The sequence below is a fragment of the Lactuca saligna genome, chromosome 6 (assembly GCF_052625555.1).
Source record: "Lactuca saligna cultivar CGN05327 chromosome 6, ASM5262555v1, whole genome shotgun sequence".
In the NCBI taxonomy this organism is placed as follows: domain Eukaryota; kingdom Viridiplantae; phylum Streptophyta; class Magnoliopsida; order Asterales; family Asteraceae; genus Lactuca; species Lactuca saligna.
In genome coordinates this window covers 72905815-72977903 of record NC_136422.1, presented here as the reverse complement: position 1 = coordinate 72977903, position 72089 = coordinate 72905815, and the positions used below count along the sequence as shown (strand labels likewise).

The 72089-nt window shown below is 36.0% G+C and overlaps 1 protein-coding gene across 1 annotated transcript; it reads left to right on the top strand.

Annotated features, from left to right (window-relative positions):
- Positions 1-27801: 27801 nt before the first annotated feature.
- On the top strand, positions 27802-37824 carry LOC145002220 (protein NO VEIN-like). The gene is made up of 15 exons (XM_078961516.1): positions 27802-28219; positions 28790-29118; positions 29233-29689; positions 29805-29915; positions 30052-30175; positions 30290-30369; positions 30543-30656; positions 30810-30966; positions 31195-32675; positions 32771-32983; positions 33194-35293; positions 35384-35496; positions 35563-35917; positions 35982-36299; positions 36400-37824. Exons 1-15 carry the CDS (start codon positions 27965-27967, stop codon positions 37585-37587), a joined length of 7395 nt encoding a protein of 2464 aa, XP_078817642.1. The 5' UTR covers positions 27802-27964; the 3' UTR covers positions 37588-37824.
- The last annotated feature ends 34265 nt before the right edge of the window (positions 37825-72089 follow it).

Below are 72089 nucleotides of genomic sequence, written 5' to 3'. Positions count from 1 at the left end.
ATAGGAACATATACACCATTAAAATCTAAGTGTCATAAGATTTCCTCCTTCATGAAAATGATTGTGAGGAAATGCTTTCACTAAGAAAGATTTTAAGAAGATAGTGATTGTAAAGTTGCATTCTCGAATTCAATTATGGTTACGGTATCCCTTTCCATGATTTGAATTGTGAGGTTTGGCAATTAGTCTTAATTGTTTAGACACACATATGAACTATCTAAGGCAAAGGTGTATAAGCTTAAGAGGCCTTGATAAAAGATTATCAAAGCATTAAGTATTAGAAACATGGACTTAAGAAATTCAATAAGTATTGTTTTTCTGAAAGTTAAGATGTTTATGAATACATGTCAAAGCTTGTGGGAGCATAAGTGTTATGTTTTATAATAATCATCATGATAGTGGGAGCACAAAAGTTATGATTGTATTATTATTAAGGCAAGTATTGCAAGTTGGCAATATTAATTATAGAAAACAAGAGTCATTCTTTGCAAAGTTGTAAGGATGGAATAGTTGTTTTACTATAATTAAGGGAGAGAATGTTATGCTTCATTTCAAATCTAAAGGATTAGGTTGAGAAATGTTAATAAATTTAGTCAAAGGTACATAGTGTGTTCTTAAAATTTCGATTATGATTACGGCATTCCTCTTCACAATTCGAATTTTGAGAACATAGCAAATAAAACATTATGCATCGTGTCCCATACGCTTAGGGTATAGGATCGATTGCAAATGCTTTAATATTTGACCATTCTAAAATTTTTCCAAATGTCTAGCGCATTGATGTGTGTGAAACAAACTAGTTTTAATCCTACTAACTTAAACACAAAGAAAAACACACGAAAGGCAGTGTACCTATCGATTAGCAATTTAGTTCAGGTAAGTAGGGTATCGAACACAGGGAACGGTAAACAATTATAATAGATGCTAATATTATCTAAATGAAACAAGTAATAGAAAGGGGGTTTTCTCTAGTTTTGCAAGACTAGAAACTTAAACAATTAACTAAAACTTAAACTAAGAAACTAAGAGCTAAGCAAATAAAAATCAACTAAATTCAATAATAAAGAGGACTTCTGTTTAGGTTCAAATCATTTGTTCACATGGATGATTTCGATGTATCGGATTAATTCTTCATTAGCTACCGACTAAGATGATTAGTTCCACGTTCGCTATTACTAATCCTTAGGAAACAAATTAACTCAAGCAGTGGCCAGTTGTCTAAATCAACGGATTTCCTAGTTATTGATTCGGGTTAAATAAGACTTGTAATAGTTAATCAAATTGGTGATTCAATTAACCTCTTGTTGATGGTGTATCACACAAGCTCACACATTAACTTACCTATCTTCAAGTTAATTCTAGTTTCACATTCGTTATTCCTAGACATACAACTATGTGGTCACGTAAATCATATGAAATTAGCAACTAAGAGATGTTCATACAACTTAATTACTAATTTATTAACAGAAGAATAGTTATTGTTAACACATAAGGTTCTTTAACAAGCTTAATAAAACATAATCACCAATTAAAATTAATCCTAATCAAATAATCAATCCATGTTCACAAATTCATCTACCTAAACAAAAGTTATGAGTTTTTAGCTCATGATTACAGCAGAAACAAGCACAAAAACGAAATCAATTGGTAAAAACATAGTTCAAACAAGAGATTAGGTAAGAGTAAACTTTATTTTGACTTGATTCTCCTTAAAATTGAATGTAGGGTTGATTCCCTTGCTTCCCACGCTCCAACAACACCTTTAGTCGACAATTGGCCTCCAAGGGTTCATCTCCATCCTATGATATCGATCTGAAAGTCCCTTTATATAGATTTTCACAAAACAGAGGCTACTCGGCGAGTACAATGACCTACTCGGTGAGTACGTCACTTAAAACCCGTGTACGGCAAGTCAGCGCGTCCAGAATCGTGAAAGTTCGATACAACTCGCCGAGTAATCGGCCCTACTCGCCGAGTACGTTTCGAATCAGCATTTTCTCAAAACACGAAAGTCGTCCCAAATTGTGTCTAATTTTCAGAACATTTTGAATCTCATCAATCGGAGTTACGGTTCATGAGATATGTCCAAAACACTGACGAGGGGTCAAGCTGTCCAGCAACATCCTTCTCTCTTCAAAATCCAAGATCCATGCGTCCAATCGCTAGTTCCGCTTCATTTTCCTTTCGAGCATGTATTTGTTGCTAAAAATGAAATATTTAATCTAATTAAGCACCTTTTGTTCATTAAATGAGACAAAATCAACATAAAGTATTAAGATAATGCATGAATTTTATAACTAAATATGCCCATATCACGCATTTAGAGGGAAAAGGGACTAGAATCGGTTTTGACTAAAATAATTAAACAACTATCAAAGGACAATCCAAAGTTCGAAGAGGATTGGTTGCTTGTGAGTAGTTGGAAGCATGGTATTGAATGGACCATATCGACATTATTATGAATAGACAAGATTCTATTTTGAATAAGTTGTCAAATGGAAAATATGGAAGCGTGTCCATATTAGGAACTGAATATTGAAAATCTATGTCTAGATTAGAAACTTTTATGCAAAAGGATGTTCAAAGGAATGTACTTTGAGTGAGAGACATCATATCTAAGGAATTGTCTTGTAACAATCTCCCATAGAAGATTTTGTAATATCATTGGCAATAGTCTTTGTGACTTTGGTGTAGTGACATTACGAAAGAATCATTGCATAGAATGTTAGAATCTAGCATATTCTATAAGTAGCAAGAATTTGATATCCTTTCACTTATGAAAAAGGATTCGGAGTTGTGAAAAGAGAATGATTGGAAATGTGTTCAATTTGATCTATTTCACAAAGTAAGAACCATAGGTAAACATTGTGTGCATGCTAGGAGCATGGGACAAGTGTAATAATTCAAGTAAGAAGTTGATTACCTGAAACGACAAATAATGAGTAATCGATATGGTGATAAATAAAAGGAGTTTTATTTATACTCAAAGGTCTGAGGCCATATGGGATTAGTATTATTCTTGTGTTTCACTTTACATGTTTTGAATGCCAGAATAATTGAGTTTATTAAGAATAATTGAATTATTCGAACGGGCCACAGTCGTTCATATGTTGGAAGTAGATATGAATGAAGACTGTTGTGAATTGGTGTGTGGATTGTCTAAAAGAGTATTAGACATAAGCAAATGTTTGCTGCAACATTCATGAGTGCTTATGAATATGAATTTGAGCATTGGATTAAACCCACGCTCACTTGGATCACTCCATGAATTGTATCACGAGTGATTGGTGAGACGATAACATCTTGTATTCTTGAAACCGAGATGTGTGAGTTGTATCTTGCTAATTAGTTGCACATTGATAATATGAAAAACGCACTAGTAACTTGGTGTTATAAAACATATTGTTGTGTGTGATTCGGTGAGTGAGTGCAAGCAAGCATTGTATCAAAGTTTATCCGTTCCTTTTATCCAAAGTAGGATAAAAGCGATATCTTTGGGCCCCTCGATGGTTTAGTGATGACAAACGTAAATGCTCGGTCGAGCTAGGGCTAATTTGATTTGTTCAATTAGTCAGTCATCATAAATCGGAGATCGAGAAATGGTACAAAGAGAATGATTAGAAATCATATCTCATACGATATCTAGAATGGAGGAATATATGATCCCTTATCTAAGGACACGCGTATCTGATAGGATCAGAGTTGACAGCGGCTTTGGAAAGCTACGATTGCAGATCAGGATCTGAATTCATACGCATAATAGTTATTAGACTTATCCAAGTGGGAGACTATTGGATTAGTGTCTATGTCCATAACTATTTTGGTATGTACTTAACCCGATGGTGCATGGTCCTTTTGGGTTGCCTTCACCAAAGCAACTTGATAGGATGAATTATGGAGAGAAAGGATTAAATATGATTTATTAATGTATTATGAGAATAATATATTAAAGGAGAAATCATATTGTTTAATTAATATTAGTCAATAATTAATTGGTAATTAGTTTTGTGACTAAAAGAGATTATTTAAACTTAAGGGACTGGAATTGTAATTATAAGATAATTATAATTTGGTCCATGGATTGCCTTATATTAAGGGGTGGACGATTTCATATGGGCTTCCCCATAGAATTAGTCCAAGGCCTTAAAGAAAAGGCTCCATGGGTTGCTTAGGGCTTAAGCATCCAAATTAGGGTTTCCTTGTTAGATAACCCTAATAGCCTTACTATATATAAGACCCTTATGAACCAAAAATATGGCTAATGATCTTTCTAGGGTTTCACACGTTTTTGGGCAGCTTCCAACCTCTCTCCTCTTCATCCTCTTGCTTATGGTGTTTGTGATCCATTAGAGGAGTGACACTTGTGACTCTAAGCCTTCCAAAGTCAATTCAAGGAGATTTGGGATTGTTATTGCTACATAACAATCAAGGTAACATTATAAACTTATTCTAATGGCTAATATGATTATTTGAATGCTACAATTAGGGTTTATAGTCTTGGATAACTTGCATGTACAATAGAGAAACCTAGATCCAAGCTTTAGGGATTGTATGAGCACATAGGATGTTCTTAGGACCAAAACCCATCACTTTTGTCATAAGTCAATAGTAGACGACAAAAGATTTTAAGGCATTAAATGAAAAAGGGACAAAATGCTAAAAAAGTGCATAGGTTGTTCCATCCCCATGTCCCTCACATGTAGAAGTCAACAAATAAGAAAAAAGATGTTTCCCATCACCATACAAGCATTTAATGTTCCATTAACCCACAATTTGAATATGCATGCATATATAAATTGTACCACTTGCTTGATCAGCTTGTACACTACAAAATCAATATCCAAACACACTAAAAATTCATATATTCCGAAGTCATGTCCTATGTTGAAATCTTTTATCCCATAACTTTTTTTGTCCTTTTTCTAAACACCTTTTTGCTTGGGATAACAAGATCAAACACCACCTTTTTAAAAGGAACTTCATCTTTTTCAACAAATGTAACATCCCGGGATTTGCAGGTATTTCTGAATCCTCCCTTTTAATATTATTTTTTCATTTTTAGTCCTTGGGGATGGAAGGGTGTAGCCATGATATGCCTTAATGGCTAATGTTGTAATTTTGGATCATGATGAGTTTGTTAAGCGTACATAAGGGTACGTTGAGCGTACTAGGCGTTCCCTAGTACGCTAGGCATACTCATGTCAGGTGAAAACCCTAATATTTAGGGTCTAGGTGGTATATAAGTATCCTTATATCTCATTTCTCCTAACACTTTCAGCCTCCATACTTCTGAGACATTTTCCAAACCCTAGCCTTGTGTGTGTAAGTTTGAGTGTGTGAGAGTTCTTTAGGTTGAGAAGAAGAAGAAGAGGAGACTCCTTGAATAGGTGTGCATTCAAGCTTTGGATCTGTGATCTGCATCCCTTGGGGAAGCTCCAGAAGGTAAACAACCATTACCTTTACTTGTATTTCCCCATAGATCTTGCATGGAGGTTTTATGAGTAAATGAGTCCCTTTTCTTGGTCTTGATAAGTTAAGCTACTCTAAGACCAAAGTATCTGTCCTTTCAGAAGATTTAGAGTGTTTTGGACCATAAAAATGCTATCTTATCCCATTTAGTGGTTTCATGCAAGCAATAAAGGTCTTAAATGGTTAAGACAAACAAGGGTTTTGAGTTTATGGACTTATAGGGCATGCATAACCATAAAGTTGGAAACTTTATGGTTTAGGATATCTTTTTAAGTATAGATCTAACTTGGGACGTCTGGACGAGGTGTATTAAGAACTTGATGAAGTTTTGCATGGCCACAACGTACGTTGGGCGTACCAAGGCATACACCGAGCGTAGGTGGTCAGCGTCTTATTTTCTGGTCAAGGATTTTACACCGAGCATACAGTCTGAGTAGTACACCCCGCGTACTCAGCCTGTTGGGCTTAGTTATTTTGGGCTTCGGGTATTGCATCATCTGTTGGGCCTTGATGCTTGGGCCCTCTTGGATCATCTAGATAAGTATAATTGTGGGATAGTTAGAGGACTAAATCTTTGGGTAAGGCCCAATAAGGTATTTGGGCTCAATTTGGAAATTGGGCCAACTATGGGCCTTGTATAGTGGGCTTTTGGATTTAAGGATTTGGAGTTGGGCCTTGGCCCAACTTAAGGAAAAGATATAATGGACTATTATCATATGTTTGGATACTTCGTCAAGATTGATATTCCAACTGTTGACTTAGTATTATTTATTTTGATAGTTCTAGATTTTCGATGAGACCGATGTCGGAGACTTTCAGTCCAGTTTAACACTACCTGTGAGGTGAGTTTTCCTCACTATACTCAAGGTTCGAAGGCACCAAGGTTGGCCCTTTGGATTTTTATCCAACTTTATTTATATAGTGATCTGTTAGATCGGTATCCTGGTAGATAGGATGTTTCTATGTGGTTATGATCGGTTAGATCGGTATCCTAGTAGATAGGATGTTGCTACGCTTAGTGATTTGTAGATCAGTTTGACTCTCTATAGACTGTTATGTGATTATATGATATATGTGCATATGTTTGATTGGTGGTTGAGGCTTTTCTACTTTGTGCGTGAGCCAACAGACCTGGGCATTCCAACCCGATAGTTGTGGGTCGAGAGTATTCCATCCCAAAGATGAGTGGACTCATTGTATATAGCATTCCAGCCCAATGGTTGTGGGTTGAGGGTATACCATCCCAAGGATGATTGGACCCATAGTATGTTGGCATTCCAACCCGATGGTTAAGGGGCTGAGGCAATCCAACCTGATAGTTGATTGGGCCCATATTATGCTGTTATTATATGTGTATTATTGTTGTGCGGATATTTTGTGAGAACTCACTAAGCTTTGTGCTTACAATTTTGGATTCTATTTCAGGTACTTCGGATGATCGCGAGAAAGCAAAGGCTTGATCATACACCTCCTCACATTTTATGATTTTGATTTATGGGATTCTTTGATAAGAAAGTATTTTGAAAAACAAAATTGTAATACATAATGGATTTTGGATGTTTGAAAAAGTTTTAAATTTTTATGAATTTTATGGATTTTACAAGAAAAAATATTTTTCTCCATAACATAAGATTTAACAGCAGCCAAATGCATGAATAGTAGTAGCAAAATAGTTATTTTCTAGCAACATCACCAACAAAACAGTACATAACTCACATAATATTTTCCAGTTGCAAAGGCAGAGAAATGCTTCATAAATGACAAAAATCTTCAAGATAATAAACCAATCAGGATCGTTCCCTTGAACAAATCGTGTGATCCTCAAGGTCTCACTCTGATACCAATTGTAGAAACACATTTTGTCGATTGGATTGGTGCGGAATAATATTATCAACAATATAACCCTTTGAACAATGAAGAACATAATATATGAGTAAACTGATAATGAATAGATAGAGAGATACCAAATGTTACAAGAACAACACTCATGGCTAGGGAGAATCCCAATCCAAACACTCTCTAATATAAATGTCTATATGGTGCACACATCAAATAAAATACCACTCACCTCCATTTTATATACTAGTGGACAGAATAAGCTTTCCATACAAGGGAATATTCTAACCTAATAAATCACTCATCATTGTAGATCATTTTCATGCTCCAACAGGTAGATCAACGATGTTTGCTTTTTCGGTGAAGATGTTTTACACCACGTATAGCCAATCTTTGCTTGTAGTTTCTGTACCATCATGTTTTCCAGACAAACCTATAAGAATGAGGTGCATCAAGATAGTCCAAATGCCAGGAACGGTTGATTTCTTGAACTCCATCGCCTTGAAGTTTCCATTGTAGCTGATTTAAGATAAAAATGATTGAAATTCTTTAGATGATGGTTCTTGCACATGAAAGCCTTTGGGTTTTTCTAGAATTCCAATGGCTTTGAGAAAAGTGGCCTTGTGAACTGATACAATCCTATCGTCAGTTATCTTCACTTCAAGAACATCTTTTTCGATCTTCACTCTTTCAAAGGCTTTGTGAAGAAGTATGAGAAAGAAATTAGGGTTATGGATTTTGGTGAGAGGAACAACTATGGGATGGTGGGAAATAAACTAGATCATGATTCTCACAAACTAAACATAATCCATAGGGTCAAGAGAAAACAATTGGTTTGTTTCTCTGAGAATGATCTCAATGGAGGAAGGTGAAGCGGACCCCTTCGATGATTTCTTCTTTGTTTCCAGTTTTGAAGATTTAGATGCCATTTCAGAAGGTTTGGATTCCATTGCAGGTGATTTGGAAAAAGCTTTAAGGAACATAGTATGGAAGAAATTGCTCTAAGAAGAACATAGACAAAGTGAAAAGTGGGAACAGTTACATACCTATGTTAGAAGTTTCGGGTAGGATCGGAGAATGAAATGATGACACCTAAAAACTGAAATGGGTTGCATTTAATGCATAACCCATAAAGGCTTCCTATGTGATAGCTGAAAAAAATAATTGGACTTTTGTTTGTTCAAAAAAGGAAATCGTCGATTCAGTTCAGAAAACACTGAGTATTTTTATTGAAACGTGTGCCAAAGTGTGTTTATTGAGAATTAAGAGGATAATCTTAAAGAAAATTACCGATAAGATATCCATGGAAAAACATGTCGAAATAAAAACTTTAATGATAGCCTTAAAATTCATTTATTGATGAGAATCTTGGAATAATCTGATTCTGAGATGGAATACCATAAGATACTTCAGAAAGAATTCAAACACATCATTAGTACATGATATAAAAATGGAGATGACACAATATCTAACTGAATATTAGAAGTAAAAATGCATGAAGATCTTAGAGGACAAGTTTCAAAAAAGAATTGAAATTTTGAGAGCTAAAGGAACGGAGCTCGAAAGGAGATAAGTGATCAAATCACATTACCCTTTCAGATTTGAATTCATAGGTGTACTTCAGAGATATCGTTATGAGTTAAATACTTTGAAATGAAAATATCTCAAGATATCTGATGTAACTATAATGGACTAAACTTCAAATGGTGAGGAAAGGCTAAAAAACCTAAGACTATAAGGAAAGTTTAGACAAAAAGACATAATGATACTTTATTTTCCAAGAAGAAACAATTCCGAGGAGAAAAAGTTTTAAATTCAGATTTATTTAACTTTCTAATGTTTCCATTAGAGAGTTTAAACTTCTTGGAAGAATTGAGGACCAGGCATCATCATTCCCATTTTGTACAGAAACCCATTAAATTTGGTTTCGTCTAATGCCTTAGTAAAGACATGAACAATTTCATCATTAGATGGAAAAAAATGAGCTTAATGTTACCTTTTAGAACATGAACTTTAATAAAATGATACTGAATATCAATGTGCTTGGTCATGAAGTGTTGAATTGGATTGTGAGAGATCAAAATTGCAATTTGAGAATCATAATAGATAGGAATTTACTAAAATCGGTAGCCATAGTCCAAAATCTAAGATTTAGAACCTGCGAGGTATAGCTTGCAGCAACAATATATTTTGATTCAGCCGTTGAAAGAACAATATAGTTATGTTTCTTGGATGACCAGCTAACCAATCCTCCACCCAAAAATTGGCAACCTCAAGATGTGCTTTTCCTATCAAGTTGAAGTCCTCCATAAATTGATTCGGAATAAGCTTGAAGAAGGAAACACTCATTTGCAGGGTATCAAATTCTGAGGTGCTTAGTTCCTTTGAGATATCGGAAGATTCACTTGACTGCCAAAATATGAGACATCTTCAGATTAACCTAGAATCTAACACACAAACATGTAGAGAACATGATGTTCGGACGATTTGCAGTAAGGTAGAGTGGCAATCTAAACATACCCCTATACTTCTTCTAATCAACGACAACACCTGATGGGTCTGAGAAGATCTTGTGTCCGAAACCCATTGGAATCTTTGTAGAGGCACATGTGTCTATAGAATATTTCTTTAGAAGTTCGGAAATGTATTTCTCTTGATAAATGAAGATTCCTCTGTTTGTTTTGTTTAACTTGTAGTCTGAGGAAGAAGCTCAATTTATGATTCATGCTTATTTGGAATTGACTAACCATTAGCTTTGCAAAATAAACATCGTTGGATCAGTTGATCCAAAGATGATGTCGTCGACATATATTTGAACTAACATGATATAGCTTCTATTCAATCTTCAAAATAATGTAGGATTAATAATTCCTCTTTCAAAACCAGAACACTTCAAAAAATCAGTGAGTGTCTCTTACCAGGCGCGTGGAACTTGCTTGAGGTCATAAGCAACTTTTTGGAGTTCGTAACAATAGTTTGGATATGAAAGATTTACAAACCCAGTGGTTATTGAACATATACTTCAATATCAAGTTCACCATTGAGAACAACGCTTTTGACGTCCATTTGGTAACTTTAAAGCCTGTGTGAGCAGTATAAGCGAGAAAGATTCGGAAAGCTTCAAGATGGGAAACAGGGGCAAAAGTCTCGTCATAGTCGATTCCTTTGATATGATTAAATCCTTTGGCTACCATTCTCGCTTTGTTTCTGATTACAACTACTGCATCGTCGAGTTTGTTTCGGAAGACCCACAATTGATTTTTGTTAATTCTGCTAGCTCTTCTTGCATGGCTGTAATCCAATCAAAATGTTTTAAGGCTTCTTTGATGGATTTAGGTTTAACCATTGATATGAATGTTGAGAAGTGACACTCATTTTGAATATTGGAAGCAGAGCAAGTTTGAACTCTAGCGTTAAGATTTCCAATAACTTGAATCAGAGGTTGATCCTTTGTCTAGATATGTAATATCGGAAGTTATTGTGCAATGGATGATCTAACATCAACAATTGGGTTATGTAGCTCCCCCTAAACAATTTGAAAAGTCAGTGAAGTTGGATGACTATGCTCCCCCTAAACTTCTGAACCGGATATGTCAACGTCGTCATCATTTGGAAAGTCAGTGAAGTTGACATCATCTTCATTGTTGTTTTGAATGAGAAAAAATTCAAAAAATTCATTTGTTGTATCTTGAAATCCGTCGACATTTGATTCGAGGGTTGGATGACTATTATCCCCCTCAACCTAATAAGGTTGAAATCGATCAAAATCAAATGAAGGAAAGGTTGGGGTCGGACTAAAAACATTTTGAGAAACCAAAATGGCCGATAATGACGGCCTTATCGAGTTTCTAAATCAAGAGAGGTTTATATTGGTCCAAAAAGACTTTCGAAATCAAATTCATATATAATATAAGGATTCCGAGACCCTGGAGGTGGAGCGTCAGACTCTATGATATGTGTTGTAACATGAGTAGAATTTGAGTTTCAAACAAAATTATCATCAAAAGTGATATCAAAACTTTCTTCAATTACATGAGTTCTACGATTCAGAACCTTGTAGGCTTTAGACTTGGCCGAATATCCCAAAAATATGGCTTCATCGGATTTTGGTTCAAACTTGGTGAGTTAATCCCGATTGTTTTTTATAAAACATCCGCTAGAGCTGGAAATGGGTCGACTTGGGTTGGGTTCAGATTCAACCCATTTATTAATTGGATTAAAAATATCAACCCGACAAACTTGTTTATTTAAATGGGTTGATATTTCTAACCCAACCCAACCTTATAGATAAATAAGTTGTCACCGGGTTGACCCATTTATATAGCTCTTGATCCAACCTATTAAATAAATGAAAAAAACTAGGGTTACTTATTTAAAATCAAAAAATTAAATAGATTAACTAAAGATTATACTTTATAAATCAGTTTCAAACATAAATAAAATTTCAAAGTATAAGAAAAACACAATCACAATTTACAAATTCAAATAAATTGATCAATAAACATAAAAAATATTTAATTTCAAAGGGATTTTGGAGAGTGGCTAGTATTTTTGAGAATAAGAAAAAAGATAGGAATTAAGATTATATTTTTTTAAATACAAATAATAATACAACATTTTAATTTATAAATTAATACTTCGATTTATACATGATAATATTTATATAAATATTAAATTAATCATATATTAAAGTTAATTGGGTTGGTGGGTTGAAAACGAGTTGATAATTTTTACCCAACCCAACCTATTTAATTAATGGGTTAGACGGATTGACCCATTTAACTTAAATGGTTTGACAATCTCAACCCAACCCACTAATTTTGGGTTGGGTTGGCGGATTGGGTCGATTTTTGCCAGCTCTAGCATCTGCACCCAAAAAGTGCAAGAACGAGATACTCAATTTTTGACCATTCATTGCTTCATACGGTATTTTGTTAAGACGAGGGTTAATGATACTTCGATTTGAGTGAAGTAGGCTGTGGAGATGACTTCCACCCAAATATAGAGAGGAAGGTTTGCAAAGTTCAACATCGGCTGAGCGGTTTCAACTAGAGTTTGATTTCTTCTTTCAACCATACCATTTTTATGTGGAGTGTAAGGAGCAGAAAAGTTATGTTCAATGCCTTTGTCAGTGAGAAACTTTTCAATGGTGGCATTAGCGAACTAGGATCCATTGTCACTTTAAATTCTTCTGACAGGGAGTTTAATCAAGACTTCAATGCATTTGATGAAGTTGATAAGCTTGGAAGTAGTTTCTAACTTTAGCCTTAAGAACAAAACCAAAGTGAACCTTGTGTAGTCATCAACAATCACAAGAATATACTTTTTGTGACGTAAACTTTCTACGACAGATGGTCTACAAAGATCAATGTGAAAAAGTTCCAGTGGTTACAGAAATAGACTTTTCAATAATCACAGGATGACCTTTGTTCGATTGCTTCCCACATTCACACGCATCGCAGATGTCACACCCCCAAATCGAAACGGCGAAAATGTTCGGGGGTAGATGACGTCATATGTAGTATCACAACAACTGAATAATAGTAATCAAAGAAACAACAACCATTGTATTAATAGTATAATGTTTACATTTCATTTGAATTATGCATGTTTGATGCCAAATGTAAATAACAAATAAAGACTCGAAGCTACTATGCTCCATCTTCTTGAACCCGGTGCGTGTACATGTCTACTAGTGTCCTGAGAATACAAGTAAGTTTTGAAGAGTATCAGCATAAAGCTGGTGAGTTCATAAGCATTTTGTTTTGGAAAAATTTTCTTTGTTCTTTCAAAAAGTACGTTATTTTACTCTATAAAACCCTACATTTTCTGATATAGTAAAAGTTAGGTAAAAATGATTTCTGCTAGTTCTTCCTGTAAGTACTTAGTGTATACAAATCATATACAATCCAAATCGAACAAACAGTCGATTGTGTGGTTCTGCCCCAAGCCCACAACCAAACAAGGATCAGGAAAAGAGGCGGAGACCACACATTCCACTGGTTGTTAGATTCTCATGTACATAATCCTAAAGTATTCACTAAGTACTTACAATGTTAACCAGTGTTGATCTGTTGCTATTTATCCTCAAGAAAATCCCTTATTTTCTTATGACAAGTATGATTAACCAATTCCTTCTATGACTTCTTAGTTCATACTAGTTATGTATAAACCAACATCGGACAGACAATTAATTGTATGGATCTGCCCTAAACCCACAACCAAACAAGGAATAGGGAATGAGGCGGAAACCACACATTCCACTGTCTATCAGGTATTCTTTATACATAACCCGAATGCATAAACTAAGGAGTTATGGAATTAATAATGAATGTTTATTAGTTGATTTGTAAACCATCCATTTATAAAATACAGATGATTACTCTAGGAAATCCTACATTTCCCTTAAGTGAAAACTATTGAATTACTCGATTTAAGTTAGAAAGTATAAGTATCTACCATACTTATATTGATAAATGTAGTTTTCTTTTGAAACCCTGATTACTCCCAGTGAGGTATATTAGCCTTATTACATAATTAAAAATAATAAATACATGGTGAACTAAATCCTGAAGGTATTATTAATACCCTCTAGTAATCAAATCGATTATTACTATGAGGTTAGTTCACTTGATTCATTATTACAAAAGTAAATCTCTGTTATCTTCATTGTGAGTTTTATAACCATATGTTAACTTGATATGGCACGTAACGGGGCCAGTATATTTTATGACTTTTTCACCCCAGGCATGGCTGCCTAACTATAGCTAGCAGTTCAGGTGCGTGATAGTCAGTCCCGTATAGATCTATACATAACAATTACGTTCTCCCTACAAGAGATTTTGGTTACAAGTGCTAGTCCTACACTCTCGAATTCGGTGGGAGTGTTACCAAGGACGTGTTTCCAACTTAGAATAACAAATTTACAAGTAATAATATAAAAAATCCTTTTGTGATTAACATGAATCATTTATAAAAAGTTACATTTTGCTACCTTATTCATAAGTTCACTATCCTAGTTTTGAAAACTGTTTCTACGAGTTGATTTCTTAATCGTTTGGTAAAAACAGTTTTCCATGTTAGAAGAATTATGAAAATATAATTATCTTAAAAAAAATAATATATTTTGAGCACAAGTTTACTTGTACTTTTACTTGTATTCCCCCTTGAAAACATTAAAAACACGGAAAATGTAGGGGGTATGAACTCACTACTTTGACGTAGGATTTGAATGCAAGACCGGTATGGATGTTGAGTGTCTATTGAATCCTTGAACACAATTGGACCTTATTTAATATGTAATAACACATATAGGAGTAAAAATTAGGGTATTTCATGACTAGAGATGATAGGAAACCGCTCTAAGGACTTGGAATCACATGAACTAAGTGTCAAAACCATAAACGATCGAATGAGGGAGGTGTATGGCCACCCTAAGGGTGTGTACGGCCATGGGTGTACGGCTCATGAGTGTACGGCCGTACACGTATGATGGGGAGTGTTTTTGAGGTGTTTCTATGACATCCCCATTTTCACGGCCAGAAAAGACTGATTTTGTTTATGTTTTATAAAAATCAGAGTATCACTTTTAGTGAAAATGTTGCGGAATTTGTTCCTTGTAAAACATGATAAATACGTTATCAAAACACTTCCGAAGAAATGTATTTTTATTCATTTTAAAACATTTGGGATGTCATCGTCAATACAGAAACATAAGCATAAACAGAACTTACATTCATTTACACTAGTGGTCTACATCTCTTTAATCTCTCAGTGTAATGTAACTTCGTATCGACACCTGTGATACAAATAAGCTTAAGTGGGTCAGGTTGGGAAACCTTGTGAGTACACAGGGATTTCAATCCCACAATGTTATATCATATATAATTTTGAACTCATAAAATATACAATTTCACCATATATATAAGCAACTCTTACCCCACCCCGTTAATCCTTACAACGAGACTATCCATACTCTCGGACCTTAAATTTTACCTGTTACTTAACCCATACTCTCAGATCTAATTCATGGTCCCGGATCAATAATTGTGCCCATTCCATACTCTTGGTTTAGGGACAAGTGTCTATGTGTAAATCCATTCTCCCGGATTAACGACGAATGACTATGTCCTATCCATACTCCCGGAATGAGGACGACTGACTATGTCTTAATCCATACTCCCAGATTAAGGACAACTGACTATGTCTTAATCTATACTCCCGGATTAATGACAGTCGACTATGTCCAATCCATACTCTCGGACTAGGGACAATGACTATGTCTAATCCATACTCCCGGATCAATGATATATACTAAAGTTCTATTCTCTGAGTATAACTCACTCGTACTTGTAAGAAAATACTACCCAATATTCCTCAAAATTAATTTAGGTTTACTCTTTATGCTAAATCATCATATATAATCAGGTATGTTCTTTAACACGTATTTCAGGCAACATCAATTAACTCGCACATAAACATATAATTAATACTTCAATCAATACTTGTATTAAAATCATGTTCATGAAAGGGACTATGCACTCACTTGATAAGGTGGTGACTCGGTACTCGGACAACGCTTCGTTTACTTTAAAATAATTTCCTTTGACAAAACCTAGTATTATTACCACTAGATTTTAGTCTAATATTTACCGTGACTAATTATTAGCCTTATTATTATTATTATTATTATATAAGCATTTAAACAATACTTTCCATCCATTATGTACATACATGGGCCAGACATAAAACACCGGAGGGCAGGACCATTTTGGCATATAACACTTCTGAAATCCAACAACCATATGCGACCCTTTAAACTAGATTCCCCGTACCGCGAGTAGTTAAAAAGATATTATAACAACACTTATATAAGTCATAATAATAGCTCAAATATTTATTATAAGTTCATAATAACAATACTAATTTTAAATATAAGCTACATTAAAATAGGGTAAGCATAACTTACTTACAATGGGGTGTTAGCTAGGAGTCAAGCTCTTCAGGAGAAAAACTTCATCGCTAAATCTTTCTAAGAAAGATTCGTGCAGCGCTTCAACGCTCACCTTACTATACTAAAACTAAAAAAGAGAAGTCGAATCACGAGGGACCGAAATGCTCGGGGGATAAGAAGAGAAAGACTCTTGAATCAACAGAATGGTGCAAGAAATATAAGAGTCCAAGCCTCTTATTTATAGTAATTGAATTTACAAAAACTACCCTCCATAATTACTTAATGACCTTATAGTTATATAAACGACTAAACACCCTTTCATAATATTACTTTAAATAGATTTAACGATATTTGTACTAAACTAAAGTCGAAAATACTCAACACTAGTCTTATAATAACCGCATCGTCGATACCTTTCTAATGATATATACATTTGTGTGTGTGTTTGTGTGTGTATATATATATATATGTGTGTGTGTGTGTGTGTGTGTGTGCGTATATACTTTATTTTAATACGTAAATATGCTATTATAATTTGTAACTCGTTCATACGAACTCCATTTTTCACGTTCTTTATATCCACATGTTGGTATTTATGAGTGCTACAACTTTCATTTAGACGTCGTCAGTTAATTCCCATTCTATCTCAGATTCACAAAACTGTATCGAATTTATCACGCTCGAAGAGTAGGGACCAAGCTTCGTCCATATCTTTCGCATACGAGCTCCGTTTTTTACTGTCTTTTTATCGTTTAACTCCTATTAACGATATCTTCATTTCTTTTTTAGATTATTTTGACTGAAAATCGACCGATCTAAATTTCAAATTTCGGGTTGTGCACTGTTATGCTAAATCTTAGAAAAATCATAACTTCCTCGTACGAAGTCAGATTTGGGCGTTCTTTTTATGGACGCTCTCATTTTAACATATTCTATGACTTTTTTTTAGATTACTAAGGCTAAAAAGTCCTCTATTGTAAATTCACTATTTACGTCTCCCGATGTCGCACTGGTTTTGCTGTAAAACTTCGACGGACCATAACTTCTTCGTTATAACTCGGATTTTGGTATTATTTATATGTACGGAACCCTTGTAACATATACTAAAACTTGGTTAAGATTAATCATTCTAAATAATCTTTCATCAAAAAACTCATTTTTGATGCTCATCATCTCTAAATTGACTAGCTCGGATCCACGACCGTTACAGTTTCCAAGGTTCTACAAGCATCCAAGGAGTGTTCTTGGTCCCATACTTAGTGGTTTTTCAAGTTTAAGGCAAAATATGAACATCAAAGTGGGTGTGCGGCCTTAAGGATGTGTGTGTGGCCGTACAGAGGGTGTACGACCGTACAGAGGGGTGTGCGGCCGTACACTCTTCATCTATGCCCAAAATGTCGATTTTCAAGAGAATCAAGGCTTGGTTCATGTCCAACTAGAAGATAGGGGATAAATTCTCACTTTGGAGGGCCTTTAAGGTGTGTATGGCCGACCTTATGAAGGTGTGCGACCGTACACCTTCAAAGGATGAAGAACAAGGCCTAAAACATGAAGAATCAAGGGATCTTTCAAGTATAACGAGCTAGGGAATGAATCACTTACATTTTGTATGCCTTTGGAGGGTTATTGGATGAATATTCTAGAGAGAGAAAGTAGCAGTGTGCAGCCAAAGGAAGAACATAATGAATGAGAGAGGTCTCCTCATATTTATAGGGGTGGGTGACCCACCACCCCGGGTATGCGGTTGAGGGTTGGGTGTGCGGCCGCACACCCATGTGTACGACTGTACACACCTCCGAAGAGGGTGTATGGCCCGATTTTGATACTATGTGACTTGATAACTCGTTACCCTTGGTTGTACTTAAGCTTAGAACACTTAAACGAACCCTTAAACGGTGTTAAAAGGTGACAGAGTCAAGTTTAACATTGATAGAAATTTCGGGTTGTTACAACAGAGATGATCATTTCCAAATTTGAGGAGTGACAAACCTCGGACGATTTCACTATAAACCTGATCATTCATGTATCTAAAGTTGAGATGAGTGAGCCTCCGATGCCATAGGCAACTTACGTCAGGAACGGACTTTGAGAGAAGATAAATGTGAGGCTTTCTGATGATTATGTTGATGTCTAAAGGATACATATTCTTGATATGATTTGATTTGATAAGACATTCTTCCAGGTCTTCTATCATAATGTAGCTATGGTTTCTTGCAGAATTCAACTCTCCGATTTTGCATCAATGAGTTGCCCCACACTAATCAGATTATGCTTGAGATCAGCTACATACGCAACATTAGAGAAAGATAAATTTTTGTTGGTTAATACGCCATAACCTCGAATTTGAGAATTTGAACTATTGCCATAAGTAACATAACCAACATTTGGAGCAAGCTTCAAATCACACATATAATCTTTCTGCCCAGTCATGTGCATGCAACAAGCACTATCAATATACAATATTTTATCTTGTTCTGAAGCATAAAAAGCCTACAAAATCAGTGAGTTTTGGAGTTTTTAGGCTCCAAGTTAGATTTAGGGACTTTAGCATGGCCTTTGAACTTGGTTTGTGATTTCTGAGCAACTGGTGTCTCGGAAGGCTTTTTCAAGATTCTTTTGGAAAAATCTAGAAGGTCATGATCTTTTTCATTTATCCAAAAATCATACTCAACCATTGGTTGTTTGGGTATTGCTTTCTTCGGAGGAACAGTTTTCTGAGATGTTGCTGGAAGAACTGTTTTTAGAGGTATTTCATTGATTTTTTAGAATTTTTCACTTTCCATTCAAACTTTTGTTTTGAAATTTTAAACGGTTTATGAACAACAATATTCTCAACAACTTTTCATTTGTTTGTTGCATTCGTAGACACATTTGATTTCAGAAATTGTTTTGGTTTAAAAATAGTTCCATGTGAGGTAGCAATAGACACTAAAGAAGAAACTGTCCAAGGAGAGCCAGTTTTCTTAGATGTGGTCTCAACAGTAGCATTTCTCACATAACTATTAACAGATGTGTTATGAACACACAAACTAACATGAATAGATGGACTCTTAAGAATCTTAACATGTATGAGGGTATTGTGGTTCCTAGTAGCTGGACTAACTGTTTGAGACACTTACTTCTCGGAATCTCTGAAGAAACCTAGAGCATTGACTATACTTTTTTTCTTTTTCAAGAGCTTTCCTAGCTTCAGTATTTGGACAAACAATGTCTTTCTTGTTCAGCCATGGTTTCTTTCAAGAGTCATACAATGACATGGAAGTTTGTCCAATTGATGGATTATTGAAACAAGGATTAATTGGCATTAGAGTTGATTTTGAGACTATCTTAGAGTTGGAGACATAGCAATCAGATGAGATGCCATCATCGCTCTTAAGTTCTACATCACTATCAAGAGAACCCCAAAATGAATTGAATTGGTCTAAGTCATGCGTGTTTGTCTCAGGAATGATTTCCTCAATAACACAATTTTTCGGAGGACCAGAGTTCAAAAATGAAATGCAGTACAACCTGTGTTCGATAAGGATTCTGAAGACTGATTCGGGTCCAAGGATATTAGAGGCGGAAGATGCTTGCAATCAAGACATTTAACAATGATAGGTTTGAAATCAGGAATTAGTGTTTGATATTTGTCCGAAGTCTCATGGAGGGATGACAATGGTCAGACAGGGGTATCTGAATAAGTATGGTTCATAATATCTCCCATGAACATTAGGTTTTTGAAGTTCCTTTAAAAGACGAGTAATAGGTTTCAGAAACTCTATTCTGGGACCTAGTGCTTTGGACAAAGGGTGACGAAAATTATGTATCATCCTTTCGTTAGCTTTAAGAACATCAATATAATTATGCAAAGCATCAATTTCGGGTTAAGATGTTTATTATCAGTAACCAAGATGTTTCTTTCACTATGATTAATTTAACATTTATCATTCAAAATGATACATTCATCCTTATCCATCACAAGTTTTCTCTCTAATGATTCAATCTTAAACTTGTGGTCTTTAAAATGTAATCTAAGATGGATCAACTCACTATCCAACTTCTCACTAACTTCTATGCCAGACTCATAGGATTTATGAATAATTGTCATACCTTATTGAATTTGAGTTATGTAAGGTTAACAAATAGACAAATCAAAATTATTTCACTGATCATGGATTTTACATGTTGGCGATGCTTCGGCCAGGTAGATCATTTGTTTCCATGTAGCAGTAGTTTGGCTAAACATCGTCATCATCGGCTTCTGAACCAGAAGACCAATAACCTTCATCACACTCAATTGATTGTGTAGCTACTAGACACAAATCCCTTGCAGATTTTTCTTCACCCTCATCACCATATGATCAATATCCACCAACATGACTTGAAACTGTGGTGACAAAAGCCTTTTCACTTTCAACAAGTTCCTGTGCTTTATGAGCATAGTAGGCAGAGTCTTTTACCTTTGGTTTTGAGGAGTTTAAACCAAATAGTCTTTTGCAAAGTGGGTTCCAGGACCACATTGGGCTTGGCAGGGTTCGAAACTTCCTTAGGTTCTGAAGAGTGATTTGGAATGTTGGTTCGATATGTCAGTGGATTTTCAATGGGTTTGGGGTAAGGTTGAGGATTACTTTGGTGAGGAGCTTGAAATCAGTTTTGAGGTGGTTTCTGATTGGGATTCCAAGGACATCTGTACTCCATAGATAAAAGTGAGAACTCTTGTTGGAAACAAAGTTCAGAATCAGCGACTTCTAGATCAATGTCTACATCGCACGGGTAGTTCGAAATTGGAGGAATGGGTGCAACGGGTTGAGTGGGTCATCTTGGCTGAACAAGTGGAGTAGGTGAGATGGCTCCAAAAGGATCTAAAACAGATGGGTTCAAAATGAGTGGATTGACCGAGCTTACTAGTACGAGAGGACCTTCTGAAAGTTCAATGTTTGGGCAACGTTGGATTCATCACCTTGCAGTTCGTCAAACAACTGATAGAGCTTCAACTTCTTCAAAGATCAATTACTTTAAAGACATGACTTGAAATTTCTCAATCCTTTTCCAAGGTTGTTGATAAAATTCATATTATACTTGAGTGGAGTTTGGATTACTCCATGTGTTATCATGTTGTTTACAATGATCATGTACCGATTTGATGCAAAGGCTATAGATTCACCAGGAGTTGTAGTGAAGGTCTCAAAGTCGTTTACAACTGATGTCAAATGCATATCCTTCATGTTCTCAGACCCTTCGAACAATTCTTGAAGTGTATCCCAAATCTCTGTGGTGAATTTGAACAACTTTATGTGCTCAAAGAGAGAAAGAGGAACACCAAACATCTTTTATGAGAAAGAAATTTGATCTACATGAAGCTTCTCAAGGTCAGATGCAGTTAGTGGTGTCAGTCATGCTTCTTCTTGACCTATGAGGGTAAATACATTATCTCTAATCATATGTCTAATAGGAACATGAGGACATTCTTTCACTGATCTCCATATCTCTTCACATTTTCCCTTACCAAGAAAAAAATCTATTTATTCTAACTTTCTAGTGATCATACTCTTCAAAAACTAACAATGGGGCACGCATTGAGCAATCCACGCTATTTGCTATTTGCATTGAATACATTTTTTAAGATTGATTAGAATCAACCAATGAAGTTAAACTATTAGAGCTGAAGTGGTATATAGAAGAACTTTAATCCTGAACACATAAATGATTGAGATACCAACGTAATCTTCAATCAACTATAATATGATCTTATGGATTCAAAGGACAACCACTTAGGCTCTGATACTAATTGTGAAAGCAAAAAGTTTTGTGTGGAAAAGGTTTAAGAACTCAAACCTTGAATTAACTTAATATCAATGTCTGCTACTAACGATAAAGGTCCAATCAAGTCTGGTAAACCAATCTTGTCTCAATTAAGAAGTTCAATAAAGTGCTCAAAGAGATTAAACAATAAGTATGAATAATGTAAAGAGATTCAAGAACAATAAGAATGTTAGAGATAATGATTTAATTGAATTACTTTTGGTGTTGATGTGAAAGAGAATGTTGCACTGTACATACTAATGTTACAACTCCTTAAATAGAAAGGGAGTGACAATAAGACAAATATATATGATAAAGTGCATGGACTAAAAGACATCTGAAGATCAACAGACCGACACAACTGCTTCTGTTGGTCTTATCCCATGTACTATACTATCAAACAATAACTAACGAAAAAATAGTACTAGGAACATTAAATGCACTACAAACTCAAAATAACAAGTAACAAAAGATGCATCTCGGATAGAACTTCACTTCAGAATTAACTCCATTCCGGAACACTTATCACATCGAAAGACTCTCACTTCGAAATTTCTTTATCCCTATTTGCTAAAGGATCAATTTTCATGTATCAACAAACATGAGCAGTTTCCTCAACAGTTTTCCTTGAAAGATTGAATGCCCTGAAAGCCCTAGACACACTAGAGTAACCTAGAAACACTTATTCATTAGCATTAGCTTCAAACTTAGAGCACTGACATCTTTAATTCAAAATGTAGCAGACACATCCAAACACATGGACGTAAGATATTTCTGGTTTCCTCCACTTAAGTAGCTCCCTTGCATTATGCCCATATGTAACAATCAGACCATCCTTCTTTATGAAGTCACCCAAAAGAGACTTGAATCCAGTCATATGTCTTGAACAACCGCTATCTAAATACCAAATATGTTCTTTACCTTGAAAACTAAAGTATACAATTAATATACATTGACCCATGTTGCAATAGGTTACTTAAGAAAAAATGTGATAACAAGCATTAGGGAGACAATTCAAAGAGTTTCCCTGTTTGATCCACTTATCATTTCGAGTTGTGATGTTGTAAACACGAGCAAAACTCTTTTCAAATGTGCACTTGTTGACTCTGTGAGAAGCATCACCACACGGATAACAAAATCTGGTTCTAGAATTCTCTCTTTTGACATTAGATTTTTGTTCTTTTTTAATAACCAAATATGAAGAATCTTGGTCATTTGATTTAAAAATTCTTGCTTTAGTTCTGGACCAAGGAATGTCATCGATGGTATGCTCAGGTGAAACTTCTTCATGAGACAGATGTGATATTAAAGAATCATTTGGAATAGAAGACTTCGATTAATCTACAGATTCAGTGTTTCTAAAAGAGCACTGAGGAAATATGCTAAGAAATTCGTTTACCGAATGAACTTCACCATTGGAGATAAGAAATTTGTAACACCCGATTTCTTGTAGGCTAATTATGAAGTTTATTTCCATTCTTGGGTTGGCCACGACGTGGTGAATGGATCGACATGGTGTGGCAATGTATAGGAAACACATGTATCTTTAGTGCTTCCCATAGCGTGGCCATAGGGCACCACGACGTGGTGATGACTGTTTTAGCAAAACCCTAATTTATGATCTATGAGCCCTATTTAAAGGAAGTAGTAGCTAGGGTTTCACCCTTTATCAACCCTTATTACCGTCCAACATTCATAAACCCTAGCCCTAACATCTTTTGCTTTTGTGAGCTCATTTTAGTGCTTTGGTGATCTTTAGAGGAAGAAGATGGTAGTGTGGTGCAAGACTCAGTAAGAATCCTATCTCCATTCCTTATGTTCACTCTCTAGACCTTTGGTGAGTCTGCTAGTTCCATTATTGTTGGTATTGTCTTCGTAGAGTTTGAGTTTTAGCACATCTTGGATTCTTGGTTGCTTTTGTCAAGATGGAAGAGATAAAGTTTGAAACTTTATGACTTTTAAGGGTCCCAAAAATATTATATCTCATGGATCTGAGATTTGGTTGTGTTTTGACATCCATGTATGAGTTTTGGTCACCTTTTTACCCATTTTGACCTAATTTGGATTCTAGACATGTTTTGGGTATTTATGTCTATAAAGCTTCCACCTCTATGATAGACACGATATTATAAAACCTTTCTAGAGTGGTTGGGGTTAAGGAATTTTCAAATTAAGGACTTATTGGTTAAGACATCGTGGTTTTGGCTTTATTTTGGACCTTTATGGATGGTCCTTAGGGGGGTAAAGCTAAAAACTTTATCCATCTAGACCAGTTTTTAAGGGAGATATAAGCTTTATAGGTAGAGAGGTTAAAGAAAACAACTTAATCAATTAAGTAGTTTGGAACCCCATTACCACGACGTGGTGTTAGGTCACCACGTCGTGGCGACTGGGGGTCAGGTCGTTTGTTTTGTCCTTTAGGGACCACGACATAGTGAAGGACCACCACGACGTGGCAAGTCAATGTTAGCTATTGAACGTTAACTTTTTAACCCATTTGAGTTTTAGTCGAACTTGAGTAGACTTAAGCAATTGGCTAAGGATTAATTTCGATTTGGCTTTAGGAAGCTTGGGTTGGCTGTTCTGTTGCTGAGTGCTGGGTAGAGCGGATATTTGGAGTTGTGACATATTCAACTATTTGTTCAGACTGAGAGGTGAGTTTCCTTCACTTTACTTGTGGGTCAAAGGCACCAATGCCGACTCACTAGATTATGTTGGTAGGATAATAATTATATTCATGACAATTTCATGTATTACCTGTATGTGTTTGATGTCTCCGTGTCTCTTACTTATGTGATTATATGCTAGTTGTAGGGGTGAAATAGACCTGATACTGGTTGAAGAGACCGAAGGGATGAAATACACCTAGTACTGGTTAAAAGAGACCGCATGGGTTGAAATAGACCCAATACTGGTTGAAAGAGACCGAAGGGGGTGAAATAGACCCAATAATTGTTAAAAGAGACTGAATGGCTTGAAATATACCTAATATCGATTGAAGAGACTGAAGGGGGGGGGGGGGTGAAATAGACCCTGTTATGTTTGATTGTTGTGTATATATGGTATGGGGTATATTTTGGGGGAGATCACTAAGCTTTGTACTTACTGTTTTCAGTTTATGTTTTATTTACTTCCAGTTTTACAAAGAAGAGCCCGTTTTGATTGCATTGCATCCCTGAAGATTTATTCTGCAATGATCATTTATATTTTCACATAGATGTTATGAAAATAATCTTACTCTAATCGTCTTTTGAGATAATATATGAATCATTTTGACTTATTTAAAATGAAGTTTTTACTCGGTATTTTTGGGACGTTACAAAATTCCAGTAGAATCTTAGTGGAGGGAAAAACATACTCATGATGAGGAGGTTGGCAAAAATGATCAACAATAGATAAACGAGATACATATTTGGTATTACCATTTGAGTCAATAGTACAAGGTGTATTAATTAGAGTCTGGTTTATGAAAAAAAGAACTTACAAATCTATTTTTAGAATCTTTATCTAGACTGTTAACGTTATAAAATTTTTTTCTAGTCTCAACATTTTTTTATTAAGGAAACAATGCCTTCAACGTCACCTCCAAGAATTTTTCTCACGCTAATCAGGAATACGATCATTAATAATTCTCAGGACATTACAGTGTGAAGAAACCCGATTATTTAAAATAAGTTGAATGCTTCTTGCATGATCAATAACTTTTTCTTTTTCAGTGTGAAGAAAATTGTTGGTCAATGAGATACAAGTGTTTTCCCCTTTTAAATGAGAAAGAGATTTTTCGGAAGTGGAGAGTATTTCTTTGAGATTTTTTAACTCAATTTTGAGAGAAATTTTTTCTTTGTTTGAAACAGATAAATCGAAACGTATGTGATCAGACATGTCATGTTTTTCGATGGAAGAATAGCTAACAAGGTTTTTTACCTAATACTCTAAGGCCGAGTCACAGTTATTAGACTTAGAGTCTATAGAAGCTTGAGAAAGATCAACGTCAAATGTACTAACACTGTCACTTGGTGCATTAGCATGAGACGTGGTGATTTGAGCCATGAGACACTTGCCTTTTGAAACTTTGTCATCTAAGAGATCTTCTTTGTCAAAGTTGGATGACAGGGTGATTATCATCTCATGTGCAGTTGAGTAATTTTGAACCAAGCGATAGACATGATATGGGAGAGAGTTTCCAATAGCAATTCTCTCCTTTACATTGAGATTTAACACCCTTTTTTCTTCCTTGTTGTATCCTTGCACATATTTCTTCTTTAGATGCACTATCATTAGAGGATTGATGCATACAGATGATGGGACCCTTGTAGATGATATTGAGCATGTCATAGTCCATGATCTTGAGAACATCAATAACCTTTGATTTCCAAGCAGTAAAGTTGAGTTCATTGAAAGGAGGGATCTTGTTGCAAGCAGATGACTTGGGTTTATAAGAGGTTGACATGATAACTTGAGTGTATCGTAAGTTTATTCTGATACTAATTGAAGGTTTGTATCGATCGGATCTTCAAGTTTGAATAACAACAGACAAACTAACTAAACAAGGATTAAACAAAAAACAAAGAACACGAGTAATCACAAAGATGTTTTCACTAACAAATGATGTTCTCACCAAGAGAATGAAGGTCATTAAGACATACTTTAGAGTTTCACCCTAATGTTGAATATATATATATATATATATATATATATATATATATAACTGCCTAATATACAAAAATCACCAAGATCATTAGCTTCACGCTGATAAGGCTGTGTTGGCGCTGGTGCTGACACGACGATGGCGTTGGTGATCAGTGTGTAAAGTGTTTGACGCATCAGATCATAATGCGTGACCTTACAATGACCTCTATTAGACACACATGATATCCTTTCAAAAAAGGCGAGTCATTGACCTTAAATGCTTTTGTATGACCTGTGTCAGTGGCTAGGTACGTCCGTCTTTTTTGGAGTCTCACCTAAGATTACTATATGTTCAACTCGTAAGTTCCTCCTTCCAGTGCTGCAGACTTCGTTCTTGCCCTCCCTTTCGTAGACGTTTGTGTTGGAGAATGACAAATATCATTAATGCACAAACATTAACCTATGTATATAAAATAAAATAAACTTTTTAACGAAAATTTTATAAGTATTGAATGTGACAAAATGTCTTCTTAGTGTTGATAGTTCTAAGGTTAACATATTGATTATTGTAAGTGTAGGGTGAAATTTGATTGACCAGAATAGTTTAGAGGTTCTTTGGTTTAGTTTTTGAGGAGCAAAAGTTTTTTTTGTAAAATAACTTTTTATAAAAATTATTTTTTAAAATGTGTTTGGATTAACTTTTGAGGGGAAAAAAATCAAAAGTTATTTTTAAAAAATGTTTGGATTAGCTTTTTGAGAGGAAAAAATCAAAAATTGTTTTTAAAAAGTGTTCGGATTAGTTTTTGAAAGGAAAAAATCAAAAGTTAGGGGGTATATAAGTAATTTAAGTTTTAAATTTACAAAAGCCAAATTTACTTGCAAAGACTGAATTTCCTTCTATTTTTAACTTTAGGAAAAAATAAAAAATGAGTCATTTTAAAATATAAAACAACCACCTTAAAACGTTAAATTCTTTTCCTCTGCAACTTGTGTCTTGGAAAGAAAAGTTTCTTTACACGTGACAGAATTTGATTGCGGCAGTACAAAGTGATTGGTACCACCCTGCGTAAATATATATATATATATATATATATATATATATATATTTTTTTTTTTTTTCTTTTCCTTCTTTCCTCCGTACCAACATGTTGAAGACCAAGAGACGACCTGAATCACCGGTGACGACCTTTTACTTTTTTCTTAAACGGCAAAGATTTTATAAGCACAATCCATAGCAAGATTTTAGTTTCTTACTTCAAACAACGAAAGTATCGCGATCCTCCAACACAGAACATGGACCGACATCCTCGCCGTCGAAACCACGGCGGCAGTAGTCGCAATGTAAACTCTACGTCGCAAACGGTTGCGATGATCGACGGCGCTGTAGTGAAAGCTCACTCTGATCTTCTTGCTTCCGGCGAAACCATATCTGCATGGAGAGTCTCACAGTCGGCGTTGGTGACACTGAAAGCCGTTTCCTTCGAATCCTTGGGGTTTCATATGCAAAATGTTCCCTCACTATATCGCTTGATGATCACTGAAGCAAAGGTAAAGTTTCTAATTGTCGCCTTTTTTTTTTAAAAGTTTTTTATGCCTGCAACCGAGATTAAAATAACTATGCAGCACCAATAATAGCTAGAAGATGTTGATCTGTTAATTTCGTTCAAGTTTTTTTGTAATTAATGGCTACAAGAACTTTGTATATAAATTTCATTAAATAAGATGAGTGTAGGATAGTTGCTGAAACTATATCTGAGTGATATCAACATGTATAACGTACAATCTTTACTTCAAGATAGTTGCTGAAAGTATTCAGTGGACATTGATTTCGTAGGTGAACTCTTTCATACATTGCTTTGTTGGGATCCAAAATACATATGAGTGATTAACCTTTGTAACATTTAGTTATACTTCAAGATTTGTAAACATTATAAAGTAACAGATCCAGGATCTTTGATGAGCTAATGTACTTTCATAACAAGTTATTGTTGCTAGAAACTTGGGAAAAAAATCATGCAAGAATCATCTACGGATCAGATGTCTTTGTATAATATGTTGCCATATGTAATTAATTATGTAAGTTCAAAATATGATTTTCAGTTGATATTGATGTTGTAGGTCAACTCTTTTATACATTGTTTTGTTGGGGTCCAAAAGATCACATCACTACATGATTTGGAGACAGCAATTTGTGAGAGTGAGGGAATTAGTAGCTTTGAAGAACTTGAACTGGGACCCATGTTAAAGCATCCACTAGTGATGCATTACTTTTCTGTAGGATCTGATGTCACAGAGATATTCAAGATTACAAGTGAACAAATCATTGGTTACCTCAATATTCTCCTTCATAGAAGGAAAAAGATCACGGTTGATGACTTATTGGATTATATAGCCAAGAGAAAGAATGAAAGCCGTGAAAATCTTTGTGTACGAATACAAAGTCTGGGGTATGTATTGTATGATTCCATGCTTAATTAGACTTTCATAAAAGTATCCATGCATTTGAAGCTGTGTATAGATTTACTATTTTTGTCTGTTGATGGCTTGATGCACATTTACAGTATGCACATTGGTAATATCATGCGTGGAAGGCGATCTGAGTTCACCTTGCTAAAGAAGTGTTCTGATGGATTAGATATTGAATCAAAACTTGATGACAATGATGATAATAATGGAGAGGCTACCAATTATGAGGAAAATGATAACATACAGGATTCTGGCAATTCTTCATTTCCAACTGAGATCGATCGTAATGTGCTTTCTTCTCAAGACAAAAAAGTGTGCAATGATCATGGTGTTTCATTTGATCAAGGAAAACAAGGACCTGAAAATAACTTTTGCACGGCATATGTAGTTCATAGAATACCCAAACATCGGATGCTTGGGATCGAGCTTAAACAAGAGTTTCAAAGTGGTGATGTGGAAACAGGATTCATAGATGATAATGCAGTTGATGGGTATACATGGATGTTCATTAAGATCTGGAAAGACACTTGTGAAAAAGAGAACGTAAATGAGGTATGTTGATAACTTGATATTCATTACCACATTGCATTCTGTCTGAGTTCATTAAGATTTGTAATCAGACATGCAGAATGATGATGTAGTGCTAACTGGTATCTTTTGCTTGTAGACATTTGGCAAGATGATTGACTTTTATAATGGTCCAATGAAGCCAAAGAAGAAAATGAAAGCTCTAAATAAAGTTAGGGCACCTCCATATGTTGAATTGCTAAATGTTGCTGTAAGTTACCTAGCTACACCATTCTCATACAACTATTTGATGTGATAGCTGTGTTATCCTAAGTTTCTTTTATATAAGCATGACCTTTATCATAATTTTTTTTTTTTTTTTTTGTGTGTATTGTGTTTTGTTACAGATTGCATCTATGAAGTTTGGTTTGTGGGATCGTATTAGTTCCACCCCTCAAGCAAATGCAAACTCCAGCACAACTGCATTTGATGTTGAGCCAGCTGAAAAGGGTGTTTCAGGGTGTCATGCTGGTAAGTTAAATGCTTTTCTTTTAACCTCAATTGCACAATTTTCGGGTAAGTTAAAGTGGTGATGTGGAAACAATTTTTATAGATGATAATGATTTCTTTTAATCTTAATTATAGATGATAATGCACTTAATGAGCGTACAATGCTGTTCATTAAGATCTGTAGGGGCGCCTGTGAAAAAGAGAATGTAGTTGAGGTATGTGGATGCTCTCTATCATATTTGCATTTTGTTCAAGTTTATTAAGATTTTGTTATAAATGTGCAAAAATGACACCAAACCATCTATGGAGAAAACCAAGTGTCAATAATCATAGAATTTGGCTTATTGTACCCTAGTTCTTTGTTCTAACTGCTATCTTTTGCTTGTAGTCATTTGGCAAGATGCTTGACTTTTATCATGGTCAAATGAACTCAAAGAGGAAAACCAAAGCTTTAAATAGTATGGCATCATCATATCCATATGTCGGATTGCTAAATGTTGCTGTAAGTTAACTAGACTGTTTTCATACGATCATTCGACATCATTCCCATGATACCCTATATACAAACACCATCTTTATCTGCATATTGTGGGGTAATAAGCTGTGTTTGGAAACTATGTGGGGACTACATTTAAGTTTCTTTGTTTTGTTACAGATTGCATCTATAAAGTTTGGTTTGTGGGATCATATCTGTTCTACCTCTCAAGCAAACAGTAAAGAGGGGCCATCAAATGCAAATTTGGGGACATGTGCACTTGATGGGAACACGGATGTTGATCCAGATGAAAAGGATGTTGTGGAGGGTAGTGTCTGTAAGTTACAAGCTTGTTTTTAGTATTAGTTTCCTAATATTGTTATCCATTAAAAACTGGCTTTGTCTTACAATTTTTCATCCACTTCGTGTCTCGAAGGGGTGTATGTATGTACTTTTAATTGAAGTGATTATTAGAACTTGAAGTCACAATTTAAGGATTTGGTAAAAGTGATCATAATTATGATTCTTGATTAAGTTGATGTTCTTTCTTATATTCACTTTCCAGGCATTGCTCTTGAAGATCTTCTGAAGTATATCAAGACATATTTTGCGTTCCCAGATCATGATCTAGACAATGTAAGTTCTTATCCGAAGAAACAGCTGATCTTTCTAAGGGAGATCTGCAAACTAGAAAGATCTCTAACTCAAAAGTTTTCCATCAAAGACTTTGAGATCCTTGGTTTTGGACACATTTTTACTTTCTTAATGGATCACATTTCACTACTACCAACCACATGGCAAAACTGCTTCGTGATCACTGACAAAGATGAAAAGCCTTCAGTTAAAGTTTTCATGAGCCAACCTTATCTTCTTGAACTGTTATCTGAAGCTGCTAATAGCTTACAAGAAAATGAAACCTTAAGCACATTGATGGTTTCCAAGTTATTAAGAATGCAATACCCTTCTAGTGGTCTTACATTACTAGAAGATGATTTCACAGCAGATGTTTTGACTACTATGAGCAAGAATGGTCATAATGCAAGCTCAAATGCTGTGTTGTTTTCTTCAACTCTATCTACTTTTTGGGAAGATAAGGGTTTCTCAGTGACCCATGTTTGCACGAAGGATACAGTTGAAGTTTTACTTAGGGCTCCAATGTTTGTAGATTTAGCCACATGGTCTCACTGGGAGATTAAGTATGCACCTTCTTTAGGTCCTCTTGTGGGTTGGTTGTTAAGTGAAGTAACCACAAAGGAGTTGCTTTGTTTATTGACAAGAGATGGGAAAGTTATACGGATTGATCATTCAGCTACTGTTGATTCATTCTTTGAAGCTTTCCTCCTTGGATCTGCTTTTGAAACTGCCCTAAAGCTGCTATCTTTGATTTGTTTATATGGTGGTGAACAAAATGTACCCTTGCCTCTTCTAAAACGATATGCAAAGAATGCATTTGAAGTCATTTTGGACAAAAATGACCCTGAAAAAGGCGCAAGGTTTTTCCTTGACTGTGTGGGGTTACTACCTAAAGAGTTCCAAAGTTTTGCAGCCGAGTTGTTGGTTTCTGCATTTCGTTCAATCATCAAAGATGCTCATGATGTGATCTTAAGTGAATGCAAATGTAAAGAGGATCATCTGATGATCCATGAGCTTGGATTGTTTCTAGGCGTAGTGGAATGGCTTGATGATTACTGTACATGTTCTTTTGAATCCAAAGAATCCTCAAAGAGATTTGGTTCAAAAGATGAAGTTATTATTACGCCCCTTGAAGTCAAACAGGCTACTGATGATTGTAAAAGAGATAACGTGAAGACTCATAGAGTGCAAAGTGGTGATGTTAGTTTCATTAGGTCTATGTCAGACTCTGCCAGAGAGAATGATGCAGCTAATATTATCGAGTCCATTAGAATCCAAGAATTTGGTCTGGATCCAAAAATTTCAAGTTTAGAAAGTAGCATTTTGAAAAAGCAACATGCTCGCTTAGGAAGAGCACTTCATTGCCTATCACAAGAATTATATTCTCAAGACTCACATTTTCTCTTAGAGCTTGTAAGTTTCCAGCTTTATATATATATCCACCACAACAAACTACTTTATTCTTTACGTTTTCCACATATTTACACACTTAAAATTTTATTTTGTAGATTCAGAATGCTGATGATAATGTCTACCCAAGAAACGTGGAGCCAACTTTGACATTCATTCTTGAGGAGAAAAGTATTGTTGTCATGAATAATGAGAATGGTTTTTCTGGTGAGAACATCAGAGCACTTTGTGATGTTGGAAATTCTACCAAGAAGGCATCTAATGCTGGTTATATTGGCAAGAAAGGAATCGGATTCAAATCAGTATTTCGGGTAATGTCAAATGTCATGCTTCTTGATTAACAACTTTTTCTGAACAAAATTTTCTCTTTTTTGAGTAAAAAACCAAAGTCTTCAACTTCCTAGTGTATGACAAATTCTTATTGCCCTCATTTTATCTTTGTTCATGTTTTTAACTGATTCGGGCTCAAGTCCTTTCATCATCTATTATTTTCTGACACCATTACTTTGATGATTATTCAGGTTACTGATGCTCCAGAAATTCATTCTAATGGATTCCATATTAAGTTCGACATAAGCGAGGGTCAAATTGGTTTTGTTTTGCCAACAATCGTCCCTCCTTGTGATATTGAGTTGTTTACAAACCTTGTTTCATTTGATACTACTGATCAAGTGAATATACACCAATGGAATACATGCATTGTGCTTCCCTTTAAGTCAAGCCTAACAGAAACTTCTGATTTTGATAACATCACATCAATGTTTTCCGATCTTCATCCATCTCTATTGCTCTTTCTTCATCGTCTACAATGTATCAAATTCAGAAACATGCTTACTGATTCATATATCACCATGAGGAAAGAAATCGTTGGAAATGGACTAATCAATGTTTCCCATGGGAGTAAAACATTGACATGGTTTGTAGAATCCCATACATTGCATGCTAATGGAATCCGAGATGATGCCAAAACTACTGAAATTTCGATTGCTTTTCCACTGGAAGAATCAGGAGATGGTAATTACATTCCAAAGATGGATCAACAGTATGTTTTCGCGTTTCTTCCTCTTCGAACATATGGTTTCAAGTTTATTATCCAAGCTGATTTTATCCTTCCATCTTCAAGAGAAGAAGTTGATGGAGACAGTTCATGGAATCAATGGCTGCTATCAGAGTTTCCAAGCTTGTTTGTGAAGTCTGAGAGATCTTTCTGCAACATTCCTGGTTTTCATGATTGTCTTGGAAAAGGTGTTTCTTCCTTTTTGAGCTATGTTCCTCTTGTTGGAGAAGTGCATGGTTTTTTTGCTTCACTTCCAAGAATGATCATATCAAAGTTATGCACGTCTAACTGTCTTCTTCTAGAAGGGGATAATGACAATTGGGTCCCACCATGTAGGGTTCTAAGAAACTGGAATGAAGAGGCTCGAGAACTTATGCCTGATAGCATGATTCAGAAGCATCTTGGCCTTGGGTACTTGAATAAAGATATAGTTATATCCGATTCACTCGCAAGGGCATTGGGGATTGAGAACTATGGACCTAAAATCTTGGTTCAAATGTTATCTTCTTTATGCCTTATGAAAGAAGGTTTAAGATCAATGGGGTTTAGTTGGCTATCATCTTGGCTTAATTCTTTCCATGAAATGTCCCTTCTTGGAGTTAGCTCTGATATCATGAATACCCTCAGAAGAACACCCTTCATTCCTCTTTTAAACGATTGTTTTACTTCGATTGATGAGGGTATGATTTGGATGAATTTGGAGAAAACATCTGACAGATTGTTTGCTGATCTTCGAGTCGTTAATCCTGCACTTTTTGATTGTTCAAACACCTTGAACTTAACTCAAATTCTTTCCAAAGTTGGTGTCCAAAAGCTCTCTGCACATCAAGTAGTAAAATCACACGTCCTTCCAGCTATTTGTGACAAGAAGAATACAGTGAATAAAGATCTCATGACAGAATACTTATCGTTTATCATGGTTCACCTACAATCTAGCTGCTCAGATTGTCGTATGGAAAGGGAGAAAATAATTTCAGAGGTCTATAATAAGGCTTATATTTTGACAAATCATGGATTTGTTCTACCTTCTGAGGTGCCAATCCATTTCAATAATGATTTTGGAAATCGTATTGATACACAAATTCTGATCAATGGCATTGATGTAAAATGGTATGAGGTTGATAAAATTTATTTGAAGTATTCATCAGATAGTTGTATACTCAACTGGAGGAAATTTTTAAATGAACTACAAGTCACTGATTTTGTGCAAATCATTCGAGTTGAGAAGACTGTTTCTGGATCAACAATTAGTGATTGGGAGTCTCCAGAGTTGGTTGATTTGCTGGAGAAAATTTCGGAGAGTGGTGATTGTAAAAAATGCAAACATTTATTGGAGATTCTTGACACGATATGGGATGATTATTTTGGTGATAAGGTTTTAGGTCTTTGCAATATGGATGGAGAAAGCAAGTCTTTTAGGTCTGCAGTTGTAACTGCTCTTAACAATGTTCCATGGGTGGTTTCTAGCATGGATGAAGGGCTTTTTTGTCCTAAAGATTTGTTTCATAATTGTGAGGCTGTGAGGTCAATTTTGGGTGATAACGCCCCTTATGCTGCCTCAAAGGTCAATTTGCTTACTCTATCAAACTTTTTGCTTCTTGATTGAAACCTTTTTGTTTAACTTACAACTTGTTGCATTCTTTGTATGCAACAGATTCAAAGTGAGAAGCTGATTACCAGCATTGGTTTTAAGGTTACTGTTTCTCTTCATGACGCCTTATCTGTTCTTGAAGTCTGGAAAAGATCATCCACATCTATGAAAGCTAGGTATGTTAACTTACTTTTAGTCCTTTATCATCAATCCTTTTTAACTGATTAATGCTTTTTCAACAGCATATCACAGATGTCTAGGTTTTACTCGTTTGTATGGAATGAATTGGGTTCTTCAAATCAGAATAGCATGGTGAACTTAGGGAGTGATGAAGCGTTTATATTTGTTCCTTTTTCATCTGATTCTTCAAGTGAAATTGTGCCTGGTGTTCTTTTATCCCCTCATGAGGTGTATTGGCATGATGGTTTGATCAATCCTCAGATCGAATTGAGCAAAATGTTAAGCAGTTTATATCCAACACTTCATGACTTTTTTGTTAACCAATGTGGTGTAAAGGAGAACCCTCCACTTGTAGATTACTTTGCACTCTTACGTTATTTATCAACTGTTGATACTCCAACAAAGGCTGCTAAAAAGGTAAAAGTTAATCGTGTTATTATCGTTTGACATAATGGATTGTCTAAAAAAATGGTTTTGACAGGTTTTTGATGTTTTTGTTATGTGGGGCGATGGAATAAAATCTGGGCTACTGAGTTTTGAGGATGTTGACATGTTGAAAAAGAATCTTGAAGAAAAGGATACAAAGGTGCTTCCCACCTCAAACGATAATTGGGTTTCATTACATCCATCATTTGGGCTAGTTTGTTGGTGTGATGATGAGAATCTTGCTAATGAATTTGAGGACATAAATAATATTGATTTTATTCGTATGTGTGAACTCACTGATGAAGAAAAAGAAATGCTTGAAATGAAAGTTTCTGTTCTCATGAAAATGCTAGGAATCCCTTCTCTTTCAGAGGTTCTCTCTCCTTCTTGTGTCATTTTTTTTTAAAAAAAATTTATAACTATATACATTATCTCTTGTAACTAATTAAGCCAGTTATTATTATCAACTACAGCTTGTTACTCGTGAAGCAGTATATTATGGACCAGTTGACAATAGCTATGAGACTTCTTTACTGAAATGGGTTCTTCCATATGCTCAACGTTACATATGTAACACGTATCCTGAAAGATATCTCCAACTAAAGCTGTCTGGATTTGAAAAACTCAATCGACTGCAGATTGTTGTTGTGGAAAAGTTATTCTATAAGAACGTTATAAAAAGATCAAAGTTAGCGTCCAAGAAGAGACATGATAGTAGCTGTTTCTTTCAGGATGAGATCTTGTATGCAACGCCTGATTCAGATTCTCATTCGATATTCATGGAGCTTTCTCATTTTCTGATGAACGGGAATCCCGAATTGCACTTGGCAAATTTCCTTCACATGATCACAACCATGACTGAATCAGGTTCCACTGAACAACAAATAGAAACTTTTGTGTTGAATAGCCAGAAGGTGCCAAAACTCCCAGATGACGAACCAGTATGGTCAATTCAACCGACAGAATGGAATCTGGAGACATACTCCACAACACGTGTCACAAAAAGAATCGACAACCCCACCACACCATCTTCCCAAAGCAACAGAAACTGGCCACCGGCCACCTGGAAAACCGCCCCCAAATTCAATTTGAATGATCTCAAGATCAAAGATGTCGCTAAGCAAATTGAAAACTCGAACCCTAAGGATGATGGTGGAATCGGAGGTGGTGATTGTGTTGATGGGGAACCTGATTTGGTTGACCTAGATCCTCCGGCGAGTTTTAGTGAAAGGGATCAGCTTTCACATGGGACAACGAATGTTCAGCAGGCGGCTGTTACAGGGAGACGTGGTGAGGAAATGGCGTTCAAATACTACTTGAGAAAAGCCAATAAGAATGTAGTGAGATGGGTGAATGAAGATGGTGAGACTGGGCTTCCGTATGATATTGAAGTCTGTGATGAGGAAAACCGGAAGGAATATATTGAAGTCAAAACGACTGATTCTGCAGATAAAGACTGGTTTGAGATATCGGTTAGAGAGTGGCAGTTTGCAGTTGAAGAAGGTGAATGTTTTAGCATAGCGAGGGTTGTTTTGTCCGGTGGTGATAAAACTGGTCGAGTTACCGTGTTCAAGAATCCGGCGAGGCTTTGCCGACTTGGCCACCTGAAGCTGGCTGTTTTGATGTCGAAGCAGCAGAAGGAAGAGTTTGTTCTATGTTGATCTAAGCTATCAATTGCGCGCTATAGCGTGCGTTTTGCGGAGGTCAGGAACCGCTATTTTCAACTTAGCGTTTTCATTTTGCGGTACCGCTATTAGCGGCGCTATTCACCGCTATTTCACTAACCGCTATAGCGGCGCTATGGGCGCTATTCCATTTTCGTTCACATTTAGGGTCATTTTGTTACTTTGTCAATGAAAAACTAGTTTTAATGATCTCACTACACTTTCATTTTAAAATGCCCAAACAACTAACATAATTAAAAGCATTCAAAGCAACTACGTCTACCGACAACTCTCTTTCTCATCTTTTTTTTGTACTCACAACGACTTCAGCTGCTACGGTCAGACTCCATTAATGTTTTTTGTAAATCGAACCACACCCATGAGGCTACGACTTGGTACTTAACTCTTTATATCAACCATGACCTACTAATACGATATTGAACATGGGCTATACAATTAATCTCTATTTGACATTTGATACTACGTAGTTTCCCTATTATCATAATCGAATATTATGTTATGTTTTTATATGAGTTTTTAGGTTTATGATATTAATTCTATATAGACTTATAGTATTAATACTCAAATATATATAACTTCTATATAAATATAATATAAAATTATAAATTATACGTAATATTAAAAAAACGCTATATCACCGCTATACCACCGCGATAACCACGATCTCAAATAGCGGCATGTGACCGCTATTGAAAATTTGAGCGCGATAACTGCATAGATGTTGATACGGTGAACTAGTTGGAGTGATGGTTTCATCTCTTTCTATCTTCTAACAACCTCTTTGTATTTAAATAAAAACTATTTTAATATTATATCGATATGGAATCAATCGGGTAATTAGCGATAGCATTACAGATAATACCAAAGATTAAATTATTTGTATGGAGTTAAATTCTCCTTTATCTTTGGTTAAGTTGTTGTAATATGTATTGTATATATGCGTTAATGAAATACAAACCTTTTTTTAAGGGAAAATAATCCTTTCATGGTAACAGAGTTGTTGTTAAATTTGGTATAAGAGTTAAGTATCGTTCTTATTATGATTATGAATGTTAAATCTTTCGTTCATATAAAAATATATGTTCAACATGCATCATCATATATATTCTTATGAATATTCATCGTTACAAACATTCATCGTTATAAGTTATTATCATAAACTCATTATTTACTACTATCCACCTACAATTTAAACATATGTCGGTAGAAGGTTTTTTACAATTATGACTATGTACCAAGAAGTTAGAAACACATTTCATATGTCAAAAAAGTTTATAATTCTCTGACTGCATCATAAATATAATAATATTAAAAAACCCCATCATCAACATCTTATTAAAATTTATAAATCGTAACTTTGAAAGAAAAAAATAAATTATCATTTTGTTTCTAAAAATTATAATCATGAGTTTTTCAAGTTTAAATATTAACAAATAAAATCTTGAAGATAAGATAACAAGAATAATTTATTAAAGATGATTATCAAAGTCAATATATTTATGGACCACCTTCGTTAGAAGAAAATTTTTTATATAGACAATGAATGGTCAAAAATAAACAAAACAAATGGGAAAAAATTCCTCCACAATATATACCTAAACTATTTACTTTTCCAACAAATTCAGATATTCTTTTTATTGATTGTGAGCAAAATCCCGAAGCAAAAATTCAAGAATTGAGTAATAAAATGGGAATTCAAATTCAACTAACTGATGAATTAAGAAATCTACATCCAAAATTTTTTCTTAACTATATTATACATAAAACACAGGGCAATGCATATCGTTTCCTTTCATCTCTCGATGAAACAGAGACGATGATGATAGCAACCACTGACGCTACGGAAACATTTAAAAATGTATTAAATCGGATTATTCAAGAATTCATATGAAAACAAATAGAAGATAAAACATCTCAAGAAGCTTTTCAATTAGAATCATTATGGCATCTAACTAACTTACGAATTTGTAACATGTGTTATTTAGACCCATTTATATGCGAATATTCTGAACATTATTATAATCTAGATTTTACTAGAAAAAAGATAGCATTAGACATGTTTTACCAAAAATTACCATCATTAGTAAGTCAAAGTGTAATAAAAGATTTCCAAGAAGCATTACAACAAAATAAAATTGCAGATACCTTAGGAGCAAGGATAAGTATATTAAAAGCATGGATGCAGAAAACACGTTTAGAACAAAAACCAACACAAGATGCAAGAATTGATTTATGATGTGATACCTTATCTAATAAAGTTAATCAATATGGTTGTAAAGATAATAAAAAACTAAAATATAAAAAGAAAATTTGGAAAAAAACAAACTTATAAACCTAAATATAAACAATATTATAAACAAGGTGAAAGAAAATATTTTCGAGACAGAAAACAATATAAGAAAAAATATCAAACTAACACAAATTACTGTCCATCTAATAAAAAAGATTGTAAATGTTGGATATGTCAAGAAGACGGACACAAAGCCTACGAATGTCCAAAAAAGACTAAAAAAGAAAAAGAAACAAACTTATTAAAAATTGCATATGATCTCAGGTATGAACCTATAGAAGATTCAGGAATATATTCAGATAGAGATATTTATGCATATACAACTGATACTGATTCTGATTCAGATAAATAGTCCTATGAAGAAAGCATTATTGGGTTTAGAACATGAGGGAAACCTCATATCTAACCTATCCAAAGTATACATTGCTAAAGCATATATTGGTATGAAAATACAATCCAAAGTAAACAATAATAAAGTATACAGTGATATGAAAATATCACCAAAGCATACATTGATATGAAAATTCTCATATAATCATTTAAAATATTAAAATCAAACAAATATCAGCAATCATTCAGGTACCCAAAAGGCACAAATATTCATTCAGTAGAAATATTGAAATGGTAGCCATCATGAAGCAAGTCAAACACCAGTTCAGACAAAAAGAGGAGCAAGAAGCATCGTTAATCAGACAGCTTGAAGTAGTCAAACGTGAAAAATAGCAACTACAACAAACAATACAAATTCTATCATCTTATTCACCATCTAAAGAAGAAGTAGCCAGCAGCTCAACAACAAAGCAACCAAAAGAAGAAATTCAAGAAATATCATCCGATGAAAGTCAACCACAAATAGCACTCGAAACAGAAAAACAAATCATGACGCCAAACCAGGAGGCGTATCCACCACTACAAGCAGATCATAAAAATATAAAGAAATGGTATGTGATATTCAACGGAGAAAACAAAGGAGTCTACGACAACTGGGGAATCGCCAATTCGTATATTCTTGGAAAAAATGTCATTCATAAAAGCTACAAAACAAAAACCGAAGCAAAATCTGCATACAATGAAGCATACAAAGTCGTAATAAGAGATAATGTCGAATGTTCGAAAACAATCCTTCTTGCACCACAAAAACCTGTATCCATCCCAAAATCTCTTAATCAACTCCATGCTAAAATCGCCCTTGAAGCCATTTTGTCAACCAAAGAAAAATAAGCTATGAAAAAACCAACTGCCCAAAATTTTGCTAAATTATGGGGAAGCCTCGTTTCATACACCGATATCCATTCTTTAATGGGTTTCTACCCAGTAGCCAGGCGCCCAGGCCCCAAAGCAGTTTTTCTAGCCGATTTATCAGACCCCATGACCTTATGGGATTATTTTATTCATGGATTTATCGATACCATCTACTTAGAAGGAACCAATCTTCACTGCATCAACGAATTCCCATCAGCCGTACAAACCATAATAAGAAATTATAAGACACGCTTTGCCAAACAAGAACGAGGATTATTTATAAAAATGCATTCTAGCTATCCAATCTTTGATGAAGACAAACAATTACTTGTCCCAAGCATTACCTTCGCAAACATGGGAATTAGCAACGGCTTAAAACCAACAAAAGATGACCTACCTCATGATGAACCCACACAAGACCATCTGATTTTTGCATTAGACAGAGTCTACCTCGCATCATCTCGCATAGGCAACGGCAAAGATCAAAAATCAAGAATCAGAGTAAATTATGCAAATAAAAATTTCGTTATATACTCCCTAACAAACAATGAAATCACACCGAAAGCAATAAAAGCAATTGAAACTTTCGAACAACCGTTCGAAAAATTTTCTCATCATCTAGCTGAATTACCCGTTGATCTAAAGAAACAACTTTGTAAACACATCATGCATGCACCACATCATAACTGCATTCACTGTAAAGAAAATATAGAAGAAACACCATTCATGGAAGACTAACACAAGAATAAAAAAAAAAACTGCTTTTTCGGAGGCGGGAGGAATGACGCAAGCAATGACATAAAAAGTCATTATTGAAGACACCTTTCCTTTCAATGTGGAAGAGATTATTATATTTTTAATTATGTAAAGTGTCGGTAGAATTATTTGTATTTGTCGTTTGTATTAAAATAGTGTCGGTAGGATGTAAGACCCTCCATAGTCTAGGGGTCTATATTGTAAATTATGTGTGTCGTTTTGCAATCAAACGATTGCAACAATAATTGTAACCGTCTCCTTCGAGCCTATAAATAAGGCCTTCGCCCATCTACCCTAATAAATGAAAATGTTATTGCCACTTGTCATTATCTAATTTAATTGACCACATGTAATTTTTTCATAATTTTGAAATATATTTATTTTCCACTTGTCAATTATTTTATTATTCATTTCCACTATATCATTAATTTAGTTTCCATATATTAAACCTATTATAATGATTATTAATTTCAAGTTTGAAAATTGAAAATTTTCAATTTCAATTTCAAATAAATTTACACTTTAAACCTTTGTATTTAACATTTTATAATAATAACACATTTAGTACACGGGTCTAACAATTAAACATATAATTTTAATTTATTTATTTTCTGCATGTTTTTTTTTTTTCATAATTTTCATTTATTTCATATTTCAATTTCAAATAAACTTCTCATTTAATCGCTTCTATGTATTTAATATTATGTTTTAATTGGCCCGTATAGTATACGGGTTTCACAACTAGTATAACATAAACAAGTTAAATTTGAGTGTTTAAGACTTGAGTTGATCTCAAAGTTCTTCTCTGTTGAAATAAACAAGTTAAATTTGAGTGTTTAAGACTTGAGTTGATCTCAAAGTTCTTCTCTGTTGAAATAAACAAGTTAAATTTGAGTGTTTAAGACTTGAGATGATTATTATATTTTAATTATGTAAAGTGTCAGTAGAATTATTTGTATTTGTTGTTTGTATTAAAATAGTGTCGGTAGGATGTAAGACCCTCCATAATCTAGGGTCTATATTGTAAATTATGTGTGTCGTCTTGCAATCAAACGATTGCAACAATAATTGTAACCGGCTCCTTCGAGCCTATAAATAGGGCCTTCTCCCATATGAAATAAACAAGTTAAATTTGAGTGTTTAAGACTTGAGTTGATCTCAAAATTCTTCTCTGTTGAAATAGTTTGTCTATTTCTGAATAGCAGAGTCCTATCCAAACTATCCATATAATCATCCAATCATTCAACATAATCCATCATCAAGACAATCCAACGCATCATTCAGAGTCTTATCCAAACTATCCACGTAATCATGTAATCATTCAACATAATCCATCATCAAGACAATCTAACGCATCATTCAGGTATAATCTTATCCTAATATTCATTTATTCGTAATGTTGTTAAATTTGGTATAAGAGCTAAGTATCGTTCTTATTATGATTATGAATGTTAAATCTTTCGTTCATATAAAAATATATGTTCAACATGCATCATCATATATATTCTTATGAATATTCATCGTTACAAACATTCATCGTTATAAGTTATTATCATAAACTCATTATTTACTACTATCCACCTACAATTTAAACATATGTCGGTAGAAGGTTTTTTACAATTATGACTATGTACCAAGAAGTTAGAAACACATTTCATATGTCAAAAAAGTTTATAATTCTCTGACTGCATCATAAATATAATAATATTAAAAAACCCCATCATCAACATCTTATTAAAATTTATAAATCGTAACTTTGAAAGAAAAAAATAAATTATCATTTTGTTTCTAAAAATTATAATCATGAGTTTTTCAAGTTTAAATATTAACAAATAAAATCTTGAAGATAAGATAACAAGAATAATTTATTAAAGATGATTATCAAAGTCAATATATTTATGGACCACCTTCGTTAGAAGAAAATTTTTTATATAGACAATGAATGGTCAAAAATAAACAAAACAAATGGGAAAAAATTCCTCCACAATATATACCTAAACTATTTACTTTTCCAACAAATTCAGATATTCTTTTTATTGATTGTGAGCAAAATCCCGAAGCAAAAATTCAAGAATTGAGTAATAAAATGGGAATTCAAATTCAACTAACTGATGAATTAAGAAATCTACATCCAAGAATTTTTCTTAATTATATTATACATAAAACACAGGGCAATGCATATCGTTTCCTTTCATCTCTCGATGAAACAGAGACGATGATGATTGCAACCACTGACGCTACGGAAACATTTAAAAATGTATTAAATCGGATTATTCAAGAATTCATATGAAAAGAAATAGAAGATACAACATCTCAAGAAGCTTTTCAATTAGAATCATTATGGCATCTAACTAACTTACGAATTTGTAACATGTGTTATTTAGACCCATTTATATGCGAATATTCTGAACATTATTATAATCTAGATTTTACTAGAAAAAAGATAGCATTAGACATGTTTTACCAAAAATTACCATCATTAGTAAGTCAAAGTGTAATAAAAGATTTCCAAGAAGCATTACAACAAAATAAAATTGCAGATACCTTAGGAGCAAGGATAAGTATATTAAAAGCATGGATGCAGAAAACACGTTTAGAACAAAAACCAACACAAGATGCAAGAATTGATTTATGCTGTGATACCTTATCTAATAAAGTTAATCAATATGGTTGTAAAGATAATAAAAAACTAAAATATAAAAAGAAAATTTGGAAAAAACAAACTTATAAACCTAAATATAAACAATATTATAAACAAGGTGAAAGAAAATATTTTCGAGACAGAAAACAATATAAGAAAAAATATCAAACTAACACAAATTACTGTCCATCTAATAAAAAAGATTGTAAATGTTGGATATGTCAAGAAGACGGACACAAAGCCTACGAATGTCCAAAAAAGACTAAAAAAGAAAAAGAAACAAACTTATTAAAAATTGCATATGATCTTAGGTATGAACCTATAGAAGATTCAGGAATATATTCAGATAGAGATATTTATGCATATACAACTGATACTGATTCTGATTCAGATAAATAGTCCTATGAAGAAAGCATTATTGGGTTTAGAACATGAGGGAAACCTCATATCTAACCTATCCAAAGTATACATTGCTAAAGCATATATTGGTATGAAAATACAATCCAAAGTAAACAATAATAAAGTATACAGTGATATGAAAATATCACCAAAGCATACATTGATATGAAAATTCTCATATAATCATTTAAAATATTAAAATCAAACAAATATCAGCAATCATTCAGGTACCCAAAAGGCACAAATATTCATTCAGTAGAAATATTGAAATGGAAGCCATCATGAAGCAAATCAAACACCAGTTCAGACAAAAAGAGGAGCAAGAAGCATCGTTAATCAGACAGCTTGAAGTAGTCAAACGTGAAAAATAGCAACTACAACAAACAATACAAATTCTATCATCTTATTCATCATCTAAAGAAGAAGTAGCCAGCAGCTCAACAACAAAGCAACCAAAAGAAGAAATTCAAGAAATATCATCCGATGAAAGTCAACCACAAATAGCACTCGAAACAGAAAAACAAATCATGACGCCAAACCAGGAGGCGTATCCACCACTACAAGCAGATCATAAAAATATAAAGAAATGGTATGTGATATTCAACGGAGAAAACAAAGGAGTCTACGACAATTGGGGAATCGCCAATTCGTATATTCTTGGAAAAAATGTCATTCATAAAAGCTACAAAACAAAAACCGAAGCAAAATCTGTTGGATTAGTGTCTAAGTCCATAACTATTTTGGTATGTACTTGACCCGATGGTGCATGGTCCTTTTGGGTTGCCTTCACCAAAGCAACTTGATTGGAGAAGTAAATAAAGAGAGAGACATTATTATGATTTATTAATATGTTATAAGAATAATATATTAAAGGAGAAATCATATTTGCTTAATTAATATTGGTCAATAATTAATTATGAATTAATTTTATGATCAAGTGTAATTAATTAAACTAGAGGGGCTAAATTGTAATTATGTGATAGTTACAAAATATGGTAATGGTTTTCCTAAATATGGGTTGAACGAATTCAAGGAGATAAGGATCCTTGAAATCGTCCAAAGGATAAAGGATAAGGGTTTTCAAGGCTTATCTTATGGTTGCTTTGTGGATAAGCAACTAGATAAGGATAATGACTGAAACGCTATCTCTACACCTATATAAAGACCCTAAGGCCTTAGAATTCGTGTACTTGTTCCCAAGAAGTCCTAAGGACGAATTCTAACCTCTCTCCTCTCTCTTTATACCTTCTCCATTTGCTCTTGGTGTTTGCAAGCCATTAGAGGAGTGACACTTGTGACTCTAAGCATTCCAAAGTCAATTCAAGGTGGAATTAGGATTGTTATTGCTATATAACAATCAAGGTATGTTCTTAAACCCATTCACATGTTAATATCGATTTCATATACTAGAATTAGGGTTTATAGTCTTGGATTCAAAGCATGTACAATAGAGAAACCTAGATCTAAGCATTAGGGTTTGTATGAGCACATAGGATGTCTTATGACCAAAACCCATCAGTGGTATCAGAGCCATTGGTTTGGTTTCAATTGTATGAACTTGATATATTAGGGTTTATTGCCAATAAACCCTAGGAGGTTAGGGTTTTTTTAGATTAGGGTTTGCAAACCCTAATTTGCAAGAGTTTGAATAAGATCTTCAAATCCTTTCCTTAAACCCTTAAATTTCGAAATCTAGGGTTTGTTATAATCCCTTGATTTTCGAAATTTGCCTCCTCCCCAAGATAAGATCCTAATTTTTAAGGATTTGGATTATCCCATATCTTGTAATTATCCTTTAATTGTTATATATGGTAATTCAAGATCTTGCATTATCCATCCATATTTTCGAAATCTATATAGATATTTAAGGGATTAGGATAACTTAAATGTATAAATGGTAATTATCCTCATTATTTAGACAATCCCTTATGATTTAATAATTAAATTAATAGTCTAATTCAAGATAATTATTAAATCAAGAGTTTTAATATTTAAAATTTTAATTTAAATGTCATAAATTCGAAATTTTAAGATAGATTAAAACTAAATTGTTTTGAAATGTTTCAAAACTTGCCCTCAAGTTTTGAAATTTAAAAGTTGATTAAAAAGGTTTAATTAGGAGTGTTAAATTCTAAAACCCTAGTATTGTTTTGAAAAGTTCAAATCACACCCTTATGGTTTTATTAATTAATTAAGGTGTATAATTTAAAGAGATTTAATAAATCCATAAAAGTTTTGGTTTGCAATTTAATTGAATTAAAGGTATAATTATTAAATTTGACCACATAGTATTTTAAAAGTATGAAATGCACCCTAGATTATATATATAACATTAAAAGTCTAACATTATATATATGTATGAGTAAAAGTCAGTCTTACCGTTAGTAGGCCTCATTCACGAAGCTGGTCTATAAGGGGTGTTTAAGAAAATTGCCTATAAAATGGCGATTGAATGCGTATCCACTCTTACCCACCGCACTCTTGACTAGTGGAGGGTCGTTAGCCGAACGGGTAGGATAGGACGAAACCTTCCATTATAAGTATAATGAAATACAAAGTAACTAAATGTTTTTCTAATTCCCAATCTTAGGTACTTAGGCAAAAGTGAATTGATACAATTCCATGAAATTACACTTTGTGCCCTTGCGAAGACGTTAGTGGAGCGTGTGTGGTTTACCGGCACACTAATTGGTTCTAAGCAAAGGTTGCAAAGGGTGACTCAATGTTTGTCATAGTTCGGTGGAGCGTGTGTGGTTTACCGGCACATCGAATAGGTGATTGTACCATGAGGGCACCATGTAAGTTTGCATGGTTATTCACACCCGCTTTGTGATCCTCGGCATCCCAGTCACAAACAAGAGGGGCATATCGAGATTTAAACATGCCATTGAAATGTTCAATGAATCTCAAAGGATCTAGGAGTTTTCATAGATTTAAAAACTTAAATTTCTTTTTCGTTTTTCATGGTGGCAATTAGTGAATCGTCATTCACTTACCTTCAAATATTCTACAACTAGATTACGGCATCCCTTTTCTAGGTTGTAGCGTATTGTGTTGGGTCCTAGCCTTAGTATTTCATTTGGGTGATTTACTAAGGACTCAATCAATCAACTAACTTGAATTCATTTTCTCCCGTTTTACAGATGTCAAAGTTCGACAACTATGGTCTTCCCAAATCCCGTGGTCAAGCATTCCACATGAAGATGATATTCCACGATTCGATCGAGGAACAAGAAATCATGCTTCACTTCCTCCTCCTCCTCAAATTATTTTCCCTAACCCACAAGATTGTAAAATTGAAAGGTTCAATATCACTCAAGCCCTTTTGGCAAGTAAACATAAAGAAGGCAAGTCGGTGTGTGCACACGTCTAAGGGATGAAGTCACACATTGATAGGTTGATAATGTTGGGTGTGTCATTCCCGAATGAGTTGGCTATAAATTGGGTTTTGCAGTCACTTCCTGAATCATATAATGAGTTCAAAAGAAAGTATTATATGATGGATCATGATGACAACCTCACTGACCTAACCTACATGCTCATTGCTACTGAATCAGAAATGATTTGGCGAAGCAATGGAGCGTATTTGTTGGTAGAGTCAAACCACCATGCTTCCGAGGACGTTCTAGGAGAACCGACCTGCATTTACTGCCAATAGAAAGGGCGTTGGATAGAAGTATGCCCCAAGAGCCTGAAAATTCCAAAGATGGGAGAGTCAAAGAGTATGACTACGCTTCAGGTAAAATCTACTATCTAACTCTGTTAAGTTCCTATTCATTGATTCTTAATACATGATGTGATAAGATTGCATTTGAATGTTTTGCAGGATCGGTGAAAAGAAAGGAAGCTTGATAAGAGAGCAAGATGAATCTAATCACAAGAGATGGATCTTGATCGCATGGACTTGAAGATTGGATTTTGAGCTTAAATAGTTATGATAGAGTTGTTAGAAATTTTCCTTTTACGTAGTTTTCAATAGATTTTGCATTGTAAGGACAAATGTTTTTCCGCTGCTTTTATAAATAAAATAATTTTTTTGTTTGACTTATTTATTTGTTTATTCCCTTGTAATGAAATCGTTATGAAAATTGATGTTTGCATATTTCTACAACGAATGGATATGATTCTTAGTTATGTTATTTATGGAAATGTCGAGAATTTACCAAATAGGGAGAGTTTCTCATCGCCCAAATTTCAATTGGACTGAAATTTGGAATCACGCAACTTGGTTGCATGGTGAATGAGAAATTTCAAATTTGGAAATTCAACAAATTCGTTGACAAAGTGTCAAGTGAAGGACTAGGAGATCGAGTACACAAAGTTGTGTGTTGATCAAGTTCACCATAAGAGTAACAAAGATATTCGTCATGATTTACTAAAGGCTTAGTAAATATGATTACACTTACAAGATTAAGTGTAATTCTGAATTGATTAAAGGGTTTAGATCAATAGTAGAACGAATAAGAAGAATCAAGTAGGCAGAAAGATAAAAGTTTCTCCATTCTAAGAAGAAGGGAGAGTAGCTTTTATGCTTTATGATAGGTCTTAATGATTAAGAACCATATCTCAATTGATCCTCTAAGTAAGTCTTAGTACAATTGTATGTTTGAGAAGAGGAATCAAGAATTGAAGAAATGGAAAAATCAAGAAGTCTATCATACTTCGTTCCAATAACAAGTCTTAAAGTTAAGATTGTGGCAATGAGTGAAAAGTATTAAAGGTTTATAACATTCATAAAATGTGGAAAGTTGTGATGTCTTGAATAAGACAAAGACCAACTTGGACCAATTTATGAAGTGTTTTGATAAAAGCTACACTAACTCTTGAATATTTGATTGTCAACAAATGTTTATTGACAAGAGAATCGTATATGTCAAGGAGTCAGTGGGAGTCTTAATGGTCTTGAAAAGTTTCAAGAACAAATCAAATAAACCTTATCGATCATCACTAGCACACGAGTTGAGTTTTACAACCTATCGTGTTGACAATATTTTGATTATGTGCTGTTCCAATTGAGTTAATTATGTATGTGAGTCCTATGAGTACTCATTTTGAACGCATAAAAGGCAAAGCACCTTGATCAATGAAAGGTACATTGATAGGAAAAGGGTGAGATGCTTAACTACTTGGAAGACGTGGTGGGCAGTTGTGCTGTGACATCCCCAAAATCACGGCCAGAAAAGACCGGTTTTGTTTATACTTTATTTCAAAATCAGAGTTATTTTTTTTTAATAAAAAGGGTTGCGGAATTTGTCCCAAAACAATAATATGATAAAGATTTATCAAAAGCATTTCCATAGAAATGTATTTCATTAAAAGACTCGGGATGTCATGTTCGTACAGATCAAAAGTATAAACAGTACAATATAAGCCTTACTACATTATTTCATATCTACAGGCCTATATCCGTAATCCCTCGTCCAAAACATCACACCTATGCTCATGCGCCACTACCTGTAATGCATAAAACTGAGTGGGTCAGGCTTGGGAGCCTGGTGAGCACATAGGGTTTTCAACCCACAATAAATAAGTTTATTAATTTCATCAATCAACAATAACCCGATTACCCATTCCCGTTATCCTCACTTTACGTCCCTAAACACCTATTATAAGGGACCTAGCCTAAGGATTATCATCGGGACGAACACTACTGCTAAGGGGATTCCTCAGCAATAAATGTCCTAATAGGCAACCATGTGAGGGATGGAGTACACCGGTGAACACATCGTTCACAACACCTACAGGTTGCGAGCCTGCTAGTGTTCCACTGGACTGTCTAGAAGAGTCCGTGGTCGTCATCTATACTCCGCTAGATGACTGGATCAACAACAACAACATCGAGGCCTCTCATCATTTTATCACACATCACCTATTACATCTACCCATGTTTTACCCCAACATTTTCGTAGATATAAAATACGTATACAGTTTAAATCATTGAAAACATGTATAACAACGTTCTTCTAGCATAGATAACAAGTATTCAGATAATATGCACACATAGCACGTAATTTATATAAAATACTTCATATCTATGTGTAAGTTGAAGGTAACTATGCACTCACCGGAAAAGGTGGTGATTCCGAACTCAGACAGCGCTTCGCTTCTTAAAAGAATTTTTTTCTTCGACGAAACCTAGTATTATTACCACTAGAGTTTAGTTTATTATTCGTCGAGACTAATTAATAGTCTAGCTATTATTATTATTATTATATAAGCGTCAAAAAAATACTTATATAACCTATAATAATAGCCCAAGTATTTATTATAAGTTCCTAATAACGTTACTATAATTAAATAAAAGTTATATTAAAAATAGCGTAGGCGTAGCTCACTTACAGCGGGTTTTATAGAAAACCGGGCTTTGCTTGGAGCAGCGTTCCCGAGCCGAAAAGCTCTTCTTCTCAGAGCCTTCGAGCACTCCGGGGCTTCCGCCTCGTGCTAGGGAGGTTCCCTAGGCTTTTCGGGGGATTTCGGGGCTAGAGAGAGGTTCTAGAGAGAGAGAGAGAGAGTAAAGAGAAGAAAGAATGGGAAAGGTGTGAAGAAAATGAGGGTGGGAGAGGTGGTATTTATAGGGTGAAATGTGGCTGAACTTGGTGCCACATGTCACCATCTGGTGGCAAGCCTTGGGGAGAAAGCAATGGCCAAGATTGTGCCACATCACCCATTTTCGCACAGCACACTTCCGACTTCTAAAATCCGTAACTTTCACATACGAACTCCGTTTTTGACGTTCTTTATATCCACGCGTAGGTAATAATAAGATCTACAACTTTCATTTTGACACCGTCAGCTAATTCTCGACCGATCTTAAATTTATCAGTACAAGGAGATTATACTGTTAAACGTCTGCGTAAAATTAATAACTTCTACATACGGACTCTGTTTTTGTCTGTCTTTTTACCGTTGAGTTCCTATGAATGAGATCTTCAACTCTCATTTAGGTCGCGTAAGCCAAAAACCGCTCGAACTAAAATTCGAGTTTCGGGCTGTACACTGCTAAGCCGAATCTTAGAAAAATCATAACTTCTTCATACGAAGTCAGATTTGGGTGTTCTTTTTATCGATGTTCTTAGTTTAACATATTCTACGACTTTTGTTTAGATTGATAAGGCTAAAAAGTCTTCTATCGTAAATTCACTATTTACGTCTCCCAGTGCCGTGCCGGTTTTGCCGTAAAACTTCGGCGGGCCATAACTTCTTCGTTATAGCTCGGATTTCGGCATTCTTTATATGTACGGAAACCTTGAGACATATTATACAACTTTATGAAGAGATATCGGGATTATCTCACACTTTAATTTTGACGCTCATTTTTATTCTTTATTAATTATATATTTATAATTAAATAATAAACACATAAACACACATAATTCACATAATACTCAAATATTTCATATTTATTACTTCAAAAAGAGTTACAATAGTTGACCTAGACTATTACATTGACAAAAATGCTTAGCCCTGAAACCCGGGCGTTACAATTCTCTCCCCCTTAGGATGATTCCGTCCCGGAATCATGCATCAGCAAACAGATGTGGATAACGAATCATCATGTCATCCTCTGTTTCCCAAGTGAGATTCGGCCCATTCGAATGTTTCCATCGGACTAGCACTAAATTGACCATCTTGCGTCGTAACTTCTTAGTCTTACGGTCAACAATTGCCTCGGGCTCTTCGATCAGCCTTTTATTTTCATCTATTTTTAACTCTGAGATTGGAATTATATCGGGAACATCTCCCACGAATTTTCTCAAATAACACACATGGAAGGTGTTATGAATACCATTGAGTTCTTCGGGCAATTCCAGCTTGTAAGCTTGGTTCCCAATCCTCTGAAGAACTTTGAATGGTCCAATAAACCTTGGATTCAACTTTCCTCGTTTCCCAAATCGTATAAGTCCCTTCCACGGTGAGACTTTAAGTAAAACAGAATCCCCAACTTTGAAGGTTATCGGTCGTCTTTTCTTGTCAGCATAGCTCTTCTGACGATCCTGAGCTGCTAACATTCTTTCCCTAATCACCTTTAATTTCTCAGCAGTCTCATGGACTATCTCGGGGCCCATAAACTGCTTCTCTCCGGCTTCAAGCCAACAAGACGGCGTACGACACTTTTGTCCATACAAGGCTTGGTAAGGTGCCATCTTGATGCTCGAGTGAAAACTATTATTGTAGGAAAATTCTACTAGAGGTAAGTGTTCGTCCCAATTCCCTTGGAATTCGAGGGTACATGCTCTCAGCATATCTTCCAACGTCTGAATCGTTCTTTCGCTCTGACCATCAGTTTGCGGATGGTAAGCAGTACTCAAACACAACTTTGTACCCAACTCCTCTTGTAGACTCCTCCAAAACCTCGACGTGAAACGACTATCACGATCTGACACAATCGTAAGAGGGACACCGTGAAGTCTTACAATTTCCTTCACGTAAGCATTTGCGAGCTTATCCATAGACCACTTCTCGTTGGCTGCTATGAAGTGTGCACTCTTGGTGAAACGATCCACGACTACCCAAATCATGTCGTGACCATTCTTCGTTCTGGGCAGTTTAGTCACAAAATCCATGGTGATGTCTTCCCATTTACCCATGGGTACAGGTAAAGGTTCTAAACTCCCATACGGTTTCTGATGTTGTGCCTTAACCCTCGCACATGTTACGCACTCGGCCACATACTTCGCAACATCAAGCTTCATCGTCGGCCACCAGTAGTAGGGTTTTAGGTCCCTATACATTTTAGTGCTACCGGGATGAATCGAGTACATAGTCTTGTGTGCTTCTTCCATTAGAAGATCTCTTATTCCTCCTGTCTTAGGTACCCAAATTCGATCTTGGAATACCTTCAGTCCTCGACTGTTTGTACCGAACACTAACGTTTTTCCCAAACGTTCTTCCTTTCGGTCATTCTTCTCTAAGGCTTCTTCTTGAGCTTTCCTGATACTTTCCACAATCGTCGAGACGACTTCAATTCTTAACGCTCTTGGCCTTCTTCTTTCAAGATTGACTTTCCGACTGAGAGCATCAGCAACAATATTTGCTTTACCTGGGTGGTAAAGTATCTCACAGTCGTAGTCCTTGAGAAGTTCTAGCCAGCGTCGTTGCCTCATGTTCAACTCCTTCTGATTAAAGAGATACTGGAGACTCTTATGATCAGTGAAGAGCTTGCACTTCGTGCCGTAGAGGTAATGCCTCCATATCTTTAAGGCAAATACTACCGCTGCCAACTCCATATCATGAGTGGGGTAGTTCTTTTCGTGCTCTTTCAATTGTCGAGATGCGTATGCTATCACCTTTTCTCTTTGGGTCAGAACACAACCTAACCCGACTCCAGATGCATCACTATAAACTGCGAAATCTTCGACTCCATCGGGTAGAGAAAGTATCGGCGCTTCACATAACTTCTTCTTTAGCTTCTCGAACGCCTCATCGTGTTTCTCACTCCATGTATACGTAGCTCCTTTATGGGTCAAAGCTGTTAATGGAGCAGCTATCAAAGAAAAGCCTTGGATAAATCGTCGGTAATATCCAGCTAATCCTAGAAAGCTTCGAATCTCCGTGGGATTCTTCGGACGTTCCCACTTCATTACAGCTTCGATCTTGGCGGGGTCAACCATTATTCCTTCTTGGTTAACAACATGACCCAAGAATTGGACTTCCCGTATCCAAAAGTCGCATTTGGAGAACTTTGCAAAAAGCTTCTCCTTCTTTAACACCTCCAACACTTCTCGTAGATGCTTGCCGTGCTCCTCCTGGCTTTTCGAGTATATGAGAATGTCGTCGATGAACACTATCACGAATTTATCGAGGAATGGTTTACAAACCCTGTTCATCAAATCCATGAATGCTGCGGGAGCATTGGTTAGTCCGAATGACATAACCAAGAACTCGTAGTGTCCATATCTTGTTCTGAATGCAGTCTTCTCAATATCCTGCTCTCTCACTTTCAGCTGATGATATCCTGACCTAAGATCGATCTTTGAGAAGTAGCTTGAACCTTGCAGCTGATCGAATAGGTCATCAATCCTTGGCAATGGATACTTGTTCTTCACCGTTGCCTTATTCAGCTCTCGGTAGTCTATGCACATCCTCATGCTTCCGTCCTTCTTCTTCACGAATAACACCGGAGCTCCCCAGGGTGATGAACTAGGTCGAATGAAACCGCTGTCCAACAGCTCCTGAAGTTGCGTCATGAGCTCCTTCATCTCCGTCGGTGCTAATCGGTAAGGTGCCTTTGCTATCGGTGTTGTTCCTGGTAATAAGTCTATACGAAATTCTACTTGCCTATCAGGTGGTAATCCGGGAAGATCTTTGGGAAAGACTTCCGGATAATCGCACACAACCGGTATATTCTGCACCTCTTTCTTTTCCTTCTTAGCATCGATTACGAATGCCAAGTATGATGCACATCCTTTGGACAAACATTTTCTGGCTTTCATCAAGGAGATGATTCCAGAATTCACTCTGCGTTTGTCCCCGTACACCATAAATGATTCCTTTCCGGGTGGGTTTATCCTAACTATCTTCTTTCGGCATAATATCTCGGCATCGTTGGCGCTAAGCCAATCCATACCCAAAACGATGTCGAAACCGTTTAACTCTATGGGTAATAGTTCCTCATGGAATTCGTTTCCGTTTAGGTTAATGACGATGTTCCTAATACGATTACTAACAGGTACGAATTTGCCACTGGCAACTTCTACAATCAGGGCATTATCTAGTTTTTCTACAGGCAATGCTAATCTTCCACCAAATTTATGCGATACAAAGGAGTAATTGGCTCCGGAATCAAATAGTATATTTGCAGGTAAACCATTTACAAGAAAGGTACCTGAAGCGACGTCTGCTGCCTCCTTTGCAGCCTCGAGCGTCATCTGGAAGGCTCTCGCCTTCGGCTTTGGTGGTATGTTGGGTCTTCCTGCCTCCTTCTTCTTCGGGCAGTCCTTCAAAATGTGCCCTTCTTCATAACACCCATAACAGGCCTTCTGGTTGAGGGTGCATTCGTTGGCATAGTGCCCAGGCTTTCCGCATTTGTAACAAGTGACTCCTCCATCACACTTCCCAAAGTGCTTCTTCTTGCACTTGTCACACCACTTTGCTTCTGATCCTCCTCCTCTCGAACCAGACTTCGAGAATCTTCCTTTCTTACCGGACCTCGAGGATCCGTCAAATTTCCGTTTCTCTCCCACTTCCGCTCTCTCCAGACCCTTTTCTCGTATCTGGGTCTCCACATTCTTAGCAGCCCAGATGGCAGCTTTCAGAGTGGTAGTTTGCTTGACCATTGGACCGAAGTCCGCTGGTAATCCGAGGGCAAATTTGTTAACCTTGGAGAGTTCAGTTGGGACGAGGTGAGGAACAAGCTTCATTTTCTCAGTAAAGCTTGCAGCGTATTTAGTAACGCTCATCCTCCCCTTCTTCAGACTCTGGAATTCGTTGTTGATCTCCAGAAGATCCTGCTCAGAGCAGTATTGCATCTTTAACTGTACCAGAAAATCCTCCCACGACATTTTGCTTGCTTCACCTTTGGGCATTGAATCAGCTAATAGCTTCCACCAGCTTAGTACTCCAGATTTCAATAGAGGAACTGCAAGAGCAGTCTTCTGCCTATTGCTACACTCGCAACTCTCAAACATTGTCTCCATCTCAGAGATCCAGTTCATGACTTCCACCGGCGTCGGGCTTCCGGATAGACTCGGTGGCTTGGATGCCATGAAATCCTTGTATTTGCATCCACGTCCATCATTTCCTCCATCCTGGTGGTTTTGCCTAACTATCGGTGGGTTGGCTTGACCAATAGTCCCACTGTAGTTTCCTTCTTCAGTCTGCCCTTCGTTCAACTCGGGCTGTTCGATCTGAATAGTCGCTTCCTCTCGATTTTGCTGGAGCAAACGCCTGGTTTCCTCCATTTGACGATCCAACATTGCCTGGATCATCGCTTGCACTCCGGCCATCGTTATTGGTCCGGCAGCGGCTTCCACAACTGGTATTTGCTCAATCACGGGGGGTTGGTGTCCGTTCCCATTTGCGTTTACGTTTCCGCTACGGGTCCTTACCATCTTGATCTATACACCGAATAAGGTGGATTTAGATCTTTATTTAGGAGAGACGTTTTAAATCGTCCTTATCACTCCGAAATGTTTACATGCTAGTTCTAATAGCGTAGTCGTACGTTTAGAATCCTAAACACATAAGGTTTCCAGATCCGGTCGGCAACAGACCATAGATCCGAACAAAATAACAGCATATCATGCATAAAGCATTTAGCACATAAAAGCATTTTAGGCACAATTCCTAAAATAAGCTAGTGCTCACACCTCACAATCATCGCTTAGCATTCGAAGTTTAAGTTTAGAAATCCTACAAATTCCTAGTTCGCTTAAACTAATGCTCTGATACCAACTGTGACATCCCCAAAATCACGGCCAGAAAAGACCGGTTTTGTTTATACTTTATTTCAAAATCAGAGTTATTTTTTTTAATAAAAAGGGTTGCGGAATTTGTCCCAAAACAATAATATGATAAAGATTTATCAAAAGCATTTCCATAGAAATGTATTTCATTAAAAGACTCGGGATGTCATGTTCGTACAGATCAAAAGTATAAACAGTACAATATAAGCCTTACTACATTATTTCATATCTACAGGCCTATATCCATAATCCCTCGTCCAAAACATCACACCTATGCTCATGCGCCACTACCTGTAATGCATAAAACTGAGTGGGTCAGGCTTGGGAGCCTGGTGAGCACATAGGGTTTTCAACCCACAATAAATAAGTTTATTAATTTCATCAATCAACAATAACCCGATTACCCATTCCCGTTATCCTCACTTTACGTCCCTAAACACCTATTATAAGGGACCTAGCCTAAGGATTATCATCGGGACGAACACTACTGCTAAGGGGATTCCTCAGCAATAAATGTCCTAATAGGCAACCATGTGGGGGATGGAGTACACCGGTGAACACATCGTTCACAACACCTACAGGTTGCGAGCCTGCTAGTGTTCCACTGGACTGTCTAGAAGAGTCCGTGGTCGTCATCTATACTCCGCTAGATGACTGGATCAACAACAACAACATCGAGGCCTCTCATCATTTTATCACACATCACCTATTACATCTACCCATGTTTTACCCCAACATTTTCGTAGATATAAAATACGTATACAGTTTAAATCATTGAAAACATGTATAACAACGTTCTTCTAGCATAGATAACAAGTATTCAGATAATATGCACACATAGCACGTAATTTATATAAAATACTTCATATCTATGTGTAAGTTGAAGGTAACTATGCACTCACCGGAAAAGGTGGTGATTCCGAACTCAGACAGCGCTTCGCTTCTTAAAAGAATTTTTTTCTTCGACGAAACCTAGTATTATTACCACTAGAGTTTAGTTTATTATTCGTCGAGACTAATTAATAGTCTAGCTATTATTATTATTATTATATAAGCGTCAAAAAAATACTTATATAACCCATAATAATAGCCCAAGTATTTATTATAAGTTCCTAATAACGTTACTATAATTAAATAAAAGTTATATTAAAAATAGCGTAGGCGTAGCTCACTTACAGCGGGTTTTATAGAAAACCGGGCTTTGCTTGGAGCAGCGTTCCCGAGCCGAAAAGCTCTTCTTCTCAGAGCCTTCGAGCACTCCGGGGCTTCCGCCTCGTGCTAGGGAGGTTCCCTAGGCTTTTCGGGGGATTTCGGGGCTAGAGAGAGGTTCTAGAGAGAGAGAGAGAGAGTAAAGAGAAGAAAGAATGGGAAAGGTGTGAAGAAAATGAGGGTGGGAGAGGTGGTATTTATAGGGTGAAATGTGGCTGAACTTGGTGCCACATGTCACCATCTGGTGGCAAGCCTTGGGGAGAAAGCAATGGCCAAGATTGTGCCACATCACCCATTTTCGCACAGCACACTTCCGACTTCTAAAATCCGTAACTTTCACATACGAACTCCGTTTTTGACGTTCTTTATATCCACGCGTAGGTAATAATAAGATCTACAACTTTCATTTTGACACCGTCAGCTAATTCTCGACCGATCTTAAATTTATCAGTACAAGGAGATTATACTGTTAAACGTCTGCGTAAAATTAATAACTTCTACATACGGACTCTGTTTTTGTCTGTCTTTTTACCGTTGAGTTCCTATGAATGAGATCTTCAACTCTCATTTAGGTCGCGTAAGCCAAAAACCGCTCGAACTAAAATTCGAGTTTCGGGCTGTACACTGCTAAGCCGAATCTTAGAAAAATCATAACTTCTTCATACGAAGTCAGATTTGGGTGTTCTTTTTATCAATGTTCTTAGTTTAACATATTCTACGACTTTTGTTTAGATTGATAAGGCTAAAAAGTCTTCTATCGTAAATTCACTATTTACGTCTCCCAGTGCCGTGCCGGTTTTGCCGTAAAACTTCGGCGGGCCATAACTTCTTCGTTATAGCTCGGATTTCGGCATTCTTTATATGTACGGAAACCTTGAGACATATTATACAACTTTATGAAGAGATATCGGGATTATCTCACACTTTAATTTTGACGCTCATTTTTATTCTTTATTAATTATATATTTATAATTAAATAATAAACACATAAACACACATAATTCACATAATACTCAAATATTTCATATTTATTACTTCAAAAAGAGTTACAATAGTTGACCTAGACTATTACATTGACAAAAATGCTTAGCCCTGAAACCCGGGCGTTACATGTGCTACCATAAGGCAAGAAATCAAGATTAAAAAAAAGGCTCGGTCCATATGAATTTGAATTTGTCGTAAACTTTGGTTTTAACAAATTCACATGGATAGAAACACATACACCGTTTAAAATCTAAGTGTCATAAGATTTCCTCCTTCATGAAAATGATTGTGAGGAAATGCTTTCACTAAGAAAGATTTTAAAAAGATAGTGATTGTAAAATTGCATTCTCGAATTCGATCATGGTTACGGTATCCCTTTCCATAATTTGAATTGTGAGGTTTGGCAATTAGTCTTAATTGTTAAGACACACATATGAACTATCTAAGGTAAAGGTGTATAAGTTCAAGAAGCCTTGATAAAAGATTATCAAAGCATTAAGTATTAGAAACATGGACTTAAGAAATTCAATAGGTATTGTCTTTCTGAAAGTTAAGATGTTTATGAATAGGGATGAGCAAAAGGACCGAACCGGTTGGAACCGGCCCGAACCGGACCAGAACCGGGAACCGGCTTCGGCCAAAATCAAGAACCGAACCGGCCCAGCGGTTCTATCAGTTGCGGTTCTACCGGTTCCCGGTTCCTAGCGGTTCTTGTCGTGTCTTCAAATGTTGGAACCGGTCCTTAAAAAATAGCATTATACGGTTCCGGTTTTTGCCGGTTCTGGTTATATCGGTTCCGGTTCCTACCGGTTCCCGGTTCAAAAAATCCACAAAAATAACGTCCCGGTTCCGGCCCGACCGGTTCCATCGGGTTCCGGTTCCGACCGGTTCCCCGGTCCATTTGCTCATCCCTATTTTTGAATACATGTCGAAGCTAGTGGGAGCATAAGTGTTATGTTTTATAGTAATCATCATGATAGTGGGAGCATAAAAGTTATGATTGTATGATTATTATGGAAAGTTTTGCAAGTTGGCAATATTAATTATAGAAAACAAGAGTTATACCTTGCAAAGTCGTAAGGGTTGTATAGTTTTTTTGCTATAATTAAGGGAGAGAATATTATGCTTCATTTCAAATCTAAAGGCTTAGGTTGAGAAATGTTAATAAATTTCGTTAAAGGTACAAAATGTGTTCTTACAATTTCGATTATGATTACGGAATTCCTTTTCACAATTCGAATTTTGAGAACATAACAAATAAAACATTATGCATCGTGTCCCATACGCTTCGGGTATAGGATCGATTGCAAATGCTTTAATGTTTGATCATTCTTAAATTTTCCAAATGTCTAGCGCATTTAGAGGGAAAAGGGACTAGAATCGGTTTTGACTAAAATAATTAAACAACTATCAAAGAACAATCCAAAGTTCGATGAGGATTGGTTGGTTGTGAGTAGTTGGAAGCATGGTATTGGATGGACCATATTGACATTATTATGAATAGATAAGATTATATTAAGAATAAGTTGTCATATGGAAAATATGGAAGCGTGTCCATATTAGGAAGTAAATATTGAAAATCTATGTCTAGATTAGAAACTTTTATGCAAAAGGATGTTCAAAAGAATGTACTTTGAGTGAGAGACATCATATCTAAGGAATTGTCTTGTAACAATCTACGTTAGAGGACTTTGTAATATCATTGGCAATAGTCTTTGAGACTTTGGTGCAGTGACATTACAAAAGGATCGTTGCATAAAGTGTTAGAATCTAGTATATTCTATAAGTAACAAGAATTTGATATTCTTCACTTAAGAAAATGGATTTGGAGTTGTAAAATGAGAATGATTGGAAATGTGTTCAATTTGTCTATTTCACAAAAGTAAGAACCATAGGTAAACATTGTGTGCATGCTAGGAGCATGGGACAAGTGTAATAATTCAAGTAAGAAGTTGATTACCCGAAAGGACAGATAATGAGTAATCGATATGGTGATAAATAAAACGTGTTTTATTTATGCTCAAAGGGTTGAGGTCATATGGGATTAGTATTATTCTTGTGTTTCACTTTGCATGTTTTGACTTCCAGAATAATTGAGTTTATTAAGAATAATTGAATTATTCAAACGGGCCACAGTCGTTCATATGTTGGAAGTAGATACGAATGAAGACTGTCGTGAATTGGTGTGTGGATTGTCTAAAAGAGTATTATACATAAGCAAATGTTTGCTGCAACATTCATGAGTGCTTATGAATATGAATTTGAGCATTGGATTAAACCCACGCTCATTTGGATCACTCCATGAATTGTATCACGAGTGATTGGTGAGACGATAACATCTTATATTCTTGAAACCGAGATGTGTGAGTTGTATCTTGCTAATCGGTTGCACATTGATAATATGAAAACGCACTAGTAACCTGGTGTTATAAAACATATTGTTGTGTGTGATTTGGTTAGTGAGTGTAAGCAAGCATTGTATCAAAGTTTATCCATTCCTTTTATCCAAAGAAGGATAAAAGCGATATCTTTTGGTCCCCTCGATGGTTTAGTGATGACAAACGTAAATGCTCGGCCGGGCTAGGGCTAATTTGATTTGTTCAATTAGTCAGTCGTCATAAATCGGGAATCGAGATATACTACAAAGAGAATGATTAGAAATCATATCTCATATGATATCTAGAATTGAGGAATATATGATCCCATATCTAAGGACACGCGTATCTGATAGGATCAGAGTTGACAACGGCTTTGGAAAGCTACGATTGCAGATTTGGATCTGAAGTCATATGCAGAATAGTTATTAGACTTATCCAAGTGGGAGACTGTTGGATTAGTGTCTAAGTCCATAACTATTTTGGTATGTACTTGACCCGATGGTGCATGGTCCTTTTGGGTTGCCTTCACCTAAGCAACTTGATTGGAGAAATAAATAAAGAGAGAGAGGTTATTATGATTTATTAATATGTTATAAGAATAATATATTAAAGGAGAAATCATATTTGCTTAATTAATATTGGTCAATAATTAATTAGGAATTAATTTTATGATCAAGTGTAATTAATTAAACTAGAGGGGCTGAATTGTAATTATGTGATAGTTACAAAATATGGTAATGGTTATCCTAAATACGGGTTGAACGAATTCAAGGAGATAAGGATCCTTGAAATCGTCCAAAGGATAAAGGATAAGGGTTTCCAAGGCTTATCTTATGGTTGCTTTGTGGATAAGCAACTAGATAAGGATAATAGATCCCTTGAAATCGTCAACTACAAATCTTTTGCTTACTGTAGTACGGGGCCATACTACCTGCCACATCTATTTGTACTTTCCTCAAGAAGTGCCTTCATTCCACCAAGTTACTCTATGACCAATAGATCCCTTGCAACGAGCTCTCAACACTAAATCTCATCCTAGATTCTCCTAGGGCAGATTCCACACCGTTCTCCGCAATCAGCTGCAGAAGGAACTCATGCTAACCACCTCTAACTAGCTCACGAATACAATTACATATTACAAAAACCATATAATTCTTCGAATGAGAGGTATCTCCCTACAATGGTTGGACTCAAACAAGAGGTGTGCAATAGAGCTAAACCTAACCTTTTGAAATTATTTAGTTTCCATAATATGTAACTTAGCATATTCGCTTACTAACTAGCCGAGATTAAGAATTCCTATAAGCACAAAGCAAGCAACATTCGAGCATCAAGTAAAAAAATTGAGCACAACTTAATCATACCATCCTATCACTGACTGATCGGTACTAGCATGTAGATTTATAAGCTCATATAACAAGCATACAAAGGCATCCCTCCTAGATCCTTAGCCCTAATCTATCATGCGATTCATAATTCATTATTCATATCATATATAAACATGCATGGGTATTTTGGGATAACTTACTTGAGCTGGCTAATTGCATGTGTCGCACCCCTTTTCCTTTTTGAAATCCTTTTTATAAAAATTATTTTCTTTTGAAAATTTATACTAAATCCTTAGTTTGAGTTCATACACACCTGATGATGTGCCTGAATCCCTCAAACCAAGGTTCTAATACCAACTTGTAACTTCCAAAAATATAAGATAAAATAGTAATTCTCCATATCATCCAAATATTCGAAATAAACCAGTGCAACAACTTTCATAATTCAGAGTATAACATCATAACTAAATCCAAATGGTGTGTGTGCAATGCAGTTGTAATGTCCCAGAATTTTCAACAAATTTTAACTTTTCAAAACGATCATTTTACTAATAAAATGTTTACGAAAAATAGTGTTCTCAAACATTATTTGAAAATCAGAGTTTTCCAAGATCCAATCTGTTGTAAAACCAAGGATGTGTACGGTCACGCCTTCGCCTAGCCTACTTTAGCATGCATAATATATCACATCATAACTCTTAACACATAATGTAAGAGTATTTTGGGAAATCATCGTTCGGGCGCTGGCTGATCGTACGCACTGCTCTGCTCTGCTCGTTTCAAAACCTTTTTCTCTTTTAGAAAAATTGTTTGATTCTGAATCTCTCAAACCAAGGCTCTGATACCAACTTGTAACAACACAAATTTTCAAAACAATTTTTCATTTTTAAAACATACATTTACTCATAAAATAATGTCACAACATAATGTATCAAATGGTGTCATCACAAAACATATCCCAAAATCTCATAACATAAACTCCATGAGTGTGTACGGATCATGCCGGCGCCTTCCCACGATCATCACTAGGACCTGAAAAACATAACACAACAACTGTAAGCATAAATGCTTAGTGAGTTCCCCAAAATACAACATACAACACATACGCCACTCAAGGCCATAGTACGACCCTCCGTTCGATGTGTCTCAGCAGGACCCTCTAGTCCCGTAGCTCGTTGGACCCTCTGGTCTGGTCATAGCTCGTTAGACCCTTTGGCTCGGTCTGTATCGTTGGACCCTTCGGTCCGGTCTATATCGTTGGACCCTTCGGTCCGGTGTATACAATCACACAACATACATATATCACATTGCACATAATCTCATACATACACATAGCACACAAGACCCTCCGGTCTACACATAGATACCACTCTAGGTAATGTATAGTGAGAAGACTCACCTCGGATATCTCGGATAATCTCGCACACATATATACTGATCTAGCCTCTTCCTAAACACATAAACAATTATCTCAAATCAATAACGGTTCTCCAGGCTATACTAGTCTCTTCCAAGTCCTCTAAGAAGGCTAAAAGACCATTTTACCCTTCAAATGGTCCATAAGTCCAATTGTTGACCAAACCCTAAAAGTCAACAAAAGTCAACGGTCAAACTTTGACCAGACTCGTCGAGTGCACTCGTGTGACTCGGCGAGTCCATGCAGGTCCTCTTCGCCCCTGGTCCTCACTCGACTCGTGGAGTCAACCCTACACTCAACGGTTATCACAGGTCGCGAATCGCGGGGCAACCCGACTCGACTCGTCGAGTCCCCTTATGGACTCGGCGAGTTCCTCCCATGAAAGCACTCAAATGATCTTCTGAGTTCATATCTGCTTCACCAACCAGTAGATATATCCTTCTAACACTCGAAAGTCACGTAAAGGTTTAAACTTTACATTCATGCAATTCTTATAAGACCAAAAATGGAGAAATAACCTTTAAAATGGGGTTCTACTCTCAAGGCTCACATGAAACCTCATAAAGCTGGAAGCTTGGGACCTTTTGGACTTCTCAAGGTCCATATATATCATCTATACCCAAAGGGACATCATATGCTTCACAATCTAACTCAAAATGGTGCAAAGGAAACCTGGATTTAAGGAATCTATCAAATACACGAAATAGGAAGGAACTTGTACCTCAAAATGTGAATCTCAGTGTGAACAACACAGATCCAAGCTCCACAATCGATCTAGCTTGGATTTTCCTACTCCTTCTTGCAAGATCACACCAAAGGATGAAGAATTAGCCTACAAATTGCTCTATAAGCTCTATTTGCTCTCTAGGGTTCTCACAGGGGAGTAACGGCCACAAATGACAGCCATAAGGGCCTTTAAATAGGGCTCAGGCCCTGAGATTTAGGGTTTCACTTTACAGCACGGACTCACCGAGTCCACACATCGACTCGTCGAGTTCAGTCATTAATCCAGACAACAATTCGCGATCCTACGCGGCGATTCTGAGCGTCAACTTGTGGAGTCCCTCCATAAAACTAAATATAAATAATTAAAATAAGGTACCTGGGTATCCGGATGTTACATCTACAACTTACTACCATAAAGCGACAAACTCCATACCAGAAGAGACATATCTAATAGATCACTACATCATAAAAGCATACTAAATATCAACAGTCCAAGGAATGTGTAACCGTATATACTTAAGGTGAGATAGTCACCTGGACAGGTGATCCTACTCTAAAACCACAACCATACAAAGAACAAATAAGAGAGCTTAGATCGAGAGTCCTCAGTCTATCCTACATGACTATACACAGTCCCCAAGGAATCCCTCTACTAGCAACTAATCAATACTATTGAGTTGGAATTGTTCCTTCGACCCACAATACAGTGAGGCGAAACTCACCTTGATGTGTGTACATAAACCACTATAGCAACGAAGGACTCTACTAGCTTCAACTCACTTCCAATCACCTGCAGGAAGATACTTGAGTTAATACTCGATCACAAGTCATAGTCACATGACTCACATGCAATAGTAACCACTTCAAATGAAATGACGATTAGGGTTTCACATGAAATGATGATTAGGATTTCACATGAAATGATGATTAGGGTTTCACATGAAATGACGATTAGGGTTTCATATGAAATGGCAATTAGGGTTTCACATGAAATGACGATTAAGGTTAAGTAAGAACAGTTAACCCATTAAGGACTTAATAACTTAAGGGTATGATTGATTAATGTTTGACTTAGTTGTTTTCGATTGAAATAATAATCCAGTCAGCAACCCAAATATGCACTCGATTATTGCCCAATATAAAGCTCCTCGATTCTAGTTTTTTTTTTTTTTTATATTTTTTTATATTTATATTTTTATTTTTTTTTACATAAAATGATAACTAGGGTTAGTATTCCTCACTAAAATAATAACTTAATAATTCCCTACAATTAACTCAATGCAATATTGGAATTAATGGATTAAGTCCTTAATTGGTTAAGTTAAATTAATAGTTTTAACGTGAGTCCCGACCAACTATAAACTTAGGGTTTCTTAATATTAGAGTTTTCTAAACCCTAATTAGGGTTTCCAACCCATAAAGTTAAATGATTATCTAACTAAATAAATATGTAATTAATAAATTGGGCACCACCCACTGCCACCTTGGGCAGTGGTGGTCGGCGGCGATCCATGGTGGCAGGAGGCGGCAACCACACGCACACAACGACACTTTGAGTAATAGATCTAATAATCCAACACACATATATTATATTAAAACACACACACACACACACGCACCAAAAGAGTAAGAAAAGGCCCAACACAACCACCAAAAATGGTGGTTGCCGACGGTAGGAGGTGGTAGCCACCACTTCACGGTGATTGTGGTGGGTTCTCTTTTGGTTCTAGGTCAAGCAAACACACCAATACATGAACAACAACACAACACACCCATACACGTGACACACACACACACTAATAAACACACACAACCACCCATATATGGTGGCTGAAAAATGAGAATGGCGGCAGACCGGCGACGACCACCATGGTTGGCTACCATGGTGGTCTATCTGCTTGATTTTCCGGCCAACAATTCGCATACCACAGGCATAAACACAGAACCACACACACAATGTATCCCCAACATCCCTCTTCGGGGGCGGGGGGTGGTACAACGACCAGAGCAATGGGAAAAGATCCTTACGAGCGGCGGCGGCGATATTCGTTGGGCAGAAAAGAAGCGGATGAGGGTGATTTATGGTTGCCTTATCGAGAACAAATGCAACAACCCACAACTTGCAGTCATTCTCATCCTTCCTCTTTGGTCTAGATAACTTCTCCCAACAGTCCTCAACTTCGCCGACATTAGAAATAGCAGTGATGGGCGTTTGCTGAGGTTTGGCGGTCTTTGCCGACAGTAGAATAATGACGACAACTACTTGGTGGTTCTCCGGCTTCGACGTCAGTGGTGCAACAGTGACGACGCTTGGCTTGGTGGTTTCTGACCTCAACAATGGAGGTGGAGGTGGATGGAGGTTGGGGAAACAAGGGTGGTGTTTGAAGGTAACGATGCTAGAGATTAGGGTTTAGTGAAGATATATCAGACGTGGGGAAAGGAGGAGTAATACGTATAAGCCCTCCTGTATCCAACTCCAAACTTATGCCCAAAATGACACATTCAGTCCCTCCCCAAGGTTCCTTTTTGATTTAAGTCCAGATTTTTCCCTTTAGCCCCCCGCTTCGAAAAAGCTATTCAACACAAGTCCATAGGTTACCATTTAACCATCAACATCAAGAAAATGTAACTTTCAACTCTTATGGCTAACACTGGTCAATTAATACGGACTTAGGGCTATTCAATACAAGTCCATAGGTTACCATTTACCATTTATATACTTATTTTATTTATCATTATTATTATCTTTATTTATTTTATTACTTATTTTATTTTATTTATTTTATTTTTAAATGGAATGTTATAGCAGTCATCCCGAGCTCTTCCCTCTGGAACTAGAAGTACCTGAAACATAAATTGAAAATTGTAAGCACGAAACTTAGTGAGTTCCCCCAAAATACCACATACCAAACATACAATAAATAAATAATAGGCCCTGCCCGACTTCGGAACCCGTCTGACATCGAGCCCCGCTCGGCATCGAGTTGAGCTTGGTAAAATGGGCCTCACCCAATCATACAATAACATATATCAAATAAACACATACACATGCAATAATCACAAAGATACATCGCATACAAATATCCATTGGGCCCCGCCCGACATCGGGCTTTGACCTGGATAAACACATAAACACAACACATGTAAGAGTCACAGAGACAACTAGCATAATAACATCATAATGTAAACATGGGCCAACCTTGGTGCCTTTGACCCACTAAATCTGTCACACCCCCAAACCAGAATGGCGGAAACATTCGGGGGTGGATGACTTCACGTAGTATCACAACGATTGAATATTGTAAAGAAAGTAACACAACCATCATATATATAACAATGAAAACGTGTATTGTTGCGTATTACATGTTATCAAAAGAATATTACAATATGATGAATAAATGTTTAATGATAAAATCATCCTTTGTGTTCCTTCTTCCAAAAGCTGGTAGTTTACCTGTATCACTGATTCCCTGAGAAATACAAGTGGTTTTGAAAAGTGTCAACAATTAAGTTGGTGAGTTCATGAGTGCTCCGAGTTGAAAAGTATATTCATTTTGGTAGTAAATTGGTAACCGAGGTTTTTAGAAAATCCAATATTTTCTTGTAAAATGAAAATGGTTCCAAAGCTGGAAATGTATTAGTAACTTTTATAAACAACAAAGACAATAATTTAGTATGAAATTATAATGTAAGAAAACTGCGATGCACTTGTGAATCTCGTAAATCAATCTTGTTTTATACTTTTTATGTGAGTTTTATAACCATACTATTGACACTGACGGCCTGTAACAACATTCTTCAAGTGTTGCAGTGTTATGACATTTGTCACCCCAGACCTGCCGGTCTAACTATAGCTAGTAGTTTAGGTGCGGGATTGTCAATCCCGTATAGATCTATACACAAGTATCACGCTCTCCTCCAAGAGATTATGGTATATAATACAGGACTTGAAATGCATACAAAAATGTACGTTGAAGTTTAAGTATCTCACATTACCTAGTATAAGTAGATTTACAATGAAATGACCTTACTCCTTTTGAAAGTGTTTCGTTTTTCAAATTGTATAAAAATGTAGGATTGACTTGCTAACTATACCCATTATAGTTTTTCAGATAGTATGTTCCATTTCGTAGACATAATTTAGTGATATAATCGCTCTTGTATACATAAGATGTTTGTGTCGATATTCGAAGTTAGAAATTTCATTTATGTTTAGAAAACGATACTTTTAACGTGTAATGTACTTGTATTTCCCCCCTAAAACATGTAAAAGAATTGAAAAGTAGGGGTATGAACTCACTCGTTAAGTCCGAAGAGAGGGGCTAGAGTTGAGCAGAGTTTCGATCGCGGATAGTTGCGTCGTCGGGCTCTTCGGGGATTTCTGCAACGTAAATCTTTCGTCGGGGGCTCGAGTGCGGAAACCGAGGTGAGAAAAAGGTCTCTGGAGCTGGGAGAATGGCTGAGAAATGGTGAAGGTGTGCCTAAACTCGAAGCTTATGCCTTCCATTTATAGGGCTGGAAAACCCCGTACGCGGCGCGTACGTCCGGAGTACACGGGGCGTAATGTGGCGTCATGGCTTACGAATCGGGTCTAGCCGGTGTAGCTTGGGCGGGTCGATGGGACTACTGGGTCTAGCCAGCGTAGCTTGGGCGGGTTGATGAGACCCGACTCTGGGTCTAGTACGCGGGGCGTAATCCCTGCTTCCGACTTCTAAATTCCGTAACTTTCGCGTACGAGTTCCGTTTTTCGCGTTCTTTATATCCACGCGTAGGTGAGATTATGCTCTACAACTTTCATTTAGACTCCGTCGGCTAGTTTTGACTTTATTTTTAATGATATAATTTTAATAGGCCGGGCCTCCTAAGGTTCGTTAAAATTTCATAGGTTCTTTATTCGATGGCGGTTTTCGTTTGTCTTTTGATTGTTTTGTTACCACCGAGGAGATCTTCAACTTCCGTTTAGGCGGCGATAGCTAAATAACACTCGATCTTTAATCCGAGTTTTTAGCCCTCTACTACTGTTACGAAACTTTGAAAATTCGTAACTTCTTCATACGAGGTCCAATTTGGGCGATCTTTTTATGCACGCTCATCTTTCAACGAGATCTACGACTTTTATTTAGATACTTTAAGGCAAAAATGTATTTTATTGAGATTCCACTTTTTACGTTAAATTACGTTTTAACGATGTGTCGTAATTATACGAGTGGTTATAATTTCTTCATTATAACTCGGTTTTGAGTGTTCTTTATGTTTTTGGAAACCTGGGCATGATATCTAATATTCGATGCATCCCAACTTAGATACCTGAACACTTTATTTTCGAGGTTAATTTCGTTGTTTTTAGCTTTCGAATGTTTACAGTGCTTTTTGGGAAAAATAGGGTTGTCACAAAATCTGGTAAGGAAACTCATCTCGAATACTGGAAAGTAGCTGAATAGTTCCCGACTATGAATATCAACCCAACTCAATCTCTAAACATAAAAGATTTCCTTAAGTACCCCTTCATACTCATAACCCCTTAAGGGTCAACTTTGGTCAAGGTTAAAGTCAAAGTCATGGCTACGAGTTAACTCAACTTGTTGAGTTGCCCTTCAACTCACCGAGTTTCCATGAATCACAAAATCATGATATCGCGATCTATCTCGTCGAGTTTTCCTCCACCTCGTAGAGTTCTTCCTTTTCAACAGAATCGGGACTTCTCAATACAACTCGTCGAGTTCTTCTGTGAACTCGTCGAGTTCTTCAGTCTGTTAACCCTTCTTAATGTATTAAGCCATTATTCTTCAGATCTACACCCTATACTCCAGATATAGACTGGAAATGCCTCTACAAGGGTAAAGTTTCCAACTTTACCCATTAATACCTTTCCTAAAGAGATTAATCTCAAACCCTAACCCAAAAAGGCCAAAGCCTTAATCCAACAACCACCAAAACTACAAGATAGACCATGAGGTTACAGATCCGAACTTTAGGGACAAAAAGATCACGTAAAGTTCTAGCTTTCTGTACATGCATGACCATTAGAAGCTCCAAAAGGCCAAAATGATGGTCTAAAGGTTGCATGGGACTCCGATGGCCATAAAGTTGACACCTTTATGCCATGAAAACCCCTCAAGACCAGTGATCTGAAGTGTTCACCCATTTAGGATGTCTAACTCCCAAGGACCAAGATATTTGGACAAAACCAAACAAAATGACCCTAAAAGAAGATCTAGACAACTACAAGGCAATGTTCAAGCTTTATACTAGAAAAGTGTCGTGGATAAGGCAAGGATTCTGGATCTATACACCCCCTCTTGCGTCTTCAAGCTTTTTCCTTCTTCCAATGGCTTCAACACACACCAAAAACACACAAAATGTCTCACAATCACTCAAAGTAGCTTTAGGGTTTCAAGATTTAGGGTTAGGACAATGGAGGTTGGAAATGAGGCCAACACCTTAGGGTTAAGGTGTTTAAATAGGGTGCAAAACCCTGTAATTAGGGTGTCAATTTACCTATCCAATTCGTCGAGTTGAGACCTGCCAACTCGTCGAGTTGGTCACCAAAACGTGCGGTCCAAAACATCTATACTCGACGAGTTTGGGGCCTCCAACTCATTGAGTTGCTATATAAAAATAAATATTTATAAAATAAATATATACCAGGAACCAGACGTTACAGGAACTTAACGATGATTTCTTTGAAGAATAATTATCTTCAT

What these genes read in the sequence shown, in the direction of transcription:
- LOC145002220 (XM_078961516.1), top strand. Translation starts at nt 27,965, where the DNA reads ATGGACCGACATCCTCGCCGTCGAAACCACGGCGGCAGTAGTCGCAAT. An exon ending in AAAAAGAGAACGTAAATGAG is followed by an intron (nt 29,690 to 29,804) that starts GTATGTTGATAA and finishes TTTTGCTTGTAG; the next exon opens with ACATTTGGCAAGATGATTGA. An exon ending in TTGAATTGCTAAATGTTGCT is followed by an intron (nt 29,916 to 30,051) that starts GTAAGTTACCTA and finishes GTTTTGTTACAG; the next exon opens with ATTGCATCTATGAAGTTTGG.